Raw genomic sequence first — 72,089 nt, forward strand, 5'->3', positions numbered from 1 at the left:
TTTCTTCCGTAAAGTTAGTTGAAAAGAAAAAGGCAATCTGTTCTTTAATAAAGTTAACAAAGTTTAAGTCCTGAAGTAGTGTAGAATTGGACCACCATTGTCTAGTGCTAAAAGTTACATCAGTTAATTTGATTGATAGTTTCAAGAGCGCATGATCAGAAACGGCTATTGCATTGTACTCACAAGCAGTAATAGACGGAGCTTATTGAGAGTCGATAAAAAAGTAATCAATTCTAGAGTAATTATGAATTACATAAAAAAGAATGAAAATTCTTTATTGTTAGGATGTAAAAACCTCCAAATTTCTAAAATTCTGGAGTCAACTAAAAAGGAATTCATGAGAATAGCGGATTTGTTTGGAGGTACCTATTGGACGCAGACCTGTCCATCGAGGGATTCAGGCAACAGTTAATATCTCCACCCATTATCAACATATATTCATTTAAATTAGGAAGAGATGCAAATAGATGTTTAAAGAATTCAGGATAGGCATCATTTGGTGCATAGAAATTAACTATAACAACTTTTTGGTTATAAAGTAAACCAGTAATTAATAGAAATCTACCATTCGGGACTGAGATTGTTTCATAGTGAACAAATGAAATCATGGAGTCTATAAAAATAGATTCACCTTTCACCTTAGCCTATGAATTAGAGGGAATTTTTGACCTTTCCAAAACCTAAAAAAATTCTGATTATCCTCTTTTCTCACATGAGTTTCCTGGGAAAAGATAATCTGAGCATTTAATCTATGAAAAACTTTAAAGATCTTTTGTTTAATCAGATAAATCAAACCATTCATATTCCATGAGACAGAGTTATTATCCAGTTTATTTGAATAAACCATATGGTATGTAAAGGGTTAACCTTCCTGCATAGGAAACTCATGAATCAGGAAGAAGGAAAAAGGTTTAAAGGGGAACCAGAAGTTAAGACAATTCAGACATATTTGCAGTTTCAGTTCAGCCCAAATGAAAAAAAACTAAGAATAGCCCCACCTCACCCACAAAAGCCCCAAAACTGGCCGATAGACAGCCTGAAAGCTAACTAGAAACTCCCTTACCCCCTCTCTCTTGAAGGCAAATCTCCAAAAAAAAAAGAATCAAAATACCACCCATCGTTAAAACATTGTAAGAGGAATGCCATTATTTGCAAAACATTCTGCAAAGCAAGATCTTGAAAAGTGAAACAGAATACTGTAGCGATGTGCTACACACAGCGCTGAAATAACGACACGCAGTCAGTAAGTCATTTCAAGACTAGTTTATTCAAACTTCACGGCGCTGGCATTTAATCCCTAGTGCCCACCCTCTCCGGACGGAAATGACGTCAGAGGTGCATTATCAACGTCTCCCTCCGCGCGCTGGCTATTTGTGATCCAGTTCGCTTGCACAGAAAGTGGGTCGCCACAATACAATCTTATTAATATTTCAGGGAAAAAAAACAATCAATCACCAGATCAGATTCTTGATTATTTTCAAAAACGAACAATTGAAAATAATAAAGTAGGTTAATACAGAAAAAAAAACGAACTTTAACATAGAAACATGACACACGTTTATTGTCCAAAATAAAATACTAGTATTATCAAACCAAGGGCAAAAAACTTCAATCTTTAACAGTCCAAATCTATAAACTGGTTATTAATTTGTAAACTAAATGAAAACAGACATGAAAAAAATTGAGAAAAATGCAAACTTCCATCCATAGTCAAAACATTGAGAAGGGAATGCTATAAACAACACCAAACAAGTGTTAAAAAAAGATCAGCCATTTGTAAAACACTTTGAAAGGTGAGTTCTTGAAAAATGAAACAGAATACAATCTTAATATTTCAGGGAAAAAGTCAATCACTGTTACAAGGACGTGGCGGTGAAACGAACCCAAGTGCGGAACACGGGTGCAGAATTGGTGCCAAGGGAGTCTTCACCTGAAGTCTTGGTTTTAGTAGAGAATTCAGGAATGATGCCAGACTTAGAACTAATAGTCCTAAGAACCATGGAACGAGGATGCTCGTCCACGAGTCTACCAAAGAACTGGCAGCTCCTTCTTGTGCTCACAGGATTTTTATACCGCATTTGCTGATGGAAAGCAGGTGTTTGTAGCTAGTGGAATGTGGGAATGATTGGGAACTAAACGAGGTGATTGAGGCCCAATTCCTGAGGAAAATAGCCAGGTACCAGAAGGGACCATGATAATTACCAAATCAAATTCTTAATTATTTTCAAAAACGATCAATTGAAAATAATAAAATAACAAAAGAAAAAAAAAGGAACTTAAACATAGAAGCATAATAAATCCATACTCCGAAACAGAATACAAGTGTTATCAAACCAATAGCAAAAATCTTCAAACTTCAAAAGTCTAGATCTATGAACTGATTATTAACTTATAAACCAAATGAATACAGACACTGTAGCGGTGTGCTACACGCAGCGAAAGAAACAGCAAATTTATTAGACAGCTGGGATTGAATGTTGATACTAAGGGAATTGTTGAGCTTCTTCCATGGATTTAAACCATTTACATGATTTGTCAGGCAGAACAATCCTTAAATGTGCTGGAAATAGCAGAGCTGGTTGAAAGTTTCTTTCATAAAGCTTGGACATCACTGGTTTAAAAAGCGATCTTTCTCGCATTACCTCGGGACTGTAGTCTTTGGTTTTCCGGTGACGTCATCGTCGAGAATGGCAGCTTGTCACTGGATCCTCCAGAAAAACGTGTATAAGCCCTGTTAACCCATCAAATATAGTATTTTTCAAAAAATATTTGAACTGAAAAGAGAGGCAAGTATGGGGAAAAAGAATGGAAATAAAAAAAGCGACACTGCAGAGCCTGCGGCCGAGAGGAGTGCAGCGAGTGGCTCTCCTACCCGACTGTGTGCTAGCGAGGGGGATGCTGGGCCTCGTTCAGGCCAAGAGGCAAATATGATCGAAATTCTGAAAGAGATAAGGGAGTTTCAGAAAGAAATAAAGCAGCAGCTCCATGATAGAGCTCACCGGCATCAGTCAAAAGATAGTGGTGGCAGAGACTCAAATTGAGAAGGTGGAAGATCGTGTTCAAAATGTGAAATGGAGACTGAGCAAGACAATAAAAATATTAAATCACCAAGAAGGTAAACTGCTTGACCTGAAGGGAAGATCACGGTGGAAAAATATCAGAATCTACAACGTTCCCGAAGGAGCGGAGGGCTCATCTATGACAAAGTTTGTTGGAAAGTTACTGCGGGACGCGCTGGATCATCCCTCGGCTATGGAGCTGAAAATCGAACGAATGATTATCGCGTGTAAGTCCCGAAGTCTACTCAAGATAAGCCAGGCTTAATAATACTTAAATTCTTTCAGTACAGCACCAAGGCAGAGTTTTTACGAAGGGGCTGGGGTAAGAAGAGTTTTTAGACAATAAATTATTTCAACCAAGATTACCCCCGTGGTCCTGCAGAAATGCAAAGAATACTCTGAAGTAAAGCGAGTACTAAAGCAAAAAAAGATTAGATTTCAAACTCCTTACACTGCTAACCTTCGAGTGTTTTATGACGATGGGACGCGGTTCTACCAGACAGTTGAAGAGGCGACTACAGACATGAAGGCCAGAGGGTTGCCCGTCAGCGTGACCAAACCGAGGGAAAGCCTGGCAGAGGAATTATCCCGCTCCGCTTGGGAAATAGTGCGAGAATCGAGAAGGCAGGAGACGGGAGGAGGCCGAGAGAAATATATCAGGAAGAGACTGGGAGTTTCCCAAAAACAGGCTAACCTTTCTTTAGAAGAGCCATAAGATTTGGCTAACTTTAAAAATGTTGAGAAGCTAAACAGAAGCAAAAGTACACGGTGATATACCTATCTCGAGAAATACTGTGGATTTGATATTACTTAGTTGTTATTCTTTATTCGCTTACTTACTCCTTTTCCCCACCAAAATGAGAATTATATGTTTGTGCATATATGTGTATGTATGTAATATATATGTATATGTTTGTGTATATGTATATATAGTACACAGGGAAATCTTTTCTATGTAATGGATTTGTTCACTGACTTTTATCAATACTGCAATGGGGGCCCTCAACTCACAAGTGGGAGTGGTTATCCCTCACAGCTAGATATTTCCTCTAGCTCAATAGGGTCATCTACTAGAGACCTCAGCCTTGGAATCACATGTTCATTGACATTTTTGTTATTATTTGCATTTCCGGGTTCTTATTTGTTCAGGGAGAAGATCAATTAAGTTTTATTCTAATTTCAATGATGCATTGACAGATAAATGCAGATGGCTAAGGACAAGGTAAATTCTTTTCTTTTAATGTCAATGAGCTATTAAATCCAATCAAACGCAAGAGAATTTTATCCAAAATGAAAAAAACAAGCCCGTGTAGTATATTTACAGGAAACTCATTTCAGTGATAATGAGCATAAAAAACTAAAGAGAATGGGCTTCACTAATTAGTTTTTCTCCTCATATAAATCAGGACATAGGAGAGGAGTTGCTATTCTTATCTCAAGTAAGCTAAATTTTGAAAAAGTATTTGAAATGGGAGATAAAGAGAGCAGATATATTCAGGTATAGATGGAAATTCAGTTACTCTATTGAATATATATGCACCCCCCGGAAGTGATATTGGTTTCTTTCAGAAAATTACTGATATTATGGTAATGGAAACAGAAGGTCTCCTGATATGTGGTGGGGGGGGGGGGGGGGAAAGACTTAAATTTACAATTACAACTAAACTTACTCTTCCAATAGAAAAACCTATGAAACAAAATCTTTACATAAGAAAGTTAATACACTTATTGCGGATGTTGGTTTAATTGATATATGGAGGGACCTTTTCCCCAACACTCATTATTCTGCTCCCCATTCTGTATATACAAGAGTAGACTATTTCATAACATTTGGAAAAGACAAAGACTAAATAAACACCTGTGGAATTGGGACAATAGTTGTAAATGACCATGCACCTATATACTTACCTGTTGATTTTGACCTACAACCAGAGAATACTATTTGGAAACTAAATTCAAATCTACTCAATGATCCATACTTTAAGGAACAAATTAAAAAAGAAATTGGTCTCCACTTAGAATTTAATGATAATGCAGAGGTTTCACCTCCCATTTTATGGGATACTCTGAAGACGGTCTTAAGAGGGAAAATTATAGCGATATCTTCATATAAGAAAAAAAGTAAGGAATAAAACATTAGAAGAATTCCAAAACAGGCTGAAGGAACTAGAGAAAAACCACAAATTGAATTTGGCACAGGATACATTAAGGGAAATTTTAAAAATTAGGAATGAAATTAATAGTTTGGCTATACAAGAAATCAGGAAGAATTTAATGTTTCTGAAACAGAGACATTATGAAAGTGGATCAAAATCTATGAAAATTCTGGTGTGGAAACTGAAAAAAAGATAGCAGAAAATACAATTCATAGAATTCGGGACCCAAGAATGAAAATGATAAAATATTAGCTAAGTGAAATTCAAGAAGCTTTTGAAGTGTTTTACATAACTCTATATTCCAAAGTTCCAGGGGGAAACATAATCCGAATAGACACCTTCTTGAATTCTCTAGAGTTACCCACTTTAAGCAAGGAACGATGACTGCTGACATAACTGAAGATGAATTAAAAACTGCAATTAGTGGCTTAGATTAAGCAAGTCACCAGGATCAGATGGGTATATGGCAGAGAATTTAAAAATGAGTTAATTCCTGTTTTACTGCCCACACTGAACTAGGCTCTAAAAAAAGGCACAAATGCCACCCAATTGGAAGGAAGCAATAATCTCAGCTATACCAAAAGAAGACAAGGATAAAATGGAATGCGGATCATTTAGACCAATATCCGTTCTTAATGTAGACTATAGATTATTTACCTCCATCATGGCCAAACCATTAGAGGAGTTTCTACCCATATTGATACGTAACGATCAGACAGGTTTATATGACAACACCAGACACAAGATAATCTACGAAGGACACTTCACATTATGGATCATATACAAAAAAATAAAATCAAAGCAATAGTGATAAGCCTGGATGCTGAAAAAGCATTTGATTCGGTTAACTGGAATTTTCTTTACAGAGTTTTACATAGATATGGTTTCCAAGACACGATTATTAAATCTACACAGACACTATATGACAATCCTACTGTGTTGCCCTTAAGGCATTCATTTAGTTTATTATATTTTCGCTTTAGCAATTCATTTGTAATCATTTTCTAGTTAAAGTTAAGGTTGTTGAAAGTAATTTCATTGTCTGTGATATATCGCGGCATGTGATGACATTACACCTGGTTTTGCTGTGTCCTGTGGGCAAATACCAGTTTGGAGAAGCAGGAAGGAGAGGGCTTGTGTGTGCAGGATCAGCGCGAGAAAAGTTTTCTTTCTACGCATTAGAAACATCATAGAAGCAAAGCCGTAAGTTCATAAGATAATCAATATGTTGAAGTAAAAATGTTATCGCTGATTCTGTTAAAAGTAATGATGGTTGATGAAGTTTATGTTCTTTGTTATTTAAAGAGTTGCTGATAGTTTGTGTTGAAGCGTATTTAAAGCAGTTGATGGCGTAGGTAGATTCTGACTGTATGTTGTACTTTAATGTAATATAGTTTATTGTAGTTTTAGTTTTGCAAGTATTTATGATGTAAATGTGATGCCAAGAAGGAAACAAATACTGTATATATTTTGTATTGTTTTATCAACAGATTTCACCATACCACCATACGTTAATGTGGAAGAGTGAACAGTGAACAGTTAATCTTACTGGGATCGTGCCTCATTGACCGGTTTATACTTGGTGTTTAGTTCAAAGTTTTTACACTCGTGCGAGAACACTAAAGTGAAAAGGTGGCATTACCAGGTGTTTCAAGTGCTATGCTGGCATCGCGATTCAGCGTCAAGTCATTGCCATCCAGCGCCAGGAGCAGTAGGGCATCAACAAATAAGACTGCCCACGCAAGAGCTAAAGCAGAAACTGCTAAGATGCGAGCGTCATACTCTGAAAAGGTAGCAAAACTGAAAATGGAAAAGGCTGCCAGAGAAGCCGAAAACCAAAAGGAAGCCGCTGCCAGAGAAGCCAAAAACCAGTTGGAAAGGGTAAGGATAGAAGCAGAGTTAGAAGTACTGACACTACACCGAGAAACTGAAGCTGCCAGGGTGGAAGCAGAGATATTAGAAAATGCTGAAGAAATGCATGTTCTGGTTGACGTAAAATCTACTTCAGAAAGGACCAGATTGGAATGCACAAGCCACTATGTCCGATCTCGAATAGACTTGAAGAGTCGTTCTTCCTCTCCATACTTGTATGCTAACATCTCATTTCATGAGGAGTCAAAGAGAGGTCCAATTGCATCACATCCATCTGAGGAAGACAATTTACCCTTGCAACTTCACAACGAATTCAAGAATGAAAGGTCTGATGACAAATACTTCTCAACACAAAAATTACCAGATTTGGCGAGAGGAGAGGCAAAGGCTGAATTCAGAACAGCAAATCCCATAACAGATGTACAGTCATATAGCCGCCGACATATTCCCCCAGCCAGCATGCCACTTGCAGTTGAACCCACGCACAGTATTTAGCATGATGAGATCTCGTCACTTCAGGACTATACCAGTTTGACGATAAGCCTGAAAGTTAACACGTAGGGTACTCTTCATTCGCCAACGCTCTCCACGGAGTCCAGCTCGGAGCAACCCAAGAGTTGGATCATATGACAAAATGCCTGGGAAAAGAATCATGCAAACAGGTCAGACGCATACGTTCAGTGTACATCAACAACCCCAACCTAGCCTTACGCAAAGTATGGGAGAGACTTCAGGAGTGCTAATATGGCCCCTGAAATTATTGAAACGGCACTATTTCGACACCTGGAAAATTTTCCTAAGGTGTCAGCCAAAGACCACACTAAGCTAAGAGAGCTCGGAGATCTACTCATGGAGAGTGAAGGCGCTAAAGAAGATGGCTATTTAACTGGCCTGTCATATTTAGATACTTCATACAGAATTAGACCAATCGTGGACAAACTTCCATTTGGGCTGCAGGAAAGATGGGTGGCTGTTGGCTCAGAGTACAAGGAAAAGAACGATGGTCGATTTCCTCCCTTTGAGTATTTCACTAGGTTTGTGTGCAAGGAAGCGAAGAATCGAAATGACCCTAGCTTCATGAGTCAAGGTAGCAGTACAATTCACACCAAGCCAGTCAAATCCACTTTGAATAATTTTAACATCAATAAACCTGTCAGTGCGTAAAACTGAAGTCTCTACAACTAACAATGACCCTAACAAGAATTGTCCATTGTACAACAAACCCCATCCCCTCAAAAAATGCAGAATGTTTAGGGAAAAAACCCTTTGACGAAAGGATAGCCCTTCTCAAGGAGAAAAAAATGTGTTTTAAATGCTGTTGCTCTACCTCTCACCTTGTTAGAGTGAGGTGCTTGGAATGTAATAGCACTAATCACGATGGGGCCATGCACTCCGGCCCATTACCGCAAACTGACAAAGCTCCTTCACCCTCACAAGAGGGCAGCGGGGAGGGAGAGGATCACTCCAAGACAACTGTTGTCAGCTCAAGCTGCACAGAAATTTGCGGTCAAGGTCAGTCAAGTCGTTCTTGTTCAAAGATCTGCCCTAAAGGTGTACCCTAAGGGAGCCAAAGACATGGCCATTAAAGCCTATGTAATTCTGGACGACCAAAGCAATCACACACTAGTCAGACCAGGGTTCTTTGATTTGTTCAATGTAGAGAGTAATCAGTTCCCATACTACCTTAGAACTTGCTCAGGCAGTGTAGAAAGATATGGGAGGAAGGCAGAAGGCTTCCAGCTTGAGTTGCTGGATGGTAAAGTTGTCATCTGCCTCCCTCTGCTCTTAGAGTGCAATGAAATTTTGAATAACCGCACCAAGATCCCGACGCCAAGCGCTGTGTAACACCAGCCGCATGTCCACCACATCGCCAAGCACATTCCAGAACTGAACCCAAAAGCAGAAATACTCCTGCTACTAGGAAGAGACGTTCTCCAGGTGCACAAGGTCAGGCAGCAGGTCAATGGACCAAACAAACACCCCCTTCGCCCAATGCCTGGATCTGGGCTGGGTGGTGATTGAAGTGTGCCTTGGCAATGTACACAAACCAACAGTTAACACACTCAAGACCAATGTGTTAGAGAGTGGCCACCATTCAATTTTTCAACCCTGCACAAGCTACATGTGTATCAAGGAAGCACGACAGGGCTTTAACAAGTGTAGTAAAGTAACTGACAGGACACTGGGACAGTCTTCGCTCAAACTGAGCATGATAATAAACTTGCTCCATCAGCACAAGATGCCATCTTCTTAAAACTAATGGACACCAAGGTCTTCAGAGACGAAGCAAATAACTGGGTCGCCCCACTACCTTTCAGAGAACCACGCCAGCGCTTGCCAAACAACAAAGAGCAGTCAAGCGGTTCACATCTTTGCAAAAAACCCTGAAAAGGAAACCTGAGATGCAGCAACAATATGTAGCATTCATGGAGAAGATCTTCGCTAATGGACATGCTGAAGTAGCACCGCCACTGAGGGAAGGCGAGGAGTGCTGGTACCTCCCAACATTTGGGGTTTACCACCCACAAAAGCCCAATCAGATCAGGGTGGTCTTCGACTCCAGTGCTCAGTGCGCTGGTATCTTCCTTAATGATGTGCTCCTCACAGGCCCCGACCTCAACAATACTCTTCTCGGGGTCCTGCTGCACTTCCGGAAGGAGAAGGTTGCAATCTTAGCAGACATCCAGCAAATGTTCCATTGCTTCTTAGTACAGGAAGACCATCGCAATTTCCTCCGTTTCTTATGGCACAATGACAATGACATTAACAAGGAAGTCACTGAGTACCAGATGAAAGTCCATGTTTTTGGCAACTTTTGGCAAAAGTCCATCACCTGCCATGGCCACCTTTGGGCTGCGAAGAGCCATCAGAGCACAGGAGCACGGCGATGACACCGTTAAGTTTGTAGAAAGGCACTTCTATGTCAATGACGGCTTGATATCACTACAGAAAGAAGACGAAGCAATCGAGCTGCTCTGACGTAAACAAGCCTCACTCGCTGAGTCAAACCTCTGCTTGCACAAGTTCGCATCACTGTCAGGCAGTAATGGAGGCCTTTCCACACAATGACTGTGCTCCAGCAATCAAAGACCTAGATCTAGATGGAGAAACCATACCCACACAAAGGAGTTTGGGCCTCCTTTGGGAGATTACAACTGATACAATCATGTTCTCCGTGCCGACTGTGATTAAGCCATTCACCCGCCGTGGAGTTCTCTCCACTGTCAACAGTGTTTTTGATCCCTTTGGTTTATTGGCGCCAGTTATGATCCAAGGAAGAGCCCTTCTCAGGGAACTTACCTCTGAGCTCTCCGACTGGGAGGCTTGGACAGATTCACTTCAAGATCTAAAACAGCTTCATATCCCATGTAGGTACACTGCGGACGAATTGGCCCAGGCAAAGGATGCCATCATTAAAGCAACTCAATGAGCAGCTTTTGCAAGGGAGTTTTCGGCCCTCAAAGTTAATAAACCAATACCAAAAGACAGCCCTTTGAGGAAACTCAGCCCGATCCTCAAGAACTATTTCATTTGCATTGGAGGCCGATTACTACACTCTTGCCTTTCAGCTGCAGAAAAGAGCCCAGTAATCCTGCCCAAAGACAGCCATGTGTCCTTACTGCTTACTCGCCATCACCATGAACAGGTAAGGCATCAGGGACGTCACCTGACAGAAGGAGCAATCAGGGCAGTGGAACTGTGGATCTTGGGAGGCAAAACACTGATCAGTTCAGTACTCCACAAGTGTGCAACCCGCAGGAAACTGCGAGGGAAGATGGAAGCTCAACGTATGGCGGATCTCCCACCAGAACGCCTTGAAGCCTGCCCTCCTTTTACGTACGTGGGGCACGATGTACTTGGTCCGTGGACTATCACCACTAGATGCACAAAAGGAGGACAAGCAGAGACCAAATGGTGGGCCATCATGTTCAGCTGCATGAGTTCAAGAGTGGTACACACTGAAGTCATTGAATCTTTGGATACATCCAGATGCATTAATGCTCTCAGGCGCTTCTTTGCACTAAGGCCCTGCAAAACAGTTAAGATCTGATTGCGGCACGAACTACGTTGGAGCATCCAAGGAGCTCAGAATGATCAAGACGGTGCAAAGTTACCTCAGTCAGCAGGGATGCAACTGGGAGTTCAACACACCACACACCTCTCACATGGGAGGCTCATGGGAGCAGACGATTGGTATCGCCAGAAGGATCCTTGATTCAATGTTTCTGCAGCAACGCACCCGACTGACCCATGAAGTACTGTGCACACTAATGGCAGAGGTCACAGCCATTATAAATGCATGACCACTCCTACCTGTCTCTTCTGACCCAGAAAGCCCCTTCATACTCTCGCCATTAATGCTCCTTACGCAGAAGACAGGAGCTCCCCCTCCACCTGGGGACTTGTCCGATAAGGATTTGTACAAAAAGCAATGGAGACAAGGTCAGGCTCTCGCAGATCAGTTCTGGTCTCATTGGAGACATGAATAACTGCCTTTGTTGCAACATAGATAAAAGTGGACAGAACCTCACAGGAATCTTCAAGTTGGAGATTTAGTCCTGCTCAGGGACAAACAGATTGCCCACAACTGCTGGCCAATGGCCAGAATCACTGCCACATTCTCTGGTAGGGATGGACATATCAGGAAGGTTGAGTTGAAAACTTCTGACCAAGGTGATGTGAAACCTTACCAAAGGCCAGTTGCGGAAGTCATTCTACTTTTACCTACGGACTGATTTAGAGACAGAAGTTTGTAATATGTTCATAGTGACCTTACAAATGTCAGGCGGGGAGTGTGTTGCCCTTAAGGCATTCGTTTAGTTTATTATATTTTCGTTTTAGTAATTCCTTTGTAATCATTTTCTAGTTAAAGTTAAGGTTGTTTGTCTGTGATATATCATGGCATGCGATGACATCATACCCGGTTTCGCTGCATCCTGTAGGAAAATACCAGTTTGGAGAAACGGGAAGGATGGCTTGTGTGTGCAGGATTAGCGCGAGAAAAGTTTTCTTTCTACTCACTAGAAACATCATAGAAGCAACGCCGTTCATAAGATAATCGATATGTTGAAGTAAAAACGTTTCGCTGATTCTGTTAAAAGTACTGACGGTTGATAAAGTTTATGTTCTTTGTTATTTAAAGAGTTGCGGATAGTTTGTGTTGAAGTGTATTTAAAGCAGTTGATGGCGTAGGTAGATTCTGACTGTATGTTGTATTTTAATGTAATACAGTTTGTTGTAGTCTTATTTTTGCAAGTATTTAGGATGTAAATGTGATGCCAAGAAGGAAACAAATACAGTATATATTTTATATTGTTTTATCAACAGTTTTCACCATACATTAATGTGGAAGAGTGAACAGTAAATGGTTAATCTTACTGGGATCGCGCCTCATTGACCGGTTTATACTTGGTGTTTAGTTCAGAGTTTTTACACCTGTGTGAGAACACTACACCTACTGCTAGGATTAAAATCAATGGATAGTTATCAAATAGTCTTACCCTAGAAAGGGGCACGAGACAGGGTTGTGCATAGTCACCGCTACTCCGCGTTATATCTAAAACCATTAGCTCAATACATCAGACAAGATGAAGATACCAGGGGAATTACTATTAAAGGAACAGAGCATAAATTGGCTTGTTATGCGGATGACATTTTGATCTATCTAGGGTAACCAACATGCTCTTTACCTAAATTGATGCAACCCTTTGAAAAATATGGTCAATTATCATGATAGAAGATCAACATAGATAAAACCCAATTACTTTCATATTACTATATCCCACCAAGAGAAATTGAAAGTAGATGCCCCTGGACATGGCACACAGAATCTTTCAAATATTTGGGCATCATTATGCCGAAAGATTTGGCAAAATTATTAGAATGTAATTATCAGCCTTTATATAAAAAAAATGTGCCAAGATGGAACCTGAGTCCTTTTTTCAGTCTCAGTTCAAGGATTGAGTCTGTTAAAATAAATATACTTCCCAAACTGTTATATCTCTTTCAGACCCTACCAGTAGAGCTTAATCAAATTCAATTCAATGAATGGAACAAGATGTTATCAAGGTACATTTGGCAGGGTAAAAGGCCTAGAGTTTGTCTCAAAACTTTGCAATTAGCGGGGACTTCCAGTAAGATGGTGATTGTTTAGTCGCTCCGAACTTTTGCTCTGTTATTCTTCCTATCTTTGCAATATATGTCTCCCTTCTTAAACCTTAGTTAGGTATTTTATTAGTTCTCTTTTACTTGCCTGCGAACACATCTATCTTATAATGGCTACCAAAAGTACTAAAACCGGGAAAAAAGAAACTTCTACTGCTTTGCCGGCTGACATTCTCGCTGTTTTGGAACAACATCGACAAGATACTTTAATGGATTTTAGAACTGAATTTAGAACTTCTTTCAACCAGCTGGATTTCAAATTGGTTCAGATCAATGCTAGAGTGTTTGAACATGCTGAACATTTATCTCGCATTGACTTAACTTCTGAAGATTTAAAACGCCGTGTTCAATATCTTGAAACTCTCTGCTCCAACCTAGAGGAGAAGAACAGTAAACTTTTTTCCAAATGGTGGATCTTGAAAATCGGAGCAGACGTTGCAATCTACGAATTCTTGGCTTGCCAGAGGCCACCGAAAAGGGCTCTCCCGTTGAATTTTTTTCTGTTTTTCTCTGTGAGATTTTCGGGAAAGAATTTCTTCCGACTCCACCTGAGCTTGAAAGGGCTCACAGGATGTATGTTTCTCGTGTAACTCTGGGTTCCCATCCACGGCCAGTTATTTTATGCTTTCACCAATACCAGGTGAAAGACTGTTTGATTATGGAGGCACGCCGCAGAGGTACTTTTGCTTTTCAAAACATGGTCATTCGTTTTGTGAAGGATTATCCCCCCAGGTTCTGAAGATGCGTGCTGAGTTTAAAGGTGTAATGAAAGTGCTTTTTGATCACGGATTCAGACCCTCTGTCCAAAATCCAGCCGATCTTCGAATTACACTTACTACTGGAGATTATAAGTGGTTTAAATCAGTGAAGGAGGCTGAGGCATTTGTTGGAAGTCTTCCGGCCACCTCGTCTTCTTCGGAACCGGCCTGACCTTCTAAAATGGTTGATAAGTACTTCTCAGGTAAAACTATTTTTTCCGAACTCAGACTTTACTTGAATAATTCAGACATTATCTATTGAAACTCTAAGGGCTGTAGTCAATCTCTCCCTGGACGGTACGTTTTTTCTAAATAGATAATCTAAGTTTAATGTTTCCCTGCGGACTTTCAGATTTTACTTGTGTAACCGATTTTATTTTTGTATAACTTTATCTATAGAGATCTACAACTGACTTTAACTTGTTTTGGAGGTTTGGAGTTTTTATTGAAGGCCGCCCTGTTGGTTTATTCATAGTTTCAGTTTTGCTTTTTTTCTGTAAATGGTTGATAAGTACTCTCTTTGAATTTATAATTTCCCCCCTCTCCCTCCCTGTTTTTTCTTTCAATCTTTTATAACTTTTCGCGGGTAGGTTAGTTTTAGTTTTCTTCTGATTTTCTTTGTGTTAAGTTTTATACTTCTGTTGAAGTTGTTCCTATTTGTAATTCTGTTTTCTAGTGCATAAATTATTATTTGCTATATTATTTATACTGAACTTTTGTTAACGACACAGAACTGGAAGTCATATTTGGGTTAATTTTTTTGGTAGAACTAGCTGCTTTTTTAGGTAGCCGTCTAGTTTTGGGTTGCGAGGGTGGGGTGGGTTCTCCAGTTCCAACACTACTCATTGTTTCTTTTGTTTCCCTTTGTTATTCAGGACATGTCTCTGTTTTGATTCTACGGATCTATGTTTACATTTTTGCTCCCAGACAGTTACTGTACTGCTTGATTTTTTATATGCCTGCTACCTTCTATGTACTAACAATTGATAATGGTTAATACACTTAAATTTGTGAGCTGGAATGTAAAGGAATTCCTGTTAAAAGAAGGAAGGTCTTCTCACATATTAAACAACTCAAAGCTGACATTGCTTTCCTTCAAGAAACTCATATTCGTAGTATTGATAATTCTCGGCTTTTGTCAAAGTGGGCGGGTCAGCATTTTCATTCATCCTTTGTCGCCAAAGCTGGGGGGAGGGGGGGGGTCTCCATCCTTATTAATTCAAATATTCCTTTTGAACTCCATACTAAGATATCTGATACAAATGGCCATTTTATTATTGTTTCTGGTAAATTATATAACACTAAAGTTGTACTAGCAAACCTGTATGCTCCCAATTTTGATGATGTTAATTTTTTTGGATGTTTTTTCTCCTCACTACCAGATTTAAACTCATACTCTCTTATACTGGGTGGCGATTTCAATTGTTGGTTAGATCCTAATTTGGATCGGTCGTCCTCTGTTACTAGACTACCTACTAAATCTGCCTTAGCTATTCATTCTTTTCTCTCTAATTATGGTATCTCTGATATATGGTGTTTCCTTCATACTACTGAGAGAGATTATTCTTTTTTTTCACATGTTCACCATACCTTTACTAGAATTGATTACTTTTTACTTGATAATCAACTTATTCCATTTCTCTATTCTTGTGATTATCAGAGTATACTGATTTCTGACCATGCCCCAATTACTTTGGCTTTAAATTTTCCTGGTCTCCCTCAGAGGAATAAACACTGGCGTTTTGACTCGACTTTATTATCGGATGATGATTTTCTAAAATTTATTAAGGATCAGATAACCTTTTATTTTAACACCAATACATCATCTGAAATGTCATCCCAGATTGTCTGGGATGCCATGAAAGCATATTTGAGGGGTCAAATAATCTCCTAAACAGCAAATCTTAATAGAAAGTCCTGTGCAGATCGATTAGACCTCATTAATCAGATTAAAGAGTCAACTGTATGCTCAAACTAAGAATCCTGAATTATACAAGAAGTGTAGAACTTCAAACTAAATTTAATCTTCTGTCTACTCAACCTGTCGAACGCCAACTTCTTGAAAGTAAGAGTCGCTTTTATATTCATGGTGACAAATCTGGTAAATTTCTAGCCAATCAGCTGAGGCGTTCCAAAGCCAAAAAACATATTACAAAGATCCGTAAGGAGAATGGAGACTTTACATCGGATCACTTAGAAATCAATGACGCATTTAAAAATTTTTATTCTCGACTTTATTCCTCTGAATGAAAATATCTCTGTTGATCATTTTTTAAATAATCTGAATATTCCTTCGCTTTCATCTGATTTTAAAGCTAAACTTAATGTGCCTATATCATTAGAAAAAATATCTTTTACAATTTCTGCATTGTCTTCAGGGAAATCTCCTGGACCTAATGGGTTCCCTGTAGAATTTTATAAATCATTCTCTTCACTTCTTTCTCCTCAGTTATTCTCAGTATTATCTGACTCGTTTAATTACGGTAAATTGCCACCCTCTTTTAATGAGGCATCTATTATTCTTTTATTAAAAAAGGGTAAAGACCCAACAGAGTGTTCCTCGTATAGGCCGACTTCTTTGCTTAATGTTGATGTTAAAATCTTGGCCAAAGTTTTGGCTTATAGAGTAGAAACTGTTATTCCCTCTATATTTTCTGATGATCAAACTGGTTTTATTAAAAACCGTCTTCCTTTTTTTAACATTCGGCATTTATTTAACATTTTATATTCACCTCCAACTGGGATTCCTGAATGTGTTATTTCCCTTGATGTGGAGAAAGCATTTGATCGTATAGAGTGGAACAACCTTTTTGCAGTTTTAGAAAAATTTGACTTCAGTTAAAGTTTTATCTCTTGGATCAAATTGCTATATCTGTGTCCTACTGCCTCTGTTTTGACTAATTTTCAGAAATCCCAGTTATTTAACCTCAAACATGGCACCCGTCAGGGATGCCCTTTAAGTCCCTTTCTCTTTGATTTGGCTATAGAATCTTTGGCGAAAGCATTTCGAAACTGTCCTGAATTGACTGGGATTTGGAGAGGGGGTGTTGAGCAAAAAGTTTCTCTTTATGCTGATGACCTATTACTTTTTCTTTCAAATCCGTCTACATCCTTACCTCCAATGTTTTCACTTCTTGATCAGTTCTCTGGCTATAAACTTAATTTACATAAGAGTGAAATTTTCCCAATTAATAAAGAAGCACAAGAATTAACATTCCATGATCTCCCTTTAAAAGTAGTTCGTAATCAATTTACTTATCTTGGGATTACAGTCACAAGGAAGTTTAAAGATTTTTTTTTGTGAAAATTTTGCCTATCTTTCATATACTATAAAACAGAGTCTGTTACAATGGTTACCTCTATCTATGTCTTTGGTAGGTCGTATTAATGTTGTTAAAATGTATGTTCTCCCTAAACTTTTATATTTATTTCAATCAATTCCAATTTTTATTCCTAAATCTTTTTTTGATTCCTTAGACTCTATTATTTTGCCATATCCGTGGAAGAATAAGCGCTCTAGAATTAATAAAGTTTATCTCCAAAAATCTAAAAAAAAGGGTGGCATGGCTTTACCTAACTTTCGTTTATATTATTGGGCAGCCAATATATGTTGAGCTACCTTTTGGTCTTTTTCCGAGTGCCCTAATTGGGTGGCAATGGAGTGGAGTTCCACTAAAGATTTATCATTTCTGCACTTCTTGGCTCTGTACTCCCTAGTAGTTTGTCCAGATTAATGGTTAATCCTCTTGTTAGACACACTTTGCGTATATGGGCTCAGTTTAGGAAATTTTATGGTTTTTCCTTTTCTAGCCCTATCTTACATAATCACCTTTTTTTACCTACTACATGTGATTCAGCATTCCATGATTGGTATAGAAAGGGCATTAGACATTTTGAAGATCTTCGCATCTTTTCAACAGCTCTCTGCTAAGTTCAATCTGTCCAATGCTCATTTTTTTAGATATCTCCAAATTAGACACTTTATTAATCCTTTAATTCCTAACTTCCCTGAAATGCCTGAGAAAAATGTTACGGACTTATTTCTTTCTATTAATCCACTAGGTAAAAGTTTAATATAATTTATTCGTGATAAATTAGCATCCTTACGACGTGCCCCTGTGGATAAAATCAGAATGGCTTGGAAGCATGATTTAAATATCTCCTTATCTGATGAGACTTGAGACTCAATTCTCAAATCGGTTAATTTAACCTCTCTTTGTGCTCGCCATTACCTTTTACAGTTTAAGATTGTTCATAGAGCCCATATGTCTAAATCTAAACTATCTCGATTTTACCCTAATATTAGTCCTCTTTGTGATAAATGCAAAAGGGGCAAGGCCTCTCTCATTCATATGTACTGGTTTTGTCCTAGCTTGGAGAAATTTTGGAAAGATGTCTTCATAACTTTATCGTATATTCTGAATCACCACTTAGAACCTAACCCTTTAATTGCTTTGTTCAGTTTTTTGGGTGAGACAGATTTACGTCTGAGTTCAACTAAGTGTCGAAAATTATCTTTTGCTTCTCTCCTGGCTAGACGTTTAATCCTCCTTAGATGGAGAGATGTTGCCCCGCCCACGCATGCTCAATGGCTTAATGATATTATGTCCTGCTTAGACCTTGAAGAAATTCACTATTCAGTTCTTAATTCGGATATAAAGTTCCATAAGGTCTGGGGACCTTTTATTGAGTACTTTCATAACCTTCCTCTTAACTCAGGATTTTTTTTTCGGTCCCTTGCTTTCAGCTCCTTTTTTTTTGGTAGTAGGCATTAATATCTTCTGTTGCTAAGTGTATTTACAGTTTTGGGGGTTTGAATGTCCTGATTTATATTCTCTATATTGTGTTGTGGTTGGTCTGGAGTTCTTTTTTTGTTGCGGGGCTTGGGGAGGATACTAATTTTACATGTCTTCAATTTGGGTGCTTCCTCAATTATCTTTTTTTATATTATATTATTATTGTATGTTTATTTTTGCACTGTATTAATGTTCCTCATTTTGATCTGGGTTTTTTTTTTATCTGTAGCGATGTAGAAAATGTATAAAAAAAACTAATAAAAAACACTTTGCAATTAGCAAAAGGGAAGATGGGGCCTACCTTCTCTTAGAGATTATTATTTTGCAGCACAGTTGAGAGCTGTGATATGTTGGTGCAACCCATCATGTGACGCTCAATGGAAAAACATTGAGGAGTGGGTATTTCCCATCCTCATACAAGCAATTTTGGCTTATAACAACCTGCAAAGGTACATAAATACTATTGATAACCCATGGGTGAAATTGACTCTTAAAATATGGAAAACTACTATAAAATAATATAATCTAGAGGGAGATATTGCAATTCTTAAATGGTGTGCATATGACTCAGATTTTACACCAAGTAAATTGGATGCTAGATTTAAGGACTGGACAGCTAAAGGAATAACCGTTCTTTGCAACATAATGAAAGAAGAAACATTGTTCAGTTTTGAAATGCTTAAAGAGAAACACTTATTAGAAAAACAAGATTTTTAACGGTATTTACAGATGCGACTATATGTTAATAAGACATTTAAAAATGTAACCAAGGCAAGTACATGCTTGATAGAGCTATTTAGAAAAGCATGTAATTCAGATAATGGTAGTAGAATCATTTCAAGTATGTATAAGGGATTGTCAAATCTTAAAACATATTCGACTTCATACATTAAAACAAAATGGGAGAAGGAAGGAGGGATAATTATATCTGAGAAGAATGGACAACAATATGGAGGTATCAATGGAAGTGTACCAGTTCATAGAAATGGAGGGAGTCTGGATGGAAAAGATAAGATATTTTTACACCCTCTCAGAAGTCCCATTATGATAGTAACCTCCCTGTTTACTGAAGAAATTGGGGAAATCAAAATGCAAATCATTATCATATTTTTTGGGACTGCTCTGTTATCAAAAACTATTGGAGGGGCCCTTTCATGCAGTGGCTAGAGAGTACATAGAAGCACTGCCAGAGGAATTACTTGAGAAAGATACAATAGTATCATTTAAGTGTTTGGATATAGGGGCAGGGCTTAGAGGGATATTATGGGTCAAAAGCAGGAAATTGGGAGTAGCTCCATGGAAAACACGGTTGGTGTGGTGGTTCCTTTAAAACAAACCAAAACTGCTGATAGACTAAGCCAGGAAGTTCAAAGGTTTCAAAGGTACATTTAATGTCAGAAAAATGTATACAATATACATCCTGAAATGCTTTTTCTTTGCAACCATCCATGAAAACAGAGGACTGTCCCCAAAGAATGAACAACAGTTAAATGTTGGAACCCCAAAGTCCCCCCCCCCCCCCCCCAGCGTATGTGGCAGCAGCAATTCCCCCTCCCCCACCAGCAAAAAAAGTACTGGCACACGCCACCGAGCACTCGTGTGAGCAAAGCAACGGCAAAGACACAGACTTGCAGTACACCAAAGACTACTTGTTCACCCGATATTCAACATAACACAGGATCTCTCTCTCCCTAATAAGGGAGAAAGAGACGTCTCCGTTCCACAGTGAGTGGGGAGACATAAACAACTCGCTGGTTTATGATGTTAAAAGTACATTGCATTGCTTTTTCCAAGCTCCGTGCCCAAAGATCTCGGGTCTCTGGGTACACAGCCTTAGATCTTCCATCTCCCACAACACACCCATCTCTTGCCCAGACACCGACCTTTGATTCGCCAGTCTCCAGAGTCAAGAGATCTCGGCCCTCTTAAGCCGAGCCCTTGGTGTGCTGAACGGCCATTTGTGAAATCCCATTCCCGCAAAGGCCCAAAGTCAGTGTACATCTACAGGTCAAGGTCTTCAAAAGAACCCTAAAAGGGAAAAATAGAGATATTAAAGATGGACTGACACTGTATTCCAAAATACAAAGTTCCAAATCATAAAAACCAGCAATGACAATCTTGCAGAAACAAAAAGCTAACAAAATTTGTGATAGTGTTCAAATTAGCTCAGTAATGGCTTGCAGTCAAAGTAACATATTTAAGCAAAGTTAGCAATCTAATTAGTGTTCCAATTAGAAGAATGTGGGGGAATCTCATTGAAACCTACCATATGTTGAAAGGACGAGATAAGGTGGATGTTTCCTGTGATGGAGGTATCCAGAACTAGAGGGCACAGCCTCAACATAGAGGGATGACTTTTCAAAACAGAGGTAAGGATTTTTTTTTAAGCTAGAAAGTAGTGAATTTGTGAAATACTCCACCACAGACTGTGGTGGAGGCCAATTCTGTGCATGTACTTAAAGCAGAAATTGATAGTTTCCTGATTGGTCAGGGCACCAAAGGATATGGTAAGAAAGCAGGTGTATGGGGTTGAATGGGATCTGGGATCAGCCATGGAAGACTCAATGGGCTGAATGGCCTAATTCTGCTCCTATGTCTGATGGTCTGATTAGCAAAGTTAGCATGTTGAAGTGTACTACTAGTGGTCAACAAAAAAATATAATTCTCTGGGGCTCAACTCCCCTCCACTAAATAACTAACGAAACAATATGTAACTATACTCATTTGCTTCTACCATGCCCCAACCCTTGTGGTAGAAAATAGATACTTGCATCCAAATGACAGAAGATAGATACATGGCTCCTACAGTCAGCACAGAAGGGCCTTTATCTCTGCTGTACTGCTCCATGACTCTCTTTGATACATTGTACCTTTATAAAGCAAGGATAATGGTACAAACTTTTATCACTGTTGCATTCAGCCCCTGACTTAGTCTCTCACTTTCCTTTGAAAGCAAGTTATACAGATTGCAATGAGTACACTAACTGTGATCTTCAGTATTATAGAACCTGCTGTTTGATTTTTGTGGTTGCCAGTGGATGATCTGGAACACAATCATCCACTTATGTTTATAGAGTGACTTACACCATTGCCACATTGGTGTGGGTGGCACGGCTGCAGGAACTACAGCCAAGATGTATGGAGAACATGCACACTGAAACATTTCTTACCAGTGGATGTCTTAACAGTAATGAGCACCTTCATGTGTGATGCATCAGGCTGTGTGGAACCAAGGTAAGGAATCACCAAATTTCACTACCTGCCCTTAGTGGAAAAGTTCCTCAAACACCTCATCACATCTATAAGGCATGGGACATTCCCCAAACTGTGGAGAACAATGCAAGGGCCTTTGTCTCAGTACACTGGGCAGTACAGCTCTGTGGATCAGAAGGGCCTGTTCAACACTAAATAAATAAAATGCTGTGTAATAGAGGGCTTTTGGATGCAAGTATCTACCAAGCCACTGCCAGAGGCATGCACCAAGACTGATAACATGCTGCTGGAAGATTATCAGCTCAATGAAAGTTACTCTCCCAAAATTTGTTGATCTTCCAGTACAGCAAGATCTCTGTAAGGGAATGCTGCTGACTGGCACATTCCAGGTTGCAGGATGCACTTAAGTTCACTGCAACCAATATAAAGGCTCTGTGGAGAAGAGCCACAGTATAGGGTGCTTCCACTACAGGATGGAGGCTGAGTCAGGAAGGAAGCCCTCAAATATTGAAATATGTAGCACACTGGTGGGAAGGAGGGGTACGAGCGGCAATGATGTAATGGCTTAAAAATGTTTATTCTTAAAATTTTAAATAGCTCACAAGTGGATTCAAACTAGATACCACAATGCAGTAAACAGATATCTAGCTTGCAGTGATCATGGTATTTAGTGTCATGAAATCACACAGATCTGAAACAGGCTCTTCACCCCACCATATTCAGCAAACATCCACTTTACTAACCTTAGTCAACAGCACATGGCCATTCAAGTGCTCATCTGTTCCTAACTCTTGTGATGTTCTTAACCCCTTCAAGTTTCTAGCTGAAACAATTTGTCCTCAGATCCCCTATAAAAGTCTTTTCCTTTAGGTACACCCATGTCCAAAGATCTGATTATTTTTACACATCTCTACTATTGGGAGGTTTCTGTTCAATCTAAACCCATCCTTAATAACAAGATAGATTTCTCCCATCCATTTTCTTGCAGGTATTATTTTGTTTCATATTTGCAGGCATTATCACATCTGGAGGCAGAGATGTCCTGCCTTCCAGGATTCAACCAAACATTGTTACACCTAGACAGGGAGATTTTAGTGATCATCAGATAATTTGAACTGGAAGTTGGAGGTCATTAGTCAGATGCGCTGGCGTGGGATGTTTCAGGTTCCTGGCAGTCTTACAATGCTTTTACGTAAGAGAATAATTTCCTGCAATAAAAAGGTTTACTCTTGTTTGCTACTGAAGTTTCCCCCAAATGAGCATCCGTGAATTCTGAGTGCCATATTCGTCTCATTATGTCAAATATGCCTTCCTGCAGTAACAATGCATGTAGAAACCTAAATTTCTGATTTCATAAATCATGACAATATATCCTATTGCATTACACCGAAACTGGATCTCCTTTTTTTTTGCTAGAAATAGCTATGTAGTGATCTTTACCCATAACAAAACATCTTTGGAGAGGGTCAACTTGGGATCCTGAACTTATTAAATAGACAATTGTAGGCCCTTAGCAAAGATTACATTTCCTGTCTCCCCAGGATGGACCTTCTAGCTATAATAAAGATCCCCATCTAGTGACCTAAAAGAGGATTAATGCCATTCATTTTGATGTTATGTTGTGCTCCAGCTCAGGAGAAATTTGAGAATAAATGACTTTGGCACATGTACAATCTTGCAGAATTGGTCTCTTGTAGTATGGAGAGGACCCAAGATCAGTGAGTAGTGATTCAGGTGCATTCACACTGCACCTTAGCAGAACTGAGAAGCATTTACTTTTGAACAAACACAAGAGGTTCTGCAAATACTGGAAATCCACAGCAACACACACAGAATGCTGGAGGAACTCAGCAGATCAGGCAGCATCTACGGAAATGAATAAACAGTTGACATTTTAGGCTGAAACACCTCATTGGGACTAGAAAGGAGAGGGAAGATGTCAGCTGAAGGAGTACAGGGTAGCAACCAGATGTGTGTGTGTGTGTGTGTGTGTGTGTGCGGGGGGGGGGGGGGGGAGAGGAAAAGAGAAGGGCTGATAAATTAAGAAACTGGAGGGTGATAAGATTGAAAAAGTAAAAACCTGGAGAAGGAATGAAGGAATATGATAGGAGTCTGAACCATGGGAAAAATTGGGGGGGGGGGGGGAAGAGCAGGAGTGATAGACAGGTGAGAAGAGGTAAGTGAGGGCCAGAGTGAAGAAGAGTAAAAATTACTAGAGGTTGGAGATATTGATGCTCTTTCCACCAGGATTAAAGGCTACCGAGATAAGATGTTGCTCCTTCAACCCAAGAATGGCCTCATTATTGTGGAAGAGGAACCCATGGACCAACATGTTGGAATGGGAATGGGGACTGGAATTAAAATACAGATGCGGACATGCTCTTCTTTCTCTGGACTATAGTAAATTAGGTAACACATTTTAAATTTGTGATTAATTGGCATACAAGAGGAATATTGAAAATCTGATCCAGTGGTGTCTCAATAACCACTCACTCAGCACCAGCAAAACCAAAAGACCTGATTTACCAACTGCAGGAAGAAGCTCATTAGGGAAGCAAAAGGGAGTCAGCAACTTCTATTAATTAATGCGCAGTGGAGAGTATTCTAACTGGTTACATCAGGGTTTCTCAACTGGGGTTCCATGAGACATCATCATTATTGTGCAGTAGGACTGCATTTATTTGGTTAAATTCATTCTGCTTTTAAAAACAAGATAGGTGAGACAGTTGATAATTGGTGAGTGCTGTATTGCATGGAGGAGAGGATGGCTGATGATTAGCGCTGTTTTGCGGAGGGGAGTAGTCGTCACACTGGGGCCTCGGGAGACAGATAAGTGGGTAACAGTCAGAAGAGGAAAGGGCAGGAGTTGGATACTACAAAGTATCCCTGTGGCTGTTCCCCTTAGCAGTAAGCCCTTCTGTTTGAGTACTGCTGGAGGGGACAGCCTACCTGGGAGAAACAACAGGATGACAGCAGCAATAGTAGACTCTATAGTTAAGGGGTCAGACAGGCAATTCTGTGGACGCAGGAAAGAAGCACAGATGGTAACTTGCGTCCCAGGTGCCAGAATCCAAGATGTCTCTGATTGTGCCCACAATATCCTGAAGTGAGAAGGTGAACAGCCAGAGGTTGTGATACTTACTGGTAACAACGACACAGCTAGAAAATGGGAGAAAGTCCTGAGACTACAGGGAGTTAAGAAGGAAGTTGAAAAGCAGGACTCAAAGGTAGTAATTTCAGGATTACTGCCCGTGCCATGCAGCAGTGAATACAGGAATAGAATCAGGTGGAGGGTAAATCCGTGGGTGAGGGATTGGAGCAGGGGGCAGGGATTCAGATTTCAGGATCATTGGGACCTCTTTGGGGGCAGGCATAACCTGTACAAAAAGAATAGGTCGCACTTGAATCCAAGGGGGACAAATGTCTTGACAGGGAGGTTTGCTAAAGCTGTTGGAGAGAGCTTGAACTAAAATTGCTAGGGGGTGGGAACTCAACTGAAGAGACAGAAGATAGGCAGGCGATGGAGAAGGGATGTGCTCAGACTGATGGCTTAAAATGTGTCTATTTTAATGCAAAAAGCATCATGAACAAAACAGATGAGCCTGGAGTGTGAATCAGTACTTAGAGCTATGAAGTTGGATGACATGAGAGACTTGGTTGGCTCAGGTGCAGGAACTGTCACTTAAGAGTGCCAGGCTTTCGATGTTTCAGAAAGGACAGGAGGGAGGCAAAAGAGGTGGGGGCGTGGCACTGCTGATCAAAGATAGTGTCATGCCTACAGTAAAGGGGCAAGTCAGGGAGGGATTGTCTACTGAGTCTCTGTGGGTAGAAGTTAGAAACAGAAAGGGGTCAATAACTCAACTGGTCTTTTTTTTAAAAAAAATAGACCACACAATAGTGACAGGAACATCAAGAAGCAGATAGGGAGACATTCTGGAAAAGTGCAATCATAACAGGACTGTCGTGGTGGGACATTTGAATTCCTCAAATATTGACTGACATCTCTCTAGAGCAAGGGGTTTAGATGGGGTAGAGTCTGTTAGGTGTGTTCAGGGAGGTTTCTTGACACAGTATGTAGATAAGCCTACAAGAGGAGAGGCTGTACTTGATCTGGTATTGGGAAATGAACATGGTCAGGTGTCAAGTCTCAGTGGGAGAGTATTTTGGAGATGGTGATCACAATTCCACCTCCTTTACCATAGCTTTGGAGTAAGGGGAAATATGAGGCTATTAGGCGGGAACATGGAAGCATAAATGGGATCAGATGCTCTCAAGGAAATGCATGGTAGAAATGTGGCAAATGTTCAGGGAATATTTGCGTAGCGTTCTGCATAGGTATGTTGCAATGAGACAGGGAAAGGATGGTAGGGTACAGTAACCATGATGTACAAAGGCTGTTGAAAATCCAGTCAGGAAGGAAAGCTTACGAAAGCTTCAAAAAAATTAGGTAATGATAGAGATCTAGAAGATTATAAAGCTAGCAGGAAAGAGCTTAAGAATGAAATTAGGAGCCAGATGGAAACATGAGAAGGCCTTGGTGAGCAGGATTAAAGAAATCCCCAAAGCACTCTACAAGTATGTGAAGAGCAAGAGGGTAAGACACAAGAGAATGGACCAATTAAATGTAACAATGGAAAAGTATGGATGGAACTGGAGAAAATAGCAGACATACTTAATGAATACTTTGCTTCAGTATTCACTATGGAAAAGGTGATTTGTCAGGATGACTTGCAGCATATTGAAAAGCATCAAGTTGAATAAGTCTCCCGGACTGGACAAGATGTGCTCCAGGCTACTGTGGGAGGCGATTACTGAGCCTCTGGCAATGATCTTTGCATCATCAACGGGGACGGGGTAAGGTTCGAGAATTGGAGGGTTGAAGATGTTGTTCCCTTATTCAAGAAAGGGAGTAGAGGTAGTCCAGGAAATTACAGACCAGTGAGTCTTACTTCAATGGTTGGTAAGTTGATGGAAAAGATCCTGACAGGCAGGATTTTATGAACATTGGGTGAGGCATAATATGATTAGGAATAGACAGCAGGGCATTGTCATTGTTTTTTTGACTAAACACTTTGATGAAGGAAGAGCAGTAGATGGATTTCAGCAAGGCATTTGATAAGGTACCCCATGGAAGGCTTATTGACAAAGTAAGGAGGCATGGGATCCAAGGAGACATTGCTTTGTGGATCCAGAATTGGTTTGCCCACAGAAGGCAAACAGTGGTGTATTCTGCATGGAGGTCAGCGACCAGTGCTGAGCTTCAGGGATCTGTTCTGGGACCCCTCCTCGTCATGATTTTTTTAAAATGCTGGAAGAGGGAGTGGAGGGATGCGTTAGTAAATTTGCTTATGACACAAAGGTTGCGGGTGTTGTGAATAGTGTGGAGGGCTGTCTGAGGTTACAACGGGACATCGAAAGGTTGCAAAACTGGGCTGAGAAGTGGTAGATGACGCTCAACTCAGGTAAGTGAAAGGTGGTTCATTTTGGTAGGTCAAATATGATGGCATGATACAGTGGCATGCAGAAGTTTGGGCAGCCCTGGTCAAAATTTCTGTTGCTGTGAATAGTTGAGTAGAAGGTGAACTGATCCCCAAGAGCACGAAGTTAAGTAAACATTCTTTTCAACAATTTAAGCAAGATTAATGTATTATTTTTGTTTTTCATACAATTTTATAGTGAAAAAAGGAGCACCATGCAGAAGTTTGGGCACCCCAGGAGATATGAGCTCTCAGATAACCGTTACCAAGGTCTCAGACCTTAATTAGCCTGTTAGGGCTGGGGCTTGTTCAGTCATTGTTAGGAAAGGCCAGGTGATGCAAATTTCAAAGCTTTATAAATACCCTGACTCCTCAAACCTTGTCCCAATAATCAGTAGCCATGGGCTCCTCTAAGCAGCTCGCTGCCTAGCACTCTAAAAATTAAAATAAATGATGCCCACAAAGCAGGAGGCTATAAGAAGATAGCAAAGCGTTTTCAGGTAACTGTTTCCTCAGTTCATTATGTAATTAGGAAATGGCAGTTAACAGGAACGGTGGAGGTCAAGCTGAGGTCTGGAAGACAGAGACTTTCCGAGAGAACTGCTCGTGGGATTGCTAGAAAGGTAAATCAAAACCCATGTGTGACTGCAAAAGACCTTCAGGAAGATTTAGCAGACTCTGGAGTGGTGGTGCACTGTTCTACTGTGCAGCCATACCTGCATAAATATGACCTTCACCAAACAGACATCAGAAGAAAACCTTTCCTGCATCCTCACCACAAAATTCAGCGTCATTTTGGAAACAAGTCCTGTGGACTGATTAAGTTAAAATAGAACTTTTTGGCCGCAATGAGCAAAGGTATGTTTGGAGAAAAAAGGGTGCAGAATTTCATGAAAAGAAACCTCTCCAACTGTTAATCACGGGGGTGGATCGATCACGCTTTGGGCTTGCGTTGCAGCCAGGTGGTACGGGGAACATTTCACTGGTAGAGGAAAGAATGAATTCAATTAAATACTAGCAAATTCTGGAAGCAAAAAAAAACACTCACAGTGGTGAGTGCATGGAATGGGCTGCTGGCGGAGGCAGACATGATAGGGTCTTTAAGAGACTCTTGGCTAGGTACAGAGTTTAGGAAAATAGAGAGCTGTGGGTAACCCTAGGTAATTTCTGAAGTACATACATGTTCAACACAGTATTGTGGGCCAAAGGGCCTGTATAGTGTTAAAGTTTTTCTGTTTCTGTCCTCTTCCTTGTGCACACCCTCCCACATATCAGACATGCACTTGCCCAGCTGTTCCCAATTATTTTCCCTACATCTTGCCTAATGCTCGAGTACTTTGGTGCTGCCCAATGTAATGCTCTCCCACAATGTCCATACTTATCCTTACAGCAATTTTAAAGCACAAAGAGTTGTTATCGCTGTTCCCTAAATATATCCTACCAATGGTCACCTGGTCAGGCTTATTGCCCAATACCAGGTCAAGTATGGCCTCTCCATTAATAGGACTTGTTACATATCAAATGCAACTGATAAATTCTGTCCTTAACCTCTTGCACTCCTGTCAATATTAATGAAGTTGAAGACAACAATGTTGTTTGCAACACTGACCATTCTGAATATATTGCACTAAAATGAACTTTGTGCTTTTATTCTAATTGCATTATTTATCATAACATTGTGTATAATTTATGCTCATTTGAGTAAAATACTATGCACTTATAATGCTGCTGAAAGTAATGCTTTCAAGTGCGTATTAGAACAAACTCTATTTTGAATGACTTATCCATTGCTGTGAATAATCAGCCTCCAATAAAACTTCCCTGGGTATCTGCAATGAGAAGTGATTCTCATTGGACATTGAAGCTTAGGACACTAGCACACTTTTTTAAATATACAGTATTTCTGTTTTTGTACATTTTAAAAACTATTCAATATACACATTTAATTTACTTGTTTATTCATTGTTTTATTTATAATTATTTTTCTCTCTGCTAGATTATGTATTGCATTGAACTGCTGCTGCTAAGTTAACAAATTTCACGTCACATGCCTGTGATAATAAACCTGATTCTGATTCCCTGATTTGGCTGCATGTGCATTCCACAATACTTTCATTAAATCTCAGTCCAAAAGGCTGATTTGCCTTTTTCAATCGTGCCAGTTCTTTGAAAGATCTAATTAATTTGTTTACACTGCTTTTCTGTCACTCATTGTACCTGAGAAGGAAACACTACATTATTTCTTCTCTAACAATACTATCAACATTAGATATCAAAAAGATCAGTCCCATTTAACAGATGACAGCTGATGTAAAAAGAGAGGAAGTGTTTAACCTGCAACAAGAAAGAATGGTACAGTAATGTGAGCATGGAAAGTCAAGATAGAAGTTCCAAATACCAGTGACATAAATATGCTAGTACGTATTGAAGCTTCTTAACTATCTGGCTGAACACAAGATTTGACAATTCTGACTATAGTTAACCACCCCCTCAGTTTTAAATCCCCAAGTACTGCTTTATTAGTATTGTTTACTAATCATGATGGCTGCCATGCATACCAAACATATTTAACACAAAAACAAGAATGGTGTCCTTTCATGTTTGCTGGGGATAATTTAAAAATCCAGATTCTAGTAACTGAAGGAATCACTTCTATATCATCAGATAACATTATTTTGATTCAGGAAAAAAGTACAATTAGATGAGTGAGACCACACCTGGTGTATTGCGCACAGTTTTGGTCACCTTAGCAAAGGATATGCTTGTCAGGAATAGTGTAATGAAGGTTCACTAAGCTGATTTCTAGGATGGCACGGGCCATTGCGTGAGATCTGATGAAAACAAGCCTGGTCAACTAGAGTTCAGAAAAATTAAAAGATTTCATGGAAATGTACAAAAAATTAACAGAAAGACTGCAAGCAGGGAAGATATTTCCTCTGTGTGGGAGATGAAGAATTCATATTTAGGATAAGACATTTAGGACTGAGATGATAAATACTTCACAGATGCCAGAGTAGAAAATTTCTACAGGTTCGCCAAAGTAACTGAATACATTTCAGGAGATAAGGTTTCCAGACAAAATTTCCATCCATGCTATGTCATCTGTAGTCTGGGCTATTTCAGCAATTTTTTATTCAGCTTCTCATTTGTCCACACATTCAATGTATCCAAAACCCTGCTGATTGCATTGCAAGCCATGTCCGACTGACATCCTCCATCACCCCTGTGCTTTTCCTTTTGCCTTGGCTTAGTCTTATAAAATCCTGAATTAAAAATCCGACTGATCTGCCTAACATTAGTCAATTGTTCAATATTTCAAGGTTCACATACTTAGGAGTTCTGCATCCCAGGCATCCCAATTTTCATTTTTGCTGGGTATATCACTAGTGCATATGCTCTAAAGTACATATTTTAATCTTCAACCTTTTCTTCCTCCTAAGATCTGAGAAATCCATCTCATTGACCAAATGATTTGCTTATCTGTCCTATATTAAAGTGATATTCCATATCAGTTTTTGTTGAAGATGCATGTAAAATCCTAATTAAGCAGAATAACTCCAGTAACCTGGCATGTTTGGAACTTCTAGCAGTGCTGGAATGGCTCAATGGCCAACAGTTCCAATTAGTGCACCAACCCATCTTTCACTTTAAAAAAAAGATGTCACACAGTGGTATCATTTTAATTGTGTTTAAAAGGAGAATGGCAATGAGACACCAGCAAGTTTAAAGACAACATGGGAATGCCCCCCCCCCCCCCAAGAGAATTGAAAAGGATCATGAGAAACGGACCTTGGTGAGTTTAAAAGAAGCGCGGAAACATAACCCGGTGACCCAGGTACCAATCAATCAAGATTTCTGAAAAATAAATCAAAGAGCAGATTATTGTGGTGAAACATTCATGTTAAGGTTCAGTGAGCTATTAGGCCAGTGTTAGTGGAATTATGCTGTACAATCATTTAGTAAGAAAGTAAGATTAAGAGACTAACAATTCAGCATAAATTTATACAGTGCCTTGTTAAAGTATTCAGTTCCCAACTCTTTGTTCACATAAATGAGTACTACAACCAAAGGACCTTGATCAATTTAACGAAGAAACTTTATCTGTAAACCACATGCTGTTTTTTCTCCCCACAGTAGAACCCAAAAAAAAACTGGAAAATTGTAAAGCATGAACAACTAAAAAGTCAGTTCAAAAGCATTCATTTCCCCTTACTCAGTACTTGAACCACCATTTGCAGCTAATATAGCCAGATGTATATTTGGATAAGACTATTAGTTTTGCAAATTTAATGGAGCAAGATTTGCCCATTCCTCCTTGCAAAATTGCTCTAGCTCTGCCAGGTTAGTTGGGGAGAGGCTATGGACAGTGACCTTGAGGTTTTACCAGAGCCGTCTGATCAGGTTAAGGTCAGGACTCTGACTGAGCCACTCAAAGACATTAATTTTCTTTTCTTGAAACCACTCTATGGTGGCTCTGGCAGTGTGCTTTTGCTCTGGCTTTTGGCCTGCTCAAAAAAAACTTCCTATAAAAACTATGAACTTCCTATGAAAAAACTTCCTCCCGAGTTTAGGATTTCTGGCAGAGGCTAGCAGGGGAATTAAGGGTTATGGGGAAAAGGCAAGTAGGTGGAAGTGAGTCCATGGCCAGCTCAGCTATGATCTTATTGAATGGTGCAGCAGACTTGAAGGGCCAGATGGCCTACTCCTGCTCCTATTTCTTATGTTCTTTGTCCAGGATCTATATTTAGCAATATTTCCCCCATCAATCCTGACCAGGTTTTCAGCCCCTGCTGCTGAATAGCACCCCAACAACATTATGCTACTTCACCATACTTTACAGTAGGCTGATGCATAGTATTGATTTACACCATAGATACCGCTAAAAATAAAGCACATCCTTGCTTGTAAAGACTTTGCAAAGCATTAGAAGATACTGTAAAGATATGGAAAAATGTTGTGCTAAGATGAGACTAAAGTGTATTTGCCAGAGGTTTTTGAAGATGGAGCAATAGAACATATGGTCATACAAGTCCTGAGAGAATTAGTATTCCAGGCCTTTTCATGTTCTATTACAAGAATGAAACTGGACAGAATACCATACTGGCCAACGTGAAAATTACGAGTTTGAACTTCTAGCAACACTACTTGGGGAAAAAAGTCAACACATTGAACGTAAATAATTAGCCTTGACAATGTAGATGCAGAGGTGATATTTCCTTTGACTAGCTGTCGAGAATCAGGCAGGATGGTTTCAAAATAAAGGGTCTTAACCACAGGTAGTATACATGTTTGGAATTCACTAATCAATATGCTGAATATATTCAAGATCGAGATTGTTGGAAATTAAGAGAATCAAAGTATGTGAGATTAGTGCTGGATACTAGTACTTCAGCAATCATCTTATTGAATAGGCGTGCAGGCATGAAGTACTAGAAGGTCCTGCTTTTATTCTTATTTTCATATAGCACTATTGAAATCTATGTCGAAATGTTTGAATGCATCCAATGAAAACTTTTTAATTGCTGAAATTAACCAGTTTTACCTCTGAAATGAATTAAAAACATCAACAGAAATATTCAAGTCCCATCCATATACTTCAATAAATGATCCAAAGGCAAGTTAAATTTGCACTATATCAGCTGGGCAATTTCCAGTATAACTCCAACAACACTCAGATTTTGGATTTGCCAGACTGGCAGGTTTTTGGATGTTACTATCAATATTGCAATTCACTGTTTAAAGCATTTCATAGTAGTATAACAAGTTTTCCAGAGAACCCAATGAGCTTAAAAGGAACATGGGATACATGGTCCCAGCAAGTTTAAATGAAATGCAGGAAAAAGGGACAATAAAGAGTGTGTGAAACGTGGGGCCTTGCTGAGTTCGAAGGAAGCACAGGAAACAGTGTCCTACAAAATTTAAACACATGGGAAACAGGGTTGGGAGACAAGAAGCGACAATAGTGGGATAGCCCAAATGGGTTAGTGAATAGAATTTTACTGTAAATTAAGTACAAAAATCTAGCAAAGCTACATTAATGGTAAAAGTCCATTCATTAATGTATGTTGCCAAAGAAAATCTGCTGCCCTTACCTGTTCTGCTCCATAGCTCACTTCAAACCCAAAGTAATGTAGCTGATTCCTCTGAAATAGCCCACCAAGCAACTCATTAATGGGAAATTAAGATCCCTTAGCCAATAACCCTCATGCCACCTGAATGGGGGAGAAAAAAAAAAATCGAATGTTAGAAAGGACCTTATTAATCTCATTCTTACAACAGCAACATGGTAATTGCAAAGACGCCCAGACCACTAGAATGGCTAATGACAATACACTGACTATTGTGCTTTGCTTCAACTCTAAGGTATCAGTCTAGAATTGGGTAGTTGAAGCTATTCTCCATCACTTTGCGACTTTTCCATCTGGCACCAGCAAACAACCTCAGGCTGAATCTCAATCATCAGTAGTGGGCACTAAACAGTAAATTTAATCAAAAATAATTTTACACTCAGAGGCCATCAACTTCATAAGACCAAGATACTGCAGTATATTTGCCAAAGAATTACAACACAGCTCCAAAATAACAAGTACCATACAGCTGACTAAGTAGCAAACACTATTTACAGCTTGTTAATAAACGTGGGGAAAAATTTCTATATTTTTAAAGATGGGTCAGAGCTCAATGAAGACTCCAAAAAAAAGAATAAAGGCCCATCGTAATAACTCTTGGATTACCCAAGAATTGCAGGAACTTATGTGACACATAGAAAAACAAGTTTTGCATTCAAGTGAATAACTGAATGCCATCATTTTCCATCTCAACCTAACCATTATTGATTTATTATTTTCTTGGCTTGGGTGAAGAATGTAAAACATACCCACTAAATTTGTTGGTGATATATAGATAGATAGCAATAAGTTTTGGAAAAGACGTACCTTAAGACTGTGAACAGAAATTAAGTAGCCAGAGAATATCATTTCAAGGGAGTTGGGGAATTCATAAAATGAGGTCCTGAAAAGTCTGTGATTTAATTGGCAACTGGAGGGATTCTTGGAATTCTTGGAACTATCGAATGATTCCCCAGAATGGGAAAAAGATGGACTCTTACCTCACAATGTACCTTGTTATGATCTGCTTACACCTTCCTGTTTACCTGCACTACACTCTGTAGCTGTTATATTTTATTCTATATTTTTCTATTGCTTCATCTTACTCTACCTTAATGCATTGTGTGAGATTTGATCTGTAGGAACAGTATACAGGACAAGCTTTTCAGTACTTCTCAGTACATATGATAATATTAAGTTTCATGAGGATAGCTTGAGATTTGGAAATGACCCAAGTAACTTATTTTGGGCAAGACATAAAAGCAAACCTTATTCCACACCTGCTTCACACAGACATTATAGCTGAAGCTACAGTAAAAAATAAAAATGAGTCCTGTTAAATTTGTCTCACCTTTTCAAACAAAGCCCTAATTTGCACCAATATTTATATTTTCCACTGCAACACCTGTTCTTCCATTGCCTATTTCCTCAAAAAGATGTCCTCTTCCTGCCAAGGTGGCCCACAAGGACCTATATGCAACAGTAAACTATTTGAACTTTAAGTTAGTGCATTATATTCACTTTCACAACATGGCATCCTCTGCAGGGGACAAGAGCAACAGTACCAACAGCAAACTTAACTAGAGCTTCCTTTGAAGTTAATCCTTTTGCTTCACTCCCTGTCCAGTTTTTTGACTTCTTACTCTATTCCAGTGAAGCTCAAAACATTAAAGAACATTGCCCATTTCTGACGACACAGGTTACAGGCTCAAGATTCAACAAAATTATCAAAGATTTTGGGAAGAATCACTAAAATTAAAATCTAGAATGTAATTGCAAAAATCCCAGGTCTTTCTTACAAATTCTTTTCATATTTCAATGAAAATGCACTTTGATTTCCTATCTTGTATCAAGTCTCTTACCTTTCACATAATCTCCTCCCTCACCTTCCCCTGCATCTTAAAATCCCTACCATTTCTGATGAAAGGTCATGAAATTTGCATTTACCATTTCTCACCATTAGCATTACAGCATTTGATTTTAATAACATGTAACTTGGTCTAAAATGCTATGGACTTCATTGGTGCCAGACCGGTAAATTTTCCAACCTACCACATTACTTCTAATATCAAAATTGATGTTACTAATACAATAATCTTTAGGAAACCAATGAATAGAAAAAATATCATATGAACCAGAACCCTGTAAATGGAAAAGGACCACAGGAAAGCCTTAAACATATCCCATGGAAACAGGCTATTTGGCCTGTCACATCCTAACTAGAGGGCACCTGCGCTTAATAAACCTATCCTTAATACTTGGCCAATAGTGCTTGTCTGGACAAGTCAGAAGCTGAAACATTGTGATTTCTGAATAGTCAACTGAGGGAGTTGTACTGTATTTTGCTTTTGCAATTAAATTATTTGGTTTTAAGATAGCAAGGCTTGAGGTTGCAATGGCAGTGATTAAATTGTTAACCCAAGAGTTAGACCTCAGAGTTATTCATGTACACAAAACCCAACACAGAGCATGGAGCTCTTTAGTTCAAATGAACCAAAAATAGTTACTACAATGGTAACCAAGGAAGAATGATCTGTTGTGAAAGCTCATCTGATTCCTTAATGCCCATTAAGGCAAGACAGCGTCATCCTCACCTGATCTGATCCATGTTCTGATCAATTGATCCAATGTATTTAACTCTTGGCTGCTACTTCAGTGCTGCAGCAAGTAAAGGCAGAGACACACCAGCATTGCCAGTCATGTCCACATTACGTTGAAACTAAATATCCGAGAAAACATTTACCTGACATCTGTGGAAGATGAGATCTATTATATAGTGCAACAATTTTGTACAAGTACCTCAAATATCCTACAAATATTAAAAAACTGCTTCTCACATCAAAATATTTTCTCAATAGAGAGCATTAGACAAAAGCTAATTATACAGGTAGTTTGCAACAAGCAGCAAAGCCAAGTGCCTTTATGAAAAAAAATTCACGATAGTGCTACAACAGTATAGACAAAGTATATTCAAATATCAAAATGACATACTGTGCTACAGTCCTGATCAATTCTTCAAAGTATAATTAAATAGCAGCAAAGCATTATGTAGAGAAACACTGGGGTGTTTTTTTTTTTATTAAGGTAAATTATCCAGCAAAAATTCTAACAGGAAATGGATACATACAGCCATCTGCCCTTTTAAAAGATGTTACTTTCAATTAGAAACTAGTTTTACATGATTGCAAAGGTTTTTCTTTACAAAAACGACAAATTTAAAATTAAAATATTTTTCACATTAGATTTCCAGGCCCCACATTTTCTATTTTTTTTTCACCAAAATATTTTACCCAGTTACAAAACTAACCCACAAAACCACTGGAATGTTTGACATGAACAACTTTCTCCTTACTCTTACCCACTTGTAATAACCTAACACCACAAATACCTGGTGAATTAAAATCAGACTTTTTGTTTTTGAGTATGACACAAGACGAACATTGACAGAAGTCAATAACTACCACCATTTACTTGTCCCACATATCACACCAACTACAACAATCACAATTTTAAAACAATGATTCTTTAGGGTTCCAAACCCCCAAATAATCTTGAGATGTGGGTGTTTCCATAATTAAATTCATGCTAAAAAAACCTTGTATTTATAAAATAGTTGATAAAAATATTCCTCTCTGTTAACAATACAGTATGGAGGTATGGATGCCATTGATGGAGATGACGGGCAGATGCAGTTACTCTGACTTGGCTTCTTTTTCTTCACAGCTTTCAGTGGACTGAGCCTGAAATGTAAAAGAAATAATTGATACAAATTGGACAAAACAAATACTGCATTTAAACGTAACCAATTGAAAATGAAAATAAATTGTAGAAATTGATAGTTGAGCTCACATGATTCTCTGCAAAATCATTGTTTTAAATAGCCATGCTAAAGTTCTGAAATCTACAAATATGTAGATGTCAAGTAAATATCCATCTACTTACAGTGGCATGCAAGATTGGTCACCCCAATCAAAATTTCTGTTACTGTGAATAGCTAAGTGAATAAAAGATGACTTGATTTCCAAAAGGCATAAAGTTAAAGATGACACATTCCTTTAATATTTTAAGCAAGATTACTTTTTTTAATTTCCATCTTTTAGTTTCAAAATAACAAAAAAGGACCTGAAGCAGAAGTTTGGGCACCCTGCATGGTCAGTACTTAGTAACACACCCTTTGGCAAGAATCACAGCTTGTAAACGCTTTCTGTAGCCAGTTAAGAGTCTTTCAGTTCTTGTTTGGGAGAATTTTTGCCCATTCTTCCTTGCAAAAAGCTTCCAGTTCTGTGAGATTCTTGGGGCGTCCTGCATGCACTGCTCTTTTGAGGTGTATCCGCAGATTTTCGATGATGTTTAGGTCAGGGGACTGTGAGGGCCATGGCAAAACCTTCAGGTTGCACCTCTTGAGGCAATCCATTGTGGATCTTGAGGTGTGTTTAGGATCATTATCCTGTTGTAGAAGCCATCCTCTTTTTACCTTCAGCTTTTCTACAGACAGTGTGATGTTTACTTCCAGAATTTGCTGGTTTTTAATTGAATTTATTCTTCCCTCTACCAGTGAAATGTTCCCTGTACCACTGGCTGCAACACAAGCCCAAAGCATGATCCATGCTTAACAGTTGGAGAGGTTTCTTTTCATGAAATTCTGCACCCTTTTTTCTCCAAACATACCTTTGCTCATTGCGGCCAAAAAGTTCTATTTTAACTTCATCAGTCCACAGGACTTGTTTCCAAAATGCATCAGGCTTGTTTAGATGTTCCTTTGCAAACTTCTGATGCTGAATTTTGTGGTGAGGATGCAGGAAAGTTTTCTTCTAAAAACTCTTCCGTGAAGGTCATATTTGTGCAGGTATCGCTGCAAAGTAGAACAGTGCACCCCACTCCAGAGTCTGCTAAATCTTCCTGAAGGCCTTTTGCAGTCAAATGGGGGGGTTTTGATTCACCTTTTTAGCATTCCTATGAGCAGTTCTCTCGGAACGCTTTCTTGGTCTTCCAGACCTCAACTTGACCTCCACCGTTCCTGTTAACTACATTACGATCTGAGGAAACGGCTACCTGAAAATGTTTTGCTATCTTCTTATAACCTTCTCCTGCTTTGTGGGCATCATTTATTTTAATTTTCAGAGTGCTAGGCAGCTAGCTGCTTAGAGGAGCCCATGGCTAGTGATTATTGGGACAAGGTTTGAGGAGTCAGGGTATTTATAAAGCTTTGAAATTTGCATCACTTGGCCTTTCCTAACAATGACTGTGAACAACCCATAGCCCTAACAAGCTAATTAAGGTCTGAGACCTTAGTAATAGTTATCCGAGAGCTCAAATCTCTTGGGGTACCCAAACGTTTTCATGGTGCTCCTTTTTTCACTCTAAAATTGTACAAAACAAAAATAATATACTACGCTTGCTTAAAATGTTGAAAAAACGTTTCATCTTTAACTTTATGACTTTTGGAGATCAGTTCATCTTCTCCTCACTTAACTAGTCAGAGTAGCAGAAATTTTGACCAGGGGTGCCCAAGCTTTTGCAAGCCACTGTACATACTGTCTGACCTACTATATTCCTCCAACAATTTCTTCACTGCAAGGAACTATGTTAATAGTTTCATCCCATGCCTTGTGTACCAGAGTAACTGGGCTATGTTTGCTACTCAATGCCTGTGAAATAAATATAATAGAATCAGATTATTGTCAGTTATTATACTCACTGAAGAAATAAAATGTTACTTAATATTGCTGGTATTTTCACAAAAATAAATCTTTCTTATGTGGGGACCAAGAGAAAAGTGGAAATAATAGTGGAAATAACTCAGTGGAACTAATAGGGTACAGAGGCATATATCCATGCTGCCTTCAATTTCATGTGCCTGCCCCACCCAGCATCAATGTGTTGCATAGAATAGGATAGTGGTGGGGGTGGGGGGGGGGGGGGGCGGCGAAGAAAGCATGAACAAGCAAGGAACTACATGACATTCAGGATGAACAATCCTGAAACTGGCCCATTATAACCAACACAGTGCTCGGGCCACAACTGCAATGAACAGCTTGAGTAGTCACCAAATTTGATGCTAAGTAAAGACAGAATGCCTGCAAAGGAATAGTTAAATGAATCAGCAAGATACAATTGATAGAATACATTATAGATAAATGAGACTATGCACTTCAATAATAAAACAGATTTAAGTAGAATGAGATAAAATTGTTAAAATCAAAGGGATTTTGGATTCTAATGTATGAAATGCAAAAGTTACAATGCAGTATTAAAAATGCTGATGGAATGCTGGCTTTTATTACAAGAGCTAGGAAGCAAAATAAAGGAACTTTCAATACTACTTTGGAGGACACTTAGACACCATTAGGAAGTACCAGGAAGTTTTGACCTCTTAAAAAGACATGCTTACATTGAAATTAGAGCAAAGATGATTCAAAGTTGAATCTTGGTTGAGGTGCAAAGAAAAAAAGTTGGTGGAGCAACTCTAAAGTTGTGAGGGGAAGTTAAATGATGCAAGGTGTTAAGAGGATGTATCCTTTCCTCAGAACAGTAAGGTAACTAGAACTATTGGGCTTCTTTCCAGAACAAAGAGGCAATCATTTGAGAGGTGAGGAGGAATTTCTTCTCAGTTTTAAACAGCTGGAGACAGAAACCAGGAGTTTCAATGTCTGCCTGAGTTTTCGTAGGCTGTCTAGTCACTCTGGACAGCTGTTGTATTTTGCCAGTTGAACAGGACTCACAAAATGAATAAAAGGTTTGTTGTGGCATCAATGCTAGGAAATGAGGCAACTGACCCACCATACTAAAATAGTTAAGATGAATCTGTCCAGCTGTGACTATGAAACATCCTATCACTGAACTAGGGAAAATGCTCAAGTACCAGTCAAAACATTTCAATTAATTCAGTGCACATCCAAGATTTGAGTTTATCAGCTATTGGTTATTTTGAATTTTCTCTTAAAATGGAACAATATGAAAGATAACAATATAAGTCAATACCAGAACCCTTCAAATTAAAATCAGTAATACCAGATACATAAAAATTCACAGTAGTAAGGACAGATGCTGTAAAGTATTTTGTTTCTTTGACAGTGAGATATGTAAAGTATGTAACAGAGAGAAATAATAATGGAGATAATAGCATAGAGCTGTTTCATATAAAGTAATGAACACCCAACCATGTTTAAAATAAGCCAAGTCATAAGGAATTAGCCTTTATACATATTTAAGTCTTGTTTAACTACCAGTCCAATGTAATGGATCATGGAAATACCTCCTTGTAACTGAAAGGCCTGACAGTACAGATACTGAAGATGTCCGTTAAGCTAAAAATTACAGAATAGAAAAGTATTTACTTTGGATTGTAATTCAGTAGCAGTGAGTGCGAATTACATAAATAAAACGATAGATGCTCAACTTCTTTTGATGAAAAGTCAGCAACATAAAACACACTATGCAGATGCTGAGATCTTTCCTGATGCCAAGTACCTCCAGTAGTTTGGTATCACACAGTAGGGATAACATACAGAGGGTGGGCAATATAAGAAAGGAGTTTCTTAAAGATTGTTAATACACTTGGACAGATACCTGAATAGAAAAAAGCTTTGATGAATATGGACCAAACACAGGCAAAAGGGACCAGTTCAGATGGGTATCATTATCAACCATGGACAGGATGAGCTGAAAGGCCCGTTTTGGTGCTGTATGACTGTGCCTGGATGCAACTGGGTAGCATCTACAAAGGTTCATACTGGAAATTAATTGCATTTCCGTAAACTCTAATGAGGTGTAAAGCCATATACATCCAAGTTTCTTATGACACCAAGATTGGTCAGAATGCAAGGCTAGTACAGCCACGATGCTATGCAGGTGCTTTCCATTGACAACAAACATGGATTGACCTACAAGTACATAACAAAGTAGACATATAATCTTGGTGAATGGATTTCAGATTTTCATTTCTCACCTCATCATTTTTGGCTTCTCCATTTTCAGAGGGAGTTTCTTCTTTTGCATCCTCTTGGTTGGTCTCTTCTTTGCCTTTAGTCCCTTTTTTGCCTTTCGCCGGTGCTTTCTTTTCATCCTTCTTGTCATTAGCGGCCTTCTCTTTCTATTAAAGTATGGCACAAATTGCAGTAGTTGGTTAAGTACTTTAGAGAACAAGGTGATTTTTGAATATAACTTCGAACTACTTGTATTGAAAGGAGACATAATGGCTAAAAATGAAACTTCTGATAATCTACAACCTGATTTTTATTGTTTAGAACAAATCTTGTCCCCAAGTACATGACCATATTGGGATTTGAACAAGTGCTGGTCCTGGATATAATAGCAGGATGATTAAACCTACTTGCATACAAATATTGCTCCCCGACAAATTCCAGTGTATTAGGAACACAAGTTATAAGTATCAAAGTTGCTTTTCACACAAATTAAGCAAGAAAAATAACGACTTTAAATTTTGGGGAAAAAGATACAAGTCCCTGATGATAAAAACATTTAATTGATCACGGCCAAAGGAATCCACTATAAGGTCATGGACCAACGTTATTTTTGTTAGTCTTGTTATTTTTTTTGCACAATGTTCCAATTTATAGTAAGTTTTAGGTTTTTCCACCGTACTAATGCTGCAAAGCGTTTGGCACAGACTAGAAGGGCCGAGATGGCCTGTTTCCGTGCTGTAATTGTTATATGGTTACAATACAACATTTCATGACAAAAAAGTTAGCGATAATAAATCTGACCGATCTATTGCAGGCTGTGCCCCAGTTACGAACTTGACTTATAGACACCCTCTACATGCGAAAAAGTTCTCATAATCTGCAGATGCTGGAAATCCAGAGCAATACACACACAGCAGCATCTGATATGAATAAACAGTCAATGTTTCAGGTTGAGACCCCCTGCAAATCACAGAACTAGTTTCCCAACAGCTTTAGGTGCTTCTGATTTAAGTGTAATTTTCTGACCCAGACACCTGAGCATTAACCATGAATGGTCTGTGTTGCAATTCACAATGTAATTTTATTAATGAAGAGTCATTTCTTGCCATCTTTCAACATCTAACCTAATCCTCTGATTGCTCTTTTTGGTACCTTGGGTAAGGCAGAGTCCGACTAAACGTTGAACATTATCTTTTGCCTCTCTTTTGGCTAAACGCTTAATTCTTCTTAGGTGGAGAGATGTTGCCCACCCACCCATGTTCAATGATATTATGTCCTGTTTAGACCTTGAAAAAAATTCACTACTCACTTCTCAACTAGACCTAAGGTTTCAAAAGGAGTGGGGACCTTTTCTTGGATACTTTCACAACTCCTCTTTAGATTAAGTTTATTTTCTTTAATCCCTTACTTTCAGCTTTTTGTTTTGGTAGTAGGCATTATTATTCTTTGTTTTTATTTATATTTAGTTTTGGGGGTTTGAATGCTCTGAATGATTATTATTATTATTTTTTTTAAACTTGTAATGGTTGGCCTGGAGTTTTTTTTTGTAGGAGGGTGGGGAGGATACTAACTTTATAAGATTTTATTCTGGGTGCTTTTTCCTTACTGTGTTAAACTATATAACTGTTGTTTATTTTGCACTGTATTAATCTTCATTTTGCTGTTGGGTTTTTCCTTGTAGAAATGCATTAAAAAAAATCAATTAAAAAAATCCAATCACTTAATTTTATTATACTCAAAAAATAGGGGCAAAATAAAGGCTGCCACTGATTTGAATTTAGAAAATTCTGAAATAATCCCAAAATAATTGCATTAACACTAAATACCTTCACAAAATACAATTAAATTAATTTTATTCAGACACATCAGAATGCTCAACTACAAACAAAAAAACTAGACAAATTCTCAAGGTATAAAGGAAACAAAATGATGTTATGAGAATGATAGAGAACTTATAGAGACAATAAGCTAGGTGCATATTTTTTGTCATATGAAAGGGTCTAAATTACTATCGTGTATAAACAATGTGAGGGTCTTAACAATTGCACAACACTATCAGCCAACAAAATGGTTTAGATTCCTGATTACCGCTGGAACTGCATGCACTCAAGCAAAAAATATTCCACTACACTGACATAACTTAGCCACTATTATCTGGAAAGTGCATTCCTGAAGAATACATAGCTAGCAGATGCAAGGAATTAGAACCTTGTGTTCCTGTTCAGTTTCCAATGGCAGTTGTCAATTTTACAAGTGCTTCAAATTTCTATTAACTTGTGGAAAAGTGTTACTTACAAAAGCAGTTTGTTTCCTTCACTTGTTCACAACATTTGTTAAATTCCAAATTCTAATCTAAAATAAATTCTAGAAAATAGCACACAACCACATTTGAACTCAAAAACTGACATTAGTCTAGTGGTGTAAATGCAAGATTCAGGACATACTTCTTAGGATGCATATACTCAGCACCTTTTAATGTTTACTCAGGCCTTCAGAACTATATTTATTCGTGACCCAAATTACTGAATGACTATTATTCTTTTGTTGGCTCCAGTATGGACAATAATTACGACATCCTTTATCATTTCAAAAGAACCATCTCAACTTTGCACCAGGTAAGCAACAAAACCATATACTTCTAATACTTTTGACAAATCTTACTCAGTTATCTCCTAAAATTACCCAAGTTTCACCTATCACACCTACTGTCTTTTCAGAATTAACAGAACCAAACTGGCACATAGAAAAATGCTCTCCTTATCCTAAATACATTGTTCATCTGGGTAGGTCTAGACATCCCACTGCATTTCTAGTTATTCTGTGCATTACTAGTCATGCCAACCACAATCTCATTAAGTGAGGTGTGCCCTTGTTCTGGAGTAACTAATGCCCATGGATCAGGCCATAATCGCTCAGTTGCAATAGAAATATCCGAATAGCAATGACATCGAATGCATGATAGGGTAGTGTTAACTCTCAGCTTTCAAATAGACAGAAGGTGTACACTTAAAAATTTTAATGCGTCTGAAGTCTCTGTCAGTTAGATTTGACCATAGATATTGCATCCTTGCTGTCTATATACGCAAACCTGGGCATTACAATATGGAGATCAAACTGTTGCACATGTAGCAAGCATCTGATGAAACTGAAAGAACAGCAGAGACTGATAGCAGTTTGGTACCATAAAAGGAAACTCACTCATCTAGTGGCAGGCCAAGCACAGCCTACTTTGTGCTTTACAGTATTCTAGATAATCCTAGACAAATTCTTAGCTGCGTACTTAGAAAATAATAATAATGTGAAGATTTACAATAATCAAATTAAACTTACTTTAGCAGGTGCTTTCTTCTGTTTTGGCTCTGGTTTGGAAACTGCAGGTTTCTGCAATAAAAACAGAAACATCTAAACTGCTCAATTGCCACCCCCCCAAAAAAAATGTGTATTTTATTTTACACAAAATAGTTACCTACCGCTGATAGTCTTGGTGACCTCCTCGGCTTTAAAAAGATTAAAAAGTACAATTAGTTAGAGTAGATTAGATTTATTAGTCAAAACATGAAAATAAATTGATGAACAAAAATCTCAGCAGTTTAAAAACTGTATTGGGTCCCAATGCTTACGAGGTTTATTATAAGCAACAAATTAAATAAGGTACCAACCTCATCCTTTGCATCTGTATCACTCTGCAAACACAGAATAAACTTTGATTATACTTATTTGAATAACAGAAGCTAAAGTCATTCAAAAAAGTTCTGAAAGCAAATACTAAATAATCCAAATGATTGGTCCATTACTTTGAAGGTTTCTAAAATGTATCATTATTTCACAGACATAACAAAGTGCCAGGAGCCAACCATCTCGCGCGCGCACACACACGACAACCAACACTGGATGGGTGGTCTGGTACTACTTTTCCAAACAAGGCTAAAGCAGAGTTGAACTCTGTATGGTTCGGCACATCCTAGGGACCACAACCCAGCCAATAGCCAAAGAGCTGACACTCTGGCACTGGCCAGCGCCATCTCCTTCAGGCGCGTCCGCCGCCGCTTACGTCACTACGGATTCCCAGACGTCCATTCAAGATTCCCGCCGTCTTTCGCACGGCGTAGCCGGACAAATCGAAAGATTGGTTGAAAAACGCCCATTGAAAACGCGAGGTGTTGGAGCCCCCTCCCTCGTGTATGCCAACTAACGGCCGGAGGCGGCACTGCGCCAACCCAGGGCCCTGAGAACAAAGAACTGCGCGGCTGCCGTCCTGTTGCATTCGACCTCACCCCGGCCCGCCGCGTACGCTGTCAGAGAAAGCCGCCGCTCGCTTGGGCTAGGTCCGGAGGATGGGAGGCGGCCCTGATGTCGGCAACTCACCGAGTCGACCCTGTTTTCAGCACGAACGCCTCCGCGTTCCGTAACCTACCTTTCTCTTAGGCATGGCGACTTGGTTGACCGACACAATTTACAAAAAAAATGTGGCAGGACCCGGAGCTCTGAGGAGCCGGCTATTCTTTTTTGAACGAACAATTAATATAAAAAGCGCTGGTGTTTTATCCTGCCCCCTTCGCACACTAGTAACGCCAATGGCCACTCACAGCGACCAGCAGCACGCAACCAACACTGCTGCTACGAACTGCAGTGACTGACACCAGCCTCCGCCAATTGACGGAGCCCGATCCAACGGCAGACCGGCAGGAGGACAACGCCCCCCGCAGGGCTCGGGCCAATGGGAGGCGCAGAGGGCGGGCCCTAGGGTGCTGGCCAAATTGCCGAAAACAAGGTAATGTTGCTTGGCTGCTGCAGTGGTGTACTGGCTGCCCGAATCGGGTCCCATGCTGCAACAACGCATGAAAATGCACTGTTTTCCGGCGCAATGCACCTAGATGTGCCCAATAACATTTCTTTTGTAAATTCATAAAAACCATTTAATCTGTTCAAACCGGCTTAAACCAGATTTTACACAAGCTCATTCGTGGTTGGTTAGAACTAGATCACGTGGTGACCCAAAATATAAATGACGACCGGCAGGGGAATTTTCAGATACAGGTTTTAAAATAAACGTTTATACACACAAACAGAAAACTACTGTGCAGTAATGTTGGTGAAACGTCGCGTTAGTCTTAAAACAAACGATTTCCTGATTTTTTATCTTTTCTAGGTGTGCTGAAATTGTGCATTACTCCATTGAAAAGTGGCTGTATTAATTTTTCATTTTTCCCGTTTTTGAACCGTGAATTGCAAGGCGATTCAACTTGTGTGTTCACTGAGCAAACTCATAATAATACCATAGTGATCAATATTGAACAGCCCACATTTCTGCCTACTTCTCCAACACATTGGCAATGACATTACACCCCATATGCTTGAGATTAATTGGCACTCCAAAATCTCCATATTTTACCTCTACCAGATTCAAATGTATTGGACTTTGAAACTATTCTTTCATTATATTTTTGTTGTTAAAAATGCAAAGGTTTAAGCTCATTGTACAAATAATTAACTATAGGAATACATGACATTAGATGTGTTTACATTGCATTCTCATCATGATGCTTGTGTGAGGACTCTTTCTTCAATTGCTTTTTCACACATCTTGTCATTGAGATTGGTCGATCAACAGACATATTTCCAAATTTTGGAACTTGAGATTTAGATTCTTCTGAGTACCTAAAATGAATGCAGCTAAATAAAATAAATCCCAAATAAGATAAATATGAAATGGCAGAAAAGGTAGCATTATGTTGATTAACAGTGCTGTGGAATGGATTTGCACTGAAGCTTATCGTAGTTGCTTTTGCAGCTTAATGAGTTGGTTAAAGTATAATCTACAGACAATGTTTAATCAGTTGATAGTCTGCATCGACCAGTTTCCACACACTCACTTGAACAAAGATATATAATTTTAAGAGTAAGGTTATTAACGTTGTCGCAGTGCCTAGTTTGCATCAACTTTCGTGCAAAAATATACCTTACGCTAAAGCAGAGATCATAAATACGTTCTTTTGGCAAAGGCATATCATTAAAAGCAGAGAGTCAGAGCTTATTATGAAACATGATGTAAGATAAATAAAAATCCTTAATCCTGAACTGGTGATTTTTCTACTTTATTAACATGAGGACTAGGTACTCTATGTACATCAACCACTCACTATGAACACAGAGACAGGCAACCTAAACTATATCTGTATCACAATAACAATTTTTAACTAAATCCACCCCTCCCCAAAGTTGCTACAAACACTGGTATCATCATTTCACTGATGATAAAATAAACTATTTCCAACATAAAGGAGAGAATGAACACAACACCAAGAGCACAATGATTAATGACTTTAATGGTCATTGAAACCCATCATCAAAATCGCCACTTATTTATAGGGTCCTCAAGTCATTGGATGTTACAACACAGACACGGGCTCTTTGGCCCATCTAGTCCATGCTGAAGTATTAATCTGCCTAGTCCCATCAACTACACCCAGACCATAGCCCTCCAAGTCACTCTCATCCATGTACCCATTTAAATTTTTCTTAAATGTTGAAATTGAACCTGCATCCATTACTTGCACTGGCAGCTCATTCCACCTCTCACTACACTCTGTGAAGAAGATCTCCTTCATGTTCCCTTTAAACATTTCACCTTTCACCCTTAGCCCATGACCCAACTTCAGTAGAAAAAGCCAGCTTTTCCTCTATCTATTGTGTAAATGATCAAATCCCCCCTCGATCTTCTACAAGTGTGACTCCACAAAAGCAACTAGAAACTCTGGATGGACCATGAATACCTATGCCGAGGGCCAGATCAGAGGTATTCACATCTGGTGACCAAGAGATCCAGATACGATCTCCGGTGAGCCATCTGATGAATTAGGTAGTAATTCAATCAATGAAGGATGTTCAGTTTCAGCAAGACTTGAATATTATTACCTTTTATAAAGCTAAATCAAGTGACATAGGCAACAACAGAGCTTTGCTTCTAAACAAGTTCAATGCCTCTACTCTTGCTTTGACAGTCAACACATGGAGGAACCATCACAAACTCCCACAACCCCTGATGATCCTGTGATTTCAGTCTCTAAGACTGACATGCAAGCAGCCTTCAGGAGAGTGAACCCACTAAAAACATATGGCCCAGATGGGCTAACTGGCCAAGTATTAAATACCTCTGCTGATCAACTGGCAGGAGTGTTCACTAAGATCTTTAACTGTTTGCTTTGGTAGTCTGAGGTACCCACCTGCTTCAAGCAGTCTTCAATTATACTGGTGTCTAAGAAGAACCTGCCTCAATGACCATTGTCCAGTAGTACTTACATCCACAGTGATGAAGAGTTTTGACAGTTTGGTGATGAAGTATATCAATTCCTGCCTGAGAAATAACTTGGATCCACTCCAACATGCCTACAAGAACAACAGATTAACAGCAGATGCCATCACTCAGTCATATAACATCTAGACAGCAAAGATCCATACATCAGGATGCTCTTTACTGACTAGAGCTCAGTGTTTAATACCATCAGCCCCTCAAAACTAACAAATAAGCTCCAAGACCATGGCCTCAATACCTCATGCAATTGGATCCTCAAATTCCTCACTTGGAGACCCCAGTCAGTGAGGATTGGCAACAGCATCTCCTCAGTACAAGAGCACCACAAGGCTGTGTGTTCAGCTCCTGCTCTACTCAGTTTACACTTAGTGTGGCTAAGCACAGCTCCAATATCATATACAAGTTTGCTGATGACACCACTGCTGTAGGCTAAATCAATGTTGGTATTGAATCAGCATATGGGAGGTGTTGCGTGTCCACAGTTTCGTTTTACTGGGTGTCCATAGTTTTGTTCACTGTGGGCATCACGAGTCCTCAGTTTCATTTTACTGGGAGTCCACAGTTCTGTTTCTGTGAGTGTTTCTGTAAATAAACATAGTGGTTTTAATATTAAAACCCGACTCAATTTGTCATCTCTTGCTGCTGGTACGTTACGAAGTCGTAAAAAAATTGAGGGCTCATCCACAAAATGAACAAAATTGGAGCTTATTGATTGATTATCGATCTCATTGGCTACTACTCTTTTGACTTACTTGTGTGTGGAAATCAGCAGCAATGGATGTTGGGGAATTTCTGGCATCGCCAGACCCTGAGACATTAGAGAAAGCCAAAAAGGATGAATTGTTGGCCATTGCTAATGAGCTGAACCTTACTGAGATAAAGCGGGCTATGAGAAAGCCAGAGTTTCAGAGGATAATAGCTGAGCACTATATTTCTTTGAGGAACTTTGAAGAGGTGGTGTTAGAAAGGTTTCTGGAAAGTAAACCCAGTGATCTTGAGCTCCAGTTCAAGTTAGAAAAGCTAAAGTTTGAGGCTGAGTTAAAATAAATACAGCTCAAGGCTGAGTTGAGAAGAAAACAGCTCAAGATTGAGTTACAACAAAAACAGCTTGAAGCTGAAGAAGCAGAAAAACAGAGTCGGTTTGCAGCTAAAGAAACAGAGAAAAAAAGGTTTGAGCTGGAGAGGATAGAGAAGTTACAGCAAGGGCGTCCAATATTTGACTCTGGTGATAAGTTTGTTGCCAGTCGGGAACATAGAACATAGAATGGTACGGCACATTACAGGCCCTTCGGCCCACAATGTTGTGCCTACCCTCAAACCCTGCCTCCCATATAACCCCCACCTTAAATTCCTCCATATATCTCTCTAGTAGTCTCTTAAACTTCACTAGTGTATCTGCCTCCACCACTGACTCAGGCAGTGCATTCCACACACCAACCACTCTCTGAGTGAAAAACCTTCCTCTAATATCCCCCTTGAAGCTCCCTCCCCTTACCTTAAAGCCATGTCCTCTTGTACTGAGCAGTGGTGCCCTGGGGAAGAGGCGCTGGCTGTCCACTCTGTCTATTCCTCTTAATATCTTGTACACCTCTATCATGTCTCCTCTCATCCTCCTCTCCAAAGAGTAAAGCCCTAGCTCCCTTAATCTCTGATCATAATCCATACTCTCTAAACCAGGCAGCATCCTGGTAAATCTCCTCTGTACCCTTTCCAATGCTTCCATATCCTTCCTATAGTGAGGCGACCAGAACTGGAAACAGTACTCCAACTGTGTCTTAACTAGAGTTTCATAGAGCTGCATCATTACATCGCATCTCTTGAACTCTATCCCTCGACTTATGAAAGCTTACACCCCATAAGCTTTCCTAACTACCCTATCTACCTGTGAGGCAACTTTCAGGGATCTGTTGAGACATGTACCTCCAGATCCCTCTGCTCCTCCACACCACCAAGTATCCTGCCATTTACTTTGTACTCTGCCTTGGAGTTTGTCCTTCCAAAGTGTTACACTTAACACTTCTCCGGGTTGAACTCCATATGCCGCTTCTCAGCCCAATTCTGCATCCTATCAATGTCTCTCTGCAATCTTTGACAATCCTCAACACTATCCACAACACCACCAAACTTTGTGTCATTTGCAAACTTGCCAACCCACCCTTCTACCCCCACATCCAGGTCATTAATAAAAATCACGAAAAGTAGAGGTCCCAGAACCGATCTTTGTGGATCACGAGTCACAACCTTCCAATCCGATGTACTCCCTCCACCACAACTCTCTGCCTTCTGCAGGCAAGCCAATTCTGAATCCACCTGGCCAAACTTCCCTGGATCCCATGCCTTCTGACATTCTGAATAAGCCTATCATGTGGAACCTTGTCAAATGCCTTACTAAAATCCATGTAAATCACATCCACTGCACTACCCTCATCTATATGCCTGGTCACCTCCTCAAAGAACTCTATCAGGCTTGTTAGACATGATTTGCCCTTCACAAAGCCATGCTGACTGTCCCTGATCAGACCATGATTGTCTAAATGCCCATGGATCCTATCTCTAAGAATCTTTTCCAACAGCTTTCCCACCACAGACGTAAGGCTCACTGATCTATAATTACCTGGACTATCCCTACTACTTTTTTTGAATAAGGGGACAACATTCACCTCCTCCAATCCTCTGGTACCATTCCCGTGGACAACGAGGACATATAGACCCTAGCCAGAGGAACAGCAATCTCTTCCCTTGCCTCGTGGAGCAGCCTGGGGAATATTCCGTCATTCCCCAGGGACTTATCCATCCTAATGTATTTTAATAACTCCAACACCTCCTCGCCCTTAATATCAATATGCTCCAGAACATCAACCTCACTTATATTGTCCTCACCATCATCAAGTTCCCTCTCAGTGGTGAATACCGAAGAGAAGTATTGATTGAGGACCTCGCTCACTTCCACAGCCTCCAGGCACATCTTCCCACTTTTACCTCTAATCGGTCCTAACTTCACTCCTGCCATCTTTTTGTTCTTCACAGAATTGAAGAATGCCTTGGGGTTTTCCTTTACCCTACTCGCCAAGGCCTTCTCATGCCCCCTTCTTGCTCTTCTCAGCCCCTTAAGCTCCTTTCTTGCTACCCTATATTCCTCAATAGACCCATCTGATCCTTGCTTCCTAAACCTCATGTATGCTGCCTTCTTCCACCTGACTAGATTTTCCACTTCACTTGTCACCCATGGTTCCTTCACCCTATCATTCCTTATCTTCCTCACCAGGACAAATTTATCCTTAACATCCTGCAAGAGATCCTTAAACATCAGCCATATGTCCATAGTACATTTCCCTGCAAAAACATCATCCCAATTCACACCTGCAGGTTCTAGCCTTTTAGCCTCATAATTTGCCCTTCCCCAATTAAACATTTTCCTGTCCTCTCTGATTCTATCCTTTTCCATGATAATGCTAAAGGTCAGGGAGCAGTGATCACTGTCCCCCAGATGCTCACCCACTGACAGATATGTGACCTGACCCGGTTCGTTACCTAATACTAGATCTAGTATGGCATTCCCCCTAGTCGGCCTGTCAACATACTGTGACAGGAATCCATCCTGGACACACTTAACAAACTCTGCCACATCTAAACCCTTGGAACTAATCAAGTCCCAATCAATATTAGGGAAGTTAAAGTCACCCATGATAACAACCCTGTTATTTTTGCACCTTTCCAAAATATGCCTCCCAAACTACTCCTCGGTATCTCTGCTGCTACCAGGGGCCTATAGAATACTCCCAGTAGAGTAACTGCTCCCTTCCTGTTCCTGACTTCCACCCATACTGACTGAAAAGAGGATCCTGCTGCATTACCCATCTTTTCTGCAGCTGTAATAGTAACCCTGACCAGTAATGCCACCCCTCCCACCCTTTCCCCCGCTCTCTATCCCTGTTAAAGCACTGAAATCCAGGAATATTGAGAATCCATTCCCGCCCTGGTACCAGCCAAGTCTCTGTAATGGCCACTACATCATAATTCAATGTATGTATCCAAGCTCTCAGTTCATCACCTTTGTTCCTGATGCTTCTTGCGTTGAAGTACATGCACTTTAGCCCTTCTACCTTACTACCTTTATACCCTTTATTCTGCTGCTCTTTCCTCAAAGCCTCTCTATATGTTAGATCTGGCTTTACTCCATGCCCTTCTTTCACTGCTCTATTGCTCCAGGTCCCATCTCCCTTGCAAATTAGTTTAAACCCTCCTGAATCATGCTAGCAAACCTACCTGCAAGGATATTGATCCCCCTCAAGTTCAGGTGCAACCCATCCAATCTGTACAGGTCCTATCTTCCCCAGAAGAAATCCCAATGGTCCAAAAATCTAAAACCCTGCCCCCTGCACCAACTCCTCAGCTGCGCATTCAACAGCCACTTTCTCCAATTCTAACCTTCACTATCACATAGCACTGGCAGCAATCCTGAGAACGCCACCCTTGAGATCCCGTTCTTCAGCCTTCTGCCTAGTTCCCAAAACTCACACTTCAGGACCTCAAACCTATTCCTGCCTATGTCATTGGTACCAACATGTATCACAACTTCTTATTGCTTTCTCTCTTGTACCAGGATGTCATGCTCCCTGGCACCCGGGAGGCAACAAACCGTGCAGGTTTCCTTCTCACATCCACAAAATCTCCTGTATGCTCCCCTGACTATAGAGTCTCCAATGACGACGGTCCTCCTCTTCTCCGTCCCATCCTTCTGCACCACAGGGTCAGACTCAGTTCCCAGAGGCCCTGCCACTGTGGCTCATACTTGGTCGGTTGTCCTCACCAACAGCATCCAGGACGGTAAGCTTATTATTCAGAGGAATGGCTACAGGGGTGCTCTGCACATTCACATTCCCCCCTCTGACAGTCACCCAATGACCTGCTTCTGGCAGCCTAGGTGTGACTACCTCCCTGTAGCTCTCATCTATGACTGCCTCATTCTCCCTTATGAGTTGAAGGTCATCCAGCTGCTGCTCCAGGTTCCTTACATGGTCTTCCAGGTCACCCAGCTACAAGCACTTCTGGCAGATGTGACTCTGCGGGAGAGGGAAGATCCCCCAAGACTGCAACATCTCACAGGAGAGGAACATCACCGTCTCAGGAGGCATTGTAAAGACTAACTGGGAACAAGCTCGTCCTCCGCCTCTTCTTGTCAAAGCCTCTCGAGTCAAAGCCTCAAATCCCCACTCCTTCACTGGCCCACTCACTCACTGGCCACTTTCCACAGGGAAGTTAAATTGGTCCCACCATTTCATGAAACTGAGGTTGATAAACACTTTCAGCATCTTGAGAAAGTGGCTTAGAGCCTAAAGTGGCTGGAAGAAAGCTGACCTCTCTTGTTGCAGGGTAACAAGAAGGGTTATTTAAGGGTAAAGCTCAACAGGCTCATTCTGCCTTATCAATTGAAAATGCAGTTAAGTATGAGATTGTGAAACAGGCTGTGCTTAAAGCCTATGAACTAGTTCAAGAAGCCTATAGGCAAAGGTTTAGGAATTTGAAGAAATCTGGGAACCAGACTCATGTGGAATTTGCTTATGAGATATCTGTGTGTTTTGAAAGATGATGCACATCTAAAAATGTGGATGATAATTTTGAGAAACTGAAAGAGTTAATTTTACTTGAAGAATTTAAAAGGTGCGTCCATAATGATATAAAGGTATACTTAGGTGAAAAGGATGCTGCCACTTTGCAAGAGTCTGCTAAATTAGCAGATGAGTTTGCCTTAACCCACAAGTTTAAGTTTACCCTGAGTAAGACCTTCCAAGAGAGTAGCATGGATAGTCATGGTAAACCAGAAATCAAATCTGGGTCTAGTGACAAAGGTAAGGTTGAAGAGAAACAATTGAAGGAGAAGCCCTCTGATCTTACTTGTTACTATTGTAGGAAACCTGGTCATGTTATGGCTGTTTCCTTCTGAAAAAGAAAAAGAAGGAAAAGGAGATAGTACCAGATGTCTGTGTTCAAAATGTTGAAACACCTATAAACCCACAGAGTTCTGAACATTCTGATGAAGCTCTGTCAAAGGCTAAAACTTCTGGTCAGGTTAGGAAAGACTTCCTTCATTTTACGTCAGATGGGTTTGTTTCAGTAAAGGAAGGGTTAACCCTGGTACCGGTGAACACTCTTCGAGATACTGTGGTTTCTCAGTCACTTGTGTTAGTGTTCTAAAGTTTGATGATAAGACTGCCACTGGTGAGATAAATCTTATTTGAGGTATTGGGTGCAACATTGTTCCTGTACCTCTGCACAAGGTAATTTTGAAGCCAGAGTTAGTTTCAGGACTTGTTAAAATAGGACTATGACCCAGTTTACTGGTGGGAGGTATTTCTTTGTTGTTAGGGAATGACCTAGCAGGTTCCTGCAGTGCAGCTGACAACTGATGATTCAAAGATTGACCCTAATGTTTATCCCTCATGTGCAGTAACTTGAGCTATGGCCAAAAAGCTTGCCAATGCAGGTGGTCCTGTGCAGCAGCATTCTGCTACTCACCATAGCCCAAATAGGGAATCAGATTTTGATGACCTGTCAGGTACTTTTCTGCCTTCATTGTTTCACCAGGATCCAGGTATTAAATCTGATAATAAATATTTATCTCTGTCTAGGAAGGAGTTTATAGCAGAACAGAGCAGAGACCCTGAGATTGAACTTTAAGAGAGAAGCTTTCTCAAGTGAGGAAATTGATAAAGTGCCAGTAGGGTTTTATTTCAAAGATGGAGTGTTACTGAGGAAGTGGAGACCACCTGATGTTCCTGCAAGTGAGGAATGGGCAATTGTTCACCAGGTTGTAGTTCCTAGAGCCGAGACGAATGAGATTTTAACTTTGGCGCATAGTAAACCCTTGGGTGGGATGATTGTGTAGACATGGTTGGAAAAGCTAAGTTTCTTACAAAGATAAATCTGTTTAAAGGATATTGGTGTGTTCCATTAATTGATAGAGGAAGAGAAATTTCTGCATTTGTAACACCTTCTGGGTTGTATGAATACAATGTTCTGCCATTTGGAATGAAAAATGCTCTGAGAACATTCCAGAGAATGATTAATTCTGTAATACAAGGGTTAAAATGCACAGATACCTATATTGATGATTTAGTCACAGGAAATGACACCTGAGAAGCCCATATCTCTGTGGTGGAAAAGTTGTTTAAAAGGCTCTCAAAGGCTAACACAGTTAACTTAGCTAAGAATGAATTTGGCTATGCCACTGTGACCTATCTTGGTTATGTTGTAGGCCAAGGCAGGTTGGCTCCTGTTCAGGCAAAAGTTCAAGCAATTTCTGAGGTTCCCATGCCAACCAGTAAAAAGGCTATTAGAGAATTTTTGGGAATGGTTGGATATTATCGCAAGTTCTGTAAGAACTTTGCTGACATTGTTCTCCCATTGAATAACCTCCTGAAGAAGGGTGAAAAGTCTGTTTGGACAGAACCTTGTAAGGAGGCATTTGATAAATTGAAAGCCATCTTATGTCACCAACCTGTGCTCAGGTCACCTGACCTTGCAAAGCCATTTTCCATAGCTGTAAATGCCAGTAATGAATCTGCGGGAGCAGTGTCGTTACAAAGGAATGATTATGATGATATTGACCATCCTGTGGCTTACTTTCCAAAGAAATTCAATGAGCATCAAAGAAATTATTCCATCATAGAGAAGGAATTATTATCACTTATTTTAGCTTTGCAACATTTTGATGTGTATGTTTGTACAGCTCAGAAACCACTTGTGGTTAAACAGATCATAATCCATTGGTGTTCTTGAGTAAGCTGAAAAACCAAAATAGAAGGTTGCTGAACTGGAGTTTGATTTTGCAAGAGTATGATCTCATTACTCACATTAAATGCAAAGATAAAGTAATCGCCAATGGTCTTTCCAGATGTTAAACTTGCAATGTAATTTTAATAATGGAGTGGAATGTAATATTTGTATATGCTCCTGCAATATGTTGTATTAGTTTGCAGTGTGCTGTATGATAACTGTATATGTATTGTTCCATATATTGTATATTGTACTTAAAATTTTGCTCTTACAGATCAAAATTTTCTATTCTTGGGGTGGGGGTTGTTACGTGTCCCCAGTTTTGTTTTACTGGGAGTCCATAGCTTCGTTTACTGTGGGCGTCACATGCCTCCAGTTTTGTTTTACTAGTTCACACTTTCATTTCTGTGAGCGTTACCTTATGATGTATGCCGATGGTATAAAAGAACTGTGAACAGTGCTGAGAAGGAGTCGAAAGAAAGAGAGTGAGAGTGAAGATCGCAGGCTTTGAGCTATACGGGAACAGCTCACGATCGAGAAGGGTAAAGTCTAGTGCTTACCCAAACCCAAAGGATACACACTGTGCATTGTGGAGATGTGTCTGTCCTTCGTGTGTGATCCATGTGTGCATTTCGTGACAGTCACGTTGTGGACTTCAGAACAGTATCCCTTGACTAGGATCTTCAGTAACCGTTTCTTCGTTCGCTTGTCGTGGAATCTTTGGAATCCATCATGATTGCCTCGTCACTGCATTTGTGAAATCTACAAGTCTCTCCTGTTACATATCCCGTAACTGGATAACTTACCAGCAAAGATAGAGAGGTCCGTTGGAGTCTGATGGCACTATTTTCAAACGTTTTTATTCATAAAGGGGGGCACAAAAGTAAGGTTAATACAAACATTCAGAACATATACATCGGCAAAACTCAATCTAAAGCGCGGGTATAGCAATAATCATCGTTAAGAAATAATCTCGACTGTTGTCTAGGGGACAATATATTGTCTGTTGGAAATATAAAAGTCACTCAGAAGTCTGCAGGCTTCAGTCTTTTGGGGGAATCGCTGGGTTTCACATGTTTTTGAGAGATTGAGGAGAAACGGAAAAACTTGCCCGGATCTTTGATGAAGCAACTCCGTTGAATCAGGGGAGGGTTGTTTCCCTGTTATTAGTTTGAAGTCCTTCTCGGTATTATCAGCCACCCACTCTCCAGGCAAAGGAGCGCATGTGGCTTTTGAATGGCTTCCAGCTATCACGGGAGCGCTGAGCGATGGAGTCCTTCTGGTGCGTCTCTCTGGGGTACCGCCTCCTGCAGTCCCCTTTAATCTTGACTTGCAGAGTTGTAGATGTCCATCAAAGTAGGGTGATGCAATCCCCACCCCCACATTGCCCGAGGGTGTCCATATCCGTGGTAGCTGTCACGAAGCACGGTCATGCCCTTAGCACTAAGAGCAATGGCCAAAACCGTTACATTGTCTCTCATTTTTCTGGGTCCGAGACCCGAATTAATAGTGCTCTTGCGATTCTCCGGAAGGAGGGGGGCTGCTCCCGCCCCTTCGGCCCCTCAGAGCTGTGGTACATTCATAACACCTCCCCTCTAAAAAAACGTTTTTTGACCAGCGGTAAAAAACGGAGTTGTACAGAGTCTTACAGGATTTTTAATCTAACACAATACCCAAGCTTTTTCTTTTAATTAAAGAGCCATACAGCTATACACTTAGTTCAGCATCTAGATAAACAATCCGCTAGCACATTATCACTCCCCTTAATGTGCTGTATCTTAATATCGAATTCCTGCAGCATCAGACTCCAGCTCAATAACCTCCTGTTTTTATTTTTCATATTGGCCAGGAATACCAACGGGTTGTGATCGGTATAGACCACTAGGGGTTTTTGCGCGGGACAAATGTATACTTCGAAATGTTGTATCGCCAACACAAGTGCCAACAATTCCTTTTCTACGGTAGAGTAATTCCTCTGGTGTACATTGAACTTCCGAGAGAAATATGCTACCGGGTGCTCTACTCCATCCCCCGCTTGCTGTAAGAGGACCGCTCCTGCAGCCTCATCACTGGCGTCCGTTGCCAAGGAGAAGGGTGCTAACAAATCGGGTGCTTTTAACACTGGGTGATGGCACAATACGGCTTTTAACTTTTCAAAAGCATTCTGACAAGAGGGACCCCACTCAAAATTTTCCTCCTTCCGTAGGAGTTTTGTAAGGGGGAGCGCAATGTCCGCGAAATTTTTACAGAATTTCCGATAGTATCCCACCATGCCCAAAATCCTCCTCAGGGCCCTTTTATTGTAGGGTACAGGAACCTCAGAAATAGCCTGTACCTTTGCCTGCACAGGAGCCAACTGTCCCTCTCCCACCACATACCCCAAATAGGTGATAGTGGCATGACCAAATTCACTCTTGGCAAGGTTTACTGTAAGGTGGGCTGCTGACATTCGGGTAAACAGACTTTCTACAGCCTCCAGGTGCTCCCGCCAGGTGTCACTCCAAACTATCACATCGTCAAGATAAGCCTTGGTGTGGGTTAACCCTTTTATCACAGCGTCTATCATCCGCTGAAATGTCCCTGGTGCATTTTTCATCCCAAACGGCATAACGTTGTACTCGTACAACCCGGATGGGGTGACAAAGGCGGAAATCTCTCGAGCCCTGTCCATTAAAGGAACGCACCAGTACCCCTTTAACAAGTCAACTTTTGTGATGTACCTCGCCTTCCCCACTTGGTCAATGCAATCATCCAGCCGGGGAATAGGGTAAGCATCTGTCTGGGTGACCGTGTTGACCTTCCGGTAATCGGTACAGAATCTTATGGTACCGTCCGGTTTTGGGACAACCACGCAAGGAGAAGCCCACGCGGAAGAGGATTCGCAGATTATCCCAGCAGCTAGCATATGTTCAATCTCCTTTCCTACTAGCTGGCTCTTTTCGGAATTCATACGATAAGGTGCCTGTTTTATGGGCTGGGTTGAGGTAACTATCACATCATGTTGCGTCTCACTACACCTTCGGGGAACATCTGGGCATAAGTCTGCATGCCGGTTAATGAGCTGTATTATCTGCTCCCGCTGTTCAGGCTTTAAGTGTCTAACTTTATCCGCAAGGCTTGCCAATACCATAGAGTTCTCCAATCTGGTGGGGACTATACCTATCTTTTCAAACCGCTCTGGTCCCTCCGGGACATCCCCCCCCACCTCATCGGTTTTCATGGCTGCACCGACCACTGCGGGGGTAGTGTCATGGTACCTTTTCATCATGTTCACGTGAACTAACTGGTTCGGCTTTCGCCGATCAGGGGTTTCAATCACATAATTCAGCGAGTCTATTTTCTTACGCACTGTATATGGTCCTTGAAACCTCGCCTGAAGGGGATGGGTAACTACCGGAAATAGGATCAAAACCTTGTCGCCTACGTTAAACTCTCGTTCTCTCGCTTTCGGGTTACACCACTGGCTCATTTTTTCCTGGGATTCTTTAAGGTTTTCCTTTGCCAAGGCGCGTACTTTATGCAGCCTCTCCCGGAATTTCAGAACATAGTCGATCACGCTGACTTGAATGGTCGGGCTAGACCACTTTTCTCTCAGGAGGGTTAGAGGGCCCCTGGGCCTGTGACCGAAAATGAGCTCAAATGGACTGAACCCCAGTGAGCACTGGACTGTATCCCTGACGGCAAATAACAGAAGGGGTAAAGCCTCATCCCAGTATCGAACGTTCTCCTGACAATAAGTTTTAAGCATGGTCTTTAGTGTAGCGTGGAACCTTTCCAACGCCCCTTCGGATTCCGGGTGGTACGCGGAGGCTAGAATTTGTTTGACCCCTAGCTGGGTAATCATCTGCCGAAATGCGTTAGATGTGAAGGTACTCCCCTGATCCGATTGTATCTCCTTAGGCAGCCCCACTGTGGTAAAGAATTTGATGAGGGCCCTCACCACCACAGCGGTCCTAATATTACCCAGAGGCACAGCCTCTGGAAATCATGTAGCGGCACACATCATGGTCATGATGTGCTGCCGCCCCCTCGCAGTTTTAGGTAGGGGTCCAACAAAATCCACAATGATTCGGGAGAAAGGCTCCTCGCACGCGGGGATGGGTCAGAGGGGTGCCTTAGGGATAACTTGGTTTGGCTTACCCACCATTTGGCAGGTATGACACCTTTTACAATAATCAATAATCTCCTTTCTCAGGTTTGGCCAATAGAACTCTCTTTGAACCTGATCCACTGTCTTCGTTATTCCCAAATGCCCACCTAACGGTCCCTTATGAGCTAAGTTCAAAATTTCGTCCCGATACGCTTTCGGGACTACTATCTGATGTACCACCGCCCAGTCCTCATCGACAGACACCTTGGGGGGCCTCCACTTCCTCATCAACACACCCTCCTTCAGGTAGTAACCTTTGGGCTCGGTTTCAACCTCGGTCTCGGAAAGAACCAACTCTCTCAAGGCTATCAGCTCCTCGTCACTTTCCTGTTCCCGTACAAACTCTCGTCTGGCTAAGGGCAGGTCTACTTCCCCCTGTTTACTCTCTCCCCCCTCCTTACTCTCCGGTTTACCTTCCTCAAATCCTCGCTGGTACAGAGTCGGTAAAAACGTGTCGGCCAAATCAAAACCAGCCAGATATAGACTGCTCTCTCCCTCAGCTGTATTTTTTGACATGCTGCGAGCGACCACACAGGCAGGGTATATCTTCAGATCTGAGGGAGGGGCCTCAATCCTCGCAGGCTAGGTTGTCAGCTTCACGGCTGCTCCCATTTTCCCTCCCGCTAGGTCGTTCCCCAGAAGGACATCCACGCCTTCCCCCGGCAACTCCGGCAGGACCCCCAGCTCCACTGGTCCCGACACCAACTCACAATCTAGAAGGACCCTATGCAAGGGTACCACTTCGGTCCATTTTCCAATGCCTCTCAGGGCTACCTCTCCCGTCGGAGGTCTGAACTCTAGCACTTTACAGCTAATCAATGATAGCTCAGCACCACTGTCTCTCCAGATCCATACTGGAATTTGTGGGCCTCCCTCCTCCAGGGACACGGTTCCTACAGAACTAAAAGTCTCACGCCCCTCCTGTACTCCATCTACCGGGGGCCCTCTCGCCGATTTTCCAATCGACGCGATACATCCTATAGGGATAGCTGCTTTCCCTTTTTCTGGCTCCTTCCTCGGAGCGGGGCACTTAGATGCAATATGTCCCACCTTTCCACAATTAAAACAGGTCAAACCAGGAAATCTCCAGGTTTCTGGCCTGGTATCCTCACTTTTCCGGCTAGCTCCCAGCTGAGTTTCTACCTTAGCTGGCGGGCTTTCCCTACCGTTCCCACGGTCTCTCGGGTAACTTTTTGTCGAGGAAAACTTTGTCTTGTGAGTTAGGGCATATTCATCTGCGAACCTAGCAAATTCTGCGACGGACCTAGTCGGCCTCTCGTTCAAATACATCCGGATCTCCTCTGGAACACAACTTTTAAATTCCTCAATCAAAAGTAACTCTCTGAGACGCCCATAATCCTCGTCCACCCTTTCTGCGGTGCACCAACGGTCCAAGAGCACCCCCTTCTCATGAGCTAGCTTTGATTCCAACCTTTCCTTAAATTTCTAAACTTTTGTCTATAGGCCTCAGGTACCAATTCGGAAGCCCGGAGAATGGCCTCCTTTACTTCAGCATAATTCTCCGCTTCTCCCTCCTCCAGGGACAACGCCGCATATGCTCTTTGGGCCTTCCCCTTTAACACTCTTTGTTAATGCAAGCCCCACCCCACATTGCCCGAGGGTGTCCATATCCGTGGTAGCTGTCACGTAGCAGGGTCATGCCCTTAGCACAGGTGTTTATAAGAGCCATGGCCAAAACCGTTACATTGTCTCTCATTTTCCTGGGTCCGAGACCCGAATTAATAGTGCTCTTGCGATTCTCCGGAAGGAGGGGGCTGCTCCCGCCCCTTCGGCCCCTCAGAGCTGTGGTACATTCATAACACTCCTCTCACCTATTTCGTGAATTACTGGGACTATCTGAACTGCCACTTTAAGACTGTGCTTGAGAAAGATTTGTTAAGAACAGGTTCTAACTTTGAATGTTTGGGCCCTATAGACGCATAACGATGTTAACTTCTGTTTAAGAAAGTAGTTTATTTAATTTTCTATATTTTTGAGTAGATGTAAATAAATATAGTGGTTTTAATATTAAAACCTGACTCAATTTGTCATCTCTTGCTGGTAGTTACAAAGTCGTAACAGAGGGAGACTGAAATTCTGGCTGATGTGTAGTGGGAAGTACACTGGCTGACTACATCACTGCCTGATATGGAAACACCAGTGTCCTAAAATGGAAAATCCTACAAAATGTAATGGATACAGCCCAGTCCATCAGTGGCAAAGCCCTGCCCACCATTGAGCACATCTACATGAAGCATTGTAGCAGTAAAGCAGTATCCATCATTGGAAACCCCTCCATCCAGGAAATGCTCTCTTTTTGCTGCTGCTATCAGGAAGAAGATACTTCTAGGACTCATACTACCAGGTTCAGGAACAATTATTACCCCTCAACCATCAGACTCTTGAACAAAAAGGGATAACTTCTCAACTTCACTTGCCCCATCATTGAAGTATCCCATTCATCGAACAAACTCTTTGACCCCCTACCATCAGGCAGGTCATACCTATTATACATACTATCATACATATTAGGACAAGAGCTGATAGGATGGGAGACAGCTTACTTCCCTAGGCCATAAGACTACTGAGGTTCCTGCCACCACCCAGGTCCCAACACGTATGAAGCAAAATTCTCTTTACTTTTTAAACTTGTATATGCACTTTATTATTTAATTTATCTGTAGTAATATTACATTATGTATTCTGTGTGTGAGTCATATTTACTAAAGTGTTGTGCCTCTAGGTCCAGAGGAACATTGTTTTGTTTGGCAGTGTGCACTTTTACAGTTGAATGACAATAAAGAGAACTTGCACTTGAATATAATGTCTCATATTGACGGCAAGGTGTGGTAGATTGTAGTGTGTACATACGTAAGGGGTTTCTTCTTTTATGTTAATCAAAATAGCTTCTTTGTTATGATAAAAGTAAAAATGCTTCTTTGTTATGCTAACTGGTGAGAGAGTGCTTTCTCTTGCAGCTTGTTTGGGTTATAATTACTGATAACCAGAATTGTATTTGTTAGTTAACCAATTGGGATAGATGTTATTCTTTCTTTTGGGTCTGTAAGCTAGTGTTGCACGAGGCTTTGGAGGAGACAGCGCGAGGGGATTAGAGGGAGAAGACACAATGTTGTAAGCTGGGCGACAGAACGGCCCCCGAGCAGGGGTCCGAAGTTCAGGGTTTTCGGTGAGAAGAGGAGACGAGGACAGACTTGGGTGGAGCGTCTGGTCAACCACCGTTGTTGGTCCCAGGCGGTGGGTCGAGGAGGTCAGAGGGGATCGAATGGTGGCAAGAAGACTTCGTTAACTGAGCTCCAACAGTTGTGCACAAAGTGGTTGGACTTTGATAAGTTTGGCGCCTTTTTCTTTTCCTTTTATATCGTACCTCTATTAAGTACATAATTCCAGTAAGTTCTATAAAGTGTAATCATTTAATCGCATATGGTGTACTGTCTGTTATTGGGCTTGGTGGGGACATCACACACTGTCTACACAAGCTGATTACCCAGTTTGGCAGGGCTGGAGGCTGCTCCCCCTAGACAGAAGCAAGCTGAGTGAGCCTGAGGCTTACCAGGGGGCTACATGGTGGGGTTTACTCGTCCGGGATTGGATTCTGTGGAAGCTGGTGTGATTGCCCTCTTTAAATTATGCATGTTGCAGGGACAGAGAGCTGGTGTGCCTTTGTGGTTACCACTGCATGCCTGTTGGGTGGGGTGGCTGTTGGTACCCCAGAGGTCGTTGTTCAAGTTCAGACTAGCACTGACGAAATGGTGGTGGGACCATGGGCTGTCCGTACTGTTAGGATCGATTGGTCAGAATGTCCAGCTATGGTAGGCTCTGCCCGGTAGTTGGAATAATGTCCAGCCCTAAAAGGCCGGAGGCGTGTGCAGAGCAGAGCAGTTGTTAGGTGAGAGACGGTGCTTGGCTGAGGGAAAATGGCAGGAGACTGGTGGAAAGTTTTCAGGGTATCTTCTTTGGATAGGGGGGCAGATACATTGTTTGCGGTGCCAGGGGGATCAGCCCCTCCCTTAGTTTTTCAGCTGTTCTGAGAGGTGTCGGGAAACTTAGAGGAGGGCCTGTGGGGGATCGGTTTGGGGTCTCTGAGGGGGCACTTTCCCAGCAATGTACCAAGGAACTCCTGAAATGAACAGACCCTCTTCCTGAAGGCTTAGAGGGACCACACACTGGAGTGTCATTACGGATGGATCGAAGCCATGCTAAAGCCATCCTTGACGCATCCTTGACCTGGGGCGCAGCTCAAGTTGCTGTACAGTTTGTTTTACAACCGGTATTTGAAGCATTTACCCTTGATGACATTGAGGGCACTGGAGAGTTGGGGTACCAGTGCCAGTGATTATCCAGATGACAGTTATTGGTCAGTGAAACTGGAGTTCTTGGAGGTCAATGTAGGGGTGACTGAGGTTCGTGAATCATTAATGCTGATGTGTCCAGACACTGTCTGGAGACGGGCAGCATTTCGATTCTGGAGGAGACCAACACCCCGCTAGTGAGGGGGTGCAAGGGGGCCTGCCAGGAGGAGGCAAGTGAAAGCTGTTTACAGGCATTGTCTGGGCACCCAGTGTTTCGAGTTGCTTGTGCGGATGTGTTTAGCAGCATTGGGCCGGTACCGAATTCAAGCGAGAGCTGGTGGTTCTACGACCTGGGGGAAGTGTCTGAGGGTGAGACCCTCTTAGTGGACGCTCCGAAATACCACAAGGGAGGGGAGTTGACCACTGAAGACACCTCGGTGAGAGAGAGAGGTCGCGGCAACTGGCCCCTGAAGCAGTGGAAGAAGTAGGCAGCATGTGTCTGGATTATAGGACTCTGAAGAGGTGCACTGTCATTGACCAGAATACGGTCCTGCGGGCCGAAGAGGTGATGGTCTGTCTGAGTGGTGCGAAGTGATTTAAGGTGCTGGATCTGAGGAGTGGATGTTGCCAGATCCCGATGAGTGAGGCCAACAAGGAGAAGATGGCCGCCAGAGGTCCCCGAGGATTCTTCCGGTCCGAAAAGATGCCACAGGGCATATCCGGAGCCCTTGCAACCTTCCTGCAGGGCATGGGGAAGACCATGGGGGATGTGGAGGTGTTTGGAGTTTTGGCGTATGTGGATGATCGTCTACGGTTTGGATTTAGTTTGGGGGACTATGATGCGAGGTGAGTGCCGGAGCCCGGGCGACAAAGAATTAAGGAAGTGGAAAACCTGAAAGTTGACCTGGAAGAAGTCATTAGGAGGAAAAAGCTGGAGATAAGTTCAGTGAACACTAAACTGGAGGCTGACCAATCTTTAACGGCTGCTTTTCAGGTCAGGGTGCAAGAAGCTGGTGCAGTTATTGCGTCCCAAATGGAGATGAACATGAAGCATGAGTCAGAACTGCTGAGACTATCGCAAGAATTGGAGGACTCAGAGAAGAAGCTGACGTCTCGATTGCAGGAGGCTGAAGAGGCTGCAGGAACTTCCATTTAGAGAGAATCAAACAGCAGCTACCGATCACAGAAATGAGGAAGAATACAGATTCGAAGGATGATGTGCTGGATGTGTGGAACATGCTGCCTTTTGCTAACCCCCTTGATTGAGGAAGAGACCTTTGGCCCTTCTCCCACTGAGTCAGGTGTAGTGGGAAGGGCTAGATGTGGGCAGCCTTGGTTACAGCGGGGCCCTGGACACGGGACACAGGGCTCTGAGTTGCAGTGGGGGCATGAGTCAGAGATTGAGAGAGGAGTTGGCAAGCGGACCCGAGGTATCCCCATTTGTGTCCAAGCCTGAAGGGTTTAGGTGAGGGGTACGGAGGTCTTGGAGGGTTAGAAACTCCCAGACATATTGGCCTATGTAGCGCTGAGGAACAGGGCGTAAGGTCTACTGTTTGTAGCTGGAATGGGTTTTTGTGTCTGCAGGAAGGGTTGGTGAGTTATTTAGCAGTCATGAGAACATGACTAAATTTGGTGGGGGGAAAGTGTAAGGGGTTTCTTCTTTTATGTTACTGCGTATGTTAATCAAAATGGCTTCTTTGTTATGATATGTTACGATCCAGCAACAATGAATATAATTGAGACAGGTTTTTTATATCAAATAAAAAATTTATTAAACACTGCTAGAAAAATCCAAAAGTAAACAGATGACTAACTTAACCAGAAGTCAACTGCGATAAGGCAGCTCGAATAGTTCTTAAAGTGAGAAATGCGAACTCAGTTCTTTAAAGTAGTATTGCAAAAAAAGTCCAAAATGATTTACAGTCAGTTAAGAGAGATTTTCCATGGAGTAATAAATTATTTTGTGACGTTACTGCTGATCCTAGCCGAAGTATTTACAATTAAAGGAAATAAAATGGCTTAAAGGCACTGACCTTTCCTTGGTGAAACTCTGCATCCAACTCTTTCTGCTCTTTTGCAAAGCAGGAGTTAACTTGGACTCAAATTACTAATTCCTTGTACAAAGATTAAATAATGTCAAACCTGTTTCACCGCTGACATCAAGTTTCCTCGATCCTTCAGCTTCCTGAACTTCGATAAATCTTCGCTCTCCGACTTGACTGAACTGGCAGTACTGTAGCAAAGTTGCAGGCAATAATCTTTGAGACTTAAGGCAGAAAGTAAAATTCCACTTTAAAACAAAACTGCGTCATAACATCGAAAACGTAGCGCAATGGAGTCACTGATGAATTCAACCACGAACTGGCCCTGTGTCACAGGGAGGGGTTCCCCTTTTATACCCTGTTGAAAAAAAAACTATCACATGACCTCTCACTGGCAGGAAAGTTACGTCACTCCACCATCACAAGACCATTACATCATGCCCGGCATAAACTCAATTACATCATGGTCATGTGACAGGCACAAGATACCCACAGGTACGTAACAGATAAAAGTAAAAATGTTTCTTTGTTATGCTAACTGGTGAGAGAGTGCTTTCTCTTGCAGCTTGTTTGGGTTATAATTACTGATAACTGGAATTGTATTCATTTGTTAACCAATTGGGAGAAATGTTATTCTTTCTTGTGAGTCTGTAAACTAGTGTTGCGCGGGGCTTTGGAGGAGTCGACGCGAGAGGGTTAGAGGGAGAAGATGCAATGTTGTAAGTTGGGCGACAGGACGGCCCCCGAGCAGGCATCTGATGCTCAGTATTTTCGGTGAGGAGAGGAGACGAGGACAGATTCGGGTGGAGTGTCTGGTCGACCACCGTTGTTGGCCCCAGGCAGCGGGTCGAGGAGGTTGGAGGGGATTGAATGGTGGCAAGAAGACTTTGTTAACTGAGCTCCAACGGTTGTGCATGAAGAGGTTGGACTTTGATAAGTCTGGCGTCTCTTTCTTTTCCTTTTATATTGTATCTCTATAAAGTACATAGTTCCAGTAAGATCTATAAAGTGTAATCATTTAATCGCATATAGTGCACTGTCTGTTATTGGGCTTGGTGGGGACATCAGACAGTGTCTACACAAGCTGATTACCCAGTTTGGCAGGGTCGAAGGCTGCTCCCCCTAGATGGAAGCGAGCTGAGCGAGCCTGAGGTGACCCAGGGAGCTACACGTGATAATAGGCAAATTTTCCCTCATCACCCACCTCAGTACTCTAGAATCCTGGCTCATTCTGGTGTAAAATCATATTGACAGATTGTATCTCCTTACTGTCATTTCCCCCAGAGTGAGACATACATCTTTTCAAAACTATGCAGAGGTGCAGAAATCTTGGATGGACAACAGTAGTCAGCCAGGGAGTGAAGCTGAAGATTTCTATCCTGGGTCAAATATGAAGAAATCCTCAAAATCACAGATGTATAAATTCAATACTCATGGCTTAGTGTTGGCTGAAGTTTGAGAAAGGTCGCCTACTGAAGATCTTGTAGTCCATTATGTGTTACTACTCGACCCTTATTGATGGTGTCTTGAAAAAATTAGATTGAGAGTCTGTAGTTCAATACAGCAGTGAAGATGTAAACAGTAGTTTAGGAAGAATGTGCAGATCTAAAGAGCATTGGTAGAAGCTAAAGCATGCCCAAATAACTTAGATCTGAGCCACTACCATTAACTGAGGCATCTGTGGACTCTGGAATTCAGAAGAATGAGAGGGGATCTTATTGAAGCATACAATATTTTGAAAGGAATAGATAAGATAGATGTAGGAAAGTTGTTTCCATTGGTAGGTGAGACTAGAACTAGGAGACATTGCCTCAAGATTCAGGGGAGAAGATATAGGACAGAGATGAGGAGAAACTGTTTTTCCCAAAGAGTGGTGAATCTGTGGAATTCTCTGTCCAGGGAAGCAGTTGAGGCTTCTTCACGAAATATATTTAAGACACAGTTAGATAGGTTTTGGCATAGTAAGGGAATTAAGGGTTATGGAGAAAAGGCAGGTAGATGGAGCTGAGTTTACAGACAGATCAGATCAGCCATGATCTTATTGAATGGTGAGGCAGGCTTGATGGGCCGGATATCCTACTTGCTCCTATTGCTTATTTTCATATAGGTTCTTGCCTTAGATGATGAGGCAAGTCGGTGCTTGTTTTTCCTGAGAGCTGATATTCAGTGTAAATGACTATTTGATGGTCTTCACAGGCATGGTGTCAAAGACAACCTGTCCTACCACCAGAAAGTGAGAGAGTGGTAATTGTGAATTAAAAGAAGAATGTGTGAGAGACTCTCATACCATGTAGAGATGCTGGAATCAGGAGCAGTATCAACCTACTGGAGGAACTCAGTGAGTTACAGAACATAGACTGGTACAGCACAGTACAGGCCCTTTGGCCCACAATGTTGTTCCAACCCTTAAACCCGGCCTCCCATATAACACCCCCACCTTAAATTCCTCCAGTCTAGTAGTCTCTTAAATGTCACCAGTGTATCTGACTCAGGCTGTGCATTCCACACACCAACCACTCTCTTTGTAAAACACCTTCCTCTAATATCCCCCTTGACCTTCCCACCCCTTACCTTAAAGCAAAGTTCTCTTGTATTGAACAGTGGTGCTCTGGGGAAGAGGCGCTGGCTGTCCACTCTATCTATTCCTCTTAATATCTTGTATACCTCTATCATGTCTCCTCTCATCCTCCTTCTCTCCAAAGAGTAAACCTTTAACATCTGCCGGACGATGCTGAGGATGTTCTACGAGTCTGTGTTGGCAAGTGCTATCTTGTTTGCTGTTGTGTGCTGGGGCAGCAGGCTGAGGGTAGCTGACACCAACAGAATCAACAAACTCATTCATAAAGCCAGTGATGTTGTGGGGGTGGAACTAGACTTTCTGACGGTGGTGTCTGAAAAAAGGATGCTGTCCAAGTTGCATGCTATCTTGGACAATGTCTCCCATCCACTCCATAATGTACTGGTTAGGCACAGGAGTACGTTCAGCCAGAGACTCATTCCATCAAGATGCAACACTGAGCGTCATAGGAAGTCATTCCTGTCTGTGGCCATCAAACTTTACAACTCCTCCCTCAGAGTGTCAGACACCCTGAGCCAATAGGCTGGTCCTGGCTAATTTCCATTTGGCATAATTGACTTACTATTATTTAATTATTTACAGTTTTGTACTGCTATATTTCTACACTATTCTTGGTTGGTGCGACTGTAACGAAACCCAATTTCCCTCAGGATCAATAAAGTATGTCTGTCTGTCTGTAAAGCCCTAGCTCCCTTAATCTCTGATCATGATCCATACTCTCTAAACCAGACAGTGTCCTGGTAAATCTCCTCTGTACCCTTTCCAATGCTTCCACATCCTTCTTATAGTGAGGCAACCAGAACTGAACACAGTACTGTACTCCAAGTGTGACCTAACCAGAGTATTATATAACTGCATCATTACCTCGCGACTCTTAAACTCTATCCCTCCACTTACAAAAGTAACACCCCATAAGCTTTCTTTATTATCCTGTCTACCTCTACCATGTACCCCAGATCCCTCTGCTCCTCCACACTACCAAGTATCCTGCCATTTACTTTGTACTCTGCCTTGGAGTTTGTTCTTCCAAAGTGTATCATCTCACACTTCTCCAGGTTGAACTCCATCTGCCACTCCTCAGCCCACTTCTGCATCCTCTCAATGTCTCTCTGCAATCTTTGACAATCCTCAACACTATCCACAACACCACCAAACTTTGTGTCATTTGCAAACTTGCCAACCCACCCTTCTATCCCCACATCCAGGTCATTAATAAAAATCACGAAAAGTAGAGGTCCCAGAACCGATCTTTGTGGATCACTAGTCACAACCCTCCAATCCGAATGTACTCCCTCCACCACGACTCTCTGCCTTCTGCAGGCAAGCCAATTCTAAATCCACCTGGTCAAACTTCCCTGGATCCCATGCCTTCTGACTTTCTGAATAAGCCTACCAAGTGGAAACTTGTCAAATGCCTTACTAAAATCCATGTAGATCACATCCACTGCACTACCCTCATCTATATGCCTGGTCACCTCCTCAAAGAACTCTATCAGGCTTGTTAGACACGATCTGCCCTTCACAAAGCCATGCTGACTGTCTCTGATCAGACCATGATTCTCTAAATGCCCATAGATCCTATCTCTAAGAATCTTTTCCAACAGCTTTCCCACCACAGACTTAATGCTCACTAGTCTATAATTACCCAGACTATCCCTACTACCTTTTTTGAACAAGGGGACAACATTTGCTTCCCTCCAATCCTCCGATACCATTCCTGTGGACAATGAGGATATAAAGATCCTAGCCAGAAGCTCAGCAATCTCTTCCCTTGCCTCGTGGAGCAGCCTGGGGAATATTCCATCAGACCCCAGGGACTTATCCGTCCTAATGTATTTTAACAACTCCAGCAGCTCCTCTCCCTTAATATCAACATGCTCCAGAACATCAGCCTCACTCATATTGTCCTCACCATCATCAAGTTTCCTCTCTTTGGTAATACCGACGAGAAGTATTCATTGAGGGCCTCGCTCACTTCCACATCCTCCAGGCAGATCTTCCTACCTTTATCTCTAATCAGTCCTACCTTCACTCCTGTCATCCTTTTGTTCTTCATGTAATTGAAGAATGTCTGGGGGTTTTCCTTTACCTTACTCGCCAAGGCCTTCTCATGCCCCCTTCCCCCTCCTCAGCACCTTCTTAAGCTCCTTTCTTGCTACCTTATAGTGGTAAACTATTGTGTGTATACCTGTCTGGACATGCCCCTCTGCTGACTGCTCCTGTGGCTCCTCCCACAGACCCCTGTATAAAGGTGATTGGAGGCAATGCTCCTCCCTCAGTCTTCAAGATGTTGTGGTCACTTTTGCAGCTAATAAAAGCCTATCATTCGCCTCCCGTCTCCGAGAGTTATTGATGGTGCATCACTTATACTCCTCAATAGACCCATCTGATCT

The 72,089-nt window shown here is 41.1% G+C and overlaps 1 protein-coding gene across 1 annotated transcript; it reads right to left on the reverse strand.

Moving 5' to 3' along the window:
• Positions 1 to 1,248: 1,248 nt before the first annotated feature.
• LOC132398291 (non-histone chromosomal protein HMG-14A-like) lies at positions 1,249 to 46,122 on the reverse strand. Its single transcript, XM_059977493.1, has 10 exons — positions 45,943 to 46,122; positions 45,188 to 45,211; positions 44,999 to 45,025; positions 44,859 to 44,909; positions 41,552 to 41,695; positions 36,198 to 37,343; positions 33,589 to 33,708; positions 31,286 to 31,351; positions 20,690 to 20,834; positions 1,249 to 2,731 (listed from the first exon to the last, which is right to left on the reverse strand). The coding sequence occupies exons 1-6, from the start codon at positions 45,955 to 45,957 to the stop codon at positions 37,296 to 37,298; spliced, it is 309 nt and encodes a 102-aa protein (XP_059833476.1). The 5' UTR covers positions 45,958 to 46,122; the 3' UTR covers positions 1,249 to 2,731; positions 20,690 to 20,834; positions 31,286 to 31,351; positions 33,589 to 33,708; positions 36,198 to 37,295.
• Between the last annotated feature and the right edge of the window lie 25,967 nt (positions 46,123 to 72,089).

The sequence above is a fragment of the Hypanus sabinus genome, chromosome 8, assembly GCF_030144855.1.
Source record: "Hypanus sabinus isolate sHypSab1 chromosome 8, sHypSab1.hap1, whole genome shotgun sequence".
In the NCBI taxonomy this organism is placed as follows: domain Eukaryota; kingdom Metazoa; phylum Chordata; class Chondrichthyes; order Myliobatiformes; family Dasyatidae; genus Hypanus; species Hypanus sabinus.

Excerpts from the sequence above, each read along its gene's own strand:
- LOC132398291 (XM_059977493.1), bottom strand. Across the intron at positions 41,696-44,858 it reads AGAAGAAAGCACCTGCTAAA|AAAGAGAAGGCCGCTAATGA; the intron begins GTAAGTTTAATT and ends ATACTTTAATAG. Across the intron at positions 37,344-41,551 it reads GAGAAGCCAAAAATGATGAG|GCTCAGTCCACTGAAAGCTG; the intron begins GTGAGAAATGAA and ends TTTACATTTCAG.